This window comes from Glycine max, chromosome 18 (assembly GCF_000004515.6).
Source record: "Glycine max cultivar Williams 82 chromosome 18, Glycine_max_v4.0, whole genome shotgun sequence".
Taxonomy (NCBI): domain Eukaryota; kingdom Viridiplantae; phylum Streptophyta; class Magnoliopsida; order Fabales; family Fabaceae; genus Glycine; species Glycine max.
In genome coordinates this window covers 45,217,400-45,289,488 of record NC_038254.2, presented here as the reverse complement: position 1 = coordinate 45,289,488, position 72,089 = coordinate 45,217,400, and the positions used below count along the sequence as shown (strand labels likewise).

The following is a 72,089-nucleotide window of genomic DNA, read 5'->3' as shown; positions in this document are numbered from 1 at the left end:
TATCACTTCTAAAAATCTTGATAGTTTTTCCAAATTGATTTTCAATCTCTTTAAAGAACGACATGGAGATAGGTAAAAGTTCAGATCTGTTTTTCATTAAATAGACCCAAGTACATCTTGAAAATTCATCAATAAAAGTTACAAAATATCGAAAATCAAAAGAGGTAACACGACTTGGCCCCCAAATATCAGAATGAATGGTAGAAAAAGCTGAGTTACATCTTTGTACAGCTAGAGGAAATGATGATCTAACATGTTTTTCTAGTTGACAGGACTCACAGTTGACAGGACTCACATTTTAAGAATTGAAGATTCTTAAGATTAGGAACCATCATTTTCAGCTTTGGCAGACTTGGATGACCTAGGCGATCATGCAAAAATTTGGGTCTTGAAGTTGCAAAACAGGACATAGGAAAGTTGGGTTCTAAGTAGTAAAGGCCTCGTGATTCACGTCCTTCTCCAATCAATCGACCCGTGCCATATTCCTGAATCACAAAAGAATTAGCAATAAAGGTTATTGAGCAATTCATTGAACGAGTTAACTGACTCAATGAAATTAAATTATAGGGACATTGAGGAATAAACAAGACAGAATTTAACTTTAACGAAGGAGGTAATGAGACTTGACCACTTCCTTGAGACGCAACTTTGGAACCATTAGCCACTGTGACAAGGTGAGGAATTTTGGGAAAAGAAATGGATGAAAAAGAAGATTTATTATCAGAGATATGATCAGAGGCACCTGAATCAAGTATCCAAGGACTAGAGCCTTCAACTGATTGTGAAATACATGCTGTTGAAAAACATGGTACCGAGGAAGATGAAGCTTGGCTGCTGGATTTCTCAAATTTCAGCTTCAGATACTCTTGGTACTCCTCATCAGAAAACCTAGACTCTGATTTTTCTAACTTAGCTACCTGGGCTACTTTGTCAGGAAAGCCATGCAAGGAATAACAGTTTTCTTGAGTGTGGCCCATCCTCTTGCAATATGTGCATTGAGGACGTCCACCTCTTCCACTGTGGTCTCCTCTACTGTTACGATCTCCCCCTCTCCCACGAGATGCAACCATGGCTGATGTTTCCACCCCATCAGCTAGATTTTCATCTTTCAACACATGAGACACACGAAGCAGTCTAGTGATGAGAGAGTCCATCGATAGAACTTGGTCTCCAACAAGCACTTGATCACGCACATGATCAAAGTCTGAATGTAGACTCCTCAAGATAAGAACCATGTAGAATTTATCCAGCTTCCTATTCACTTCCTCCAGTGAATCACCCACAAGGAACCTCTTCAGCTCTTCTACTGCAGCCCAAGCTTTACCTATATGTGCAATCATGTCATGGCTAGTTTGCTTAAGGGCTACAACCTTCATGGTTGCATCAAACAGGCTTTTAATATCATTGGCAAAGATTTCTCAGACTTTCTTCCAGAAGGAACATGTTTTGAACGATCTAAGGATCTTCAAAACGTCTGGCTCAACAGATTTCCATAGAACAGCACAAAGTTTATAATCCAACTTTTCCCACTCAGACCTTTTATCATTTGGAACAACATCAACACCTTTCTCCAAGTGGTCGTGGTGGCCTTGGCCGAGAAACCACAGCTCCACTGAAGCTGACCAAGATAAATAATTCTTCCAGTTGAGTTTTGCTGTTGTGATTGTTGGAGTTCCGGAAAAGGAGAGAACAAGTCCAGACAAAGCCATTTCTACTCAAGAACACAAACCCTAAAAGTGGAAAAAGGAAAGAAGAGCAAGGCCAACACGTTCCACGTGTCAAAACTGAAAAATGATGGCTGGAATGGACTCCTGGGAGGCTGACGAGACAATCGGCGCCGGTCTGGCAAGATTCCGATGTCAGGAAGTCAGGGCATGGCGCTCACGCGCGAGAAGAAGCAGCGGCTGGCGGCGGCGCGTGGGTGGCCGGATGGCCACGCGACTTGTGGGGTTAGGTCGAGCTTCTCAAGACGCACCAAACCCTACTGTCACCAAAGAAAAATGGCAGCGAACGACGGCAACGCGACGGCGGACGACAGCGTACAAGATATATATAGAGTACATAAGAAGAGAGAGACAACTCACATACAAAATAACCTAACCCTGTTGTCTCTCCATATAGAAGCAAGATACAAAAAATAAAGAAATATTCAACAAATACCTTATATTACACTCCTTTTCTATCTCTTATCTTTACTTCCTATTAAACAAGTAAACAACTGCTTAATAACTATCATGAAGTAGCTTTACTTTTTATTCCTAGTTTATCTTTGCCTACAAATTCTCTTTCACTATGCTCAATTCCCAATAGTTATCAAAAGTTAAAACTCCAATAAGATTGTTTTAAACTTAAGCATTCACTCACTTTTTATTTATTTTTATCTACTTTTCCTTCATTCTGAATAACTCTCTTATCTACATTGCTCTTGTATCTTCTTATTAACTGTTAACTATTGTTAATACACAACTCAATTTCTTTAAAAGTAATTTCAATCAATTGAAGCACTTAAACAAAGTAGCATTATACTATATAAACAATCAATTTGAATAATCAAGTTATTTTGATTATTCAGGAGGTTTGATTTATAATTTTGTTTCACAAATGAATAAACAAAATTTCAAATAAAAAATTAGATGAAGTTTAATAAGAGGCCTCAGGCTACCAAATGTGTTCGGCCCCCATAGTTAGTGGTTACTAGTAAGCCATTCTTCATATATAGAAATGAATAAGGAGAAACTAGACATTGAAGCGAAGGAAGAGGGGCGGGGTAGAGAAACGGACAAGGAACTTAAGAATTTCAAATAATATATTTTTCATTCTGGTTTCTCTCAAAGTCTTAATAACTTTAATATTAAGTGTATGCTATTGATTTTACTATTTATTAAAATTCTTCTTGTTTAACCCCTTGCCAAAAAAAAAAAAACTATACAGAGAATGAGCCAAATGAACAACTTAACCACCGAATCAAAAAAGAACAAGAAGCATTACCAGTGACCGAAGCGCAGTGAGCCCAACCAGCAGCAGCCTTCACCACTGAAGCCTCAGTGGGAAGCTGATAAAGCCCTGGAATCTCCTTTAGAAAGCACATGCACCCATAACAAGTTGCAAAATCAATTCCATCAACAAATTCACACCAAAACCAAGCCCTACATTAGAACACTAACTGCATTACCCCATGCTTCCCTGATATCAAGTAGCTCTGCCCTTCATCGTCCGCAGAACCCCACGTTATGAGCTTCCCTTTCTCTGCACAAATCACAAATCGGCGCACAATTAATTAAAATTTCACAGAGAAAAAAAAAACAGTTCTTCAGATTTTAACAGATGAACCAGATTAAAATAAATATAAAATTCAGAATATGGTTCTAACGATTTCAGATCTAGAACATCTTCTTTGAAGTGGATTAAGTTTTTTTATGAGTTTAGTCATGATAGTGTCAACGGACTGAGAAATCAACCTGAGATGACCATGGCGAATCCGCAACCACCGCCGCACACGTCCTTCCACGAATCTACGGCCAGTGAAGGATCGGAGAGAGTCACAGGCGCCGGAGAGAGTATCGGAGACTTCTCCGGCGAGGCTCCGGGAAGGTATCCCCACATGTAAACCATTTTCTCCGCACGCTCTTCCTCCTTCACAACCACCACCTCCCTCGCATCCTCCACCGCTTCGGTTTCGTTCATGGCGAGGAAATCTCCGATCTGGTAAACGACAACACGGGGCTCCAAAACGCAGGGAATCGACAACAACGCTGCGTTTGCTGAAGCGAAAACGAAACGAGATGTTTAGAGAGGGAAAAAAAATAGAAAGGGGTTTGAAGTTTGAAGACATCGTATCAATTACAAGGTTATAGCGTGCGCCACGTCGGACGCTGACGTGGCGATTCGAACACTTGGCGAGATCAGGACCGCACGCGCGGATTGCATTGTTTGAAGGCATCGAAATTTCTGGAAAATGGAGGGGACCATTGCGTCGCGTTCGAGGGGCCTCTTCTGAGCAACGCGTGTCTGGTTGTGCTTAAGAGTTATGTATTTTAGCGATTAAAATAATGATATTTTGTGACATGATTAGCGTGTAAGAATATGATTTAATTAATGAAATACGATTAATTCACATTTAGGAATGTTCCGGAAGTTATATTTGAATTTTGAAAAAAGAATTTTTTTTAAAAAAAAGCTGCGAGTGTGGGCATCCCTTGTGGTTTGGTTGGATCTAACGCACGGACAGGAAACAGCCACGTCTACATGACATGTGCCAAATCTTTTTTTATTTTTGTTAACCCGCATGATGCTTGACTGCTTTCTCCTCTCTTACTCTTACTAGAAAATTTACAAAAATTATTTTGTATAAAATAAAGATAAATATTTAATTTTATATAATTAAAATTTATAATAAATATATTCATTTAAACATGTATGTGTGTATATATATGTTTATATTTTTTATAACTAATTTAAATTTTGATATAAGATTATACTTATAAAATTATTGAAACATAAGGTAAATTAAAATAGAGTGTAAAAGTATGTAATTCTTATTAAATTTTAAAATTTTTCTCTTATTTATATCTTTCTTTTGGCACAACTGAATGTTTTCTAAGAAAATATATTAATGGAGATAGACAATGAAGGAAATCAAATATATAAATAAGAATCATACCAGCAACATATTCTTTTTTTTTTATCACACACTCTCCTATTGATGATTAAAATTTATTAAAAATCATAAAAATGTATGGATACTACTCTATATTTAATAAATCTCATTTAGACTTATGCTAACACAAAAGAAAGTGGTTTAGGATGGTCCATTATGTGATGATTGTTACCCTTTGAAAGTAAGTTACTCTATATTCAAAGGTTGTGATCTCTCACCTACTACCTTTTGAGATGGTTTTTATTTGTTAATTTTTTTAAGTTTAAATGTAGTTTACACAAAAGTCTTTTGTAATTTAAATGATGACCTCTTTTAGGTAAGCAATAGTCAAAGACCTAAACATATTTCCCATTGTGACCTTGTCGTCGACAACTATTACCGTGGCATCTTCCATCATGATGGCTTCACTTCTACTACCTCTTTCATCTTCGTCATCCTCAATGCCTTATGAATCCCTATGTTTTGCCATGATGAGTGGAATTGCATTAAAATTTTGTCTTTGGTTCATTCTTGTAGTGTTTAGAATGTTTGGGGAGACTTTTGGATTTGCATAACTTAAATCATGACATTTTGTTTGTCACCTCTCAATTAGCAAGACGATTCCTGAGAGAGAACGAAGAAAGAAATTCATTAAGCAATGCCTCATAGCTGAATGAGAATATGAATAGGGAGTAAAGTATGATACAAATGTTTATGTTTGTTTTTGCTTAACTTATAAGGATAAGTGCTAATGTTGTGTATGCTTGACATATGTGATTTGGTTGATGTTGCTATGTATTTTGAGTTGCTTCTACCTTTTTAATATGTTTCATGTGTTGTAGGTGAGTTACTAAGAGATATAATTGAGTGTTTGTTTGTGTGCCTTGGGAACACGAGTTAGATTGTATTTGTCATAGGATGAAGGAATAGTGACCTAGATTATAGGTAGCCTAAATCCTATTAGAAGAGTGTTGTCCTACATAAACTAGTGTAACAACAAATCATGTAACCCCTTTGGTGTGTCTAAAATAAGATCGATAAAGACATTTTCAAATTTCAACCTAGAAGTAACTTGAGTGATCTCATGTAAGAGAAAGTAAGTGAGTTACACCTAGTGAGGCCTATAAGAATGGATTTCCAAGTACCACATATCTACTCGGAAGAAACCTTGAGAGAGTTAGCTTTAGAAGAGACAATCAAGAAAGAATTCCCAAGCCTGAATACTTCCTTAGACAAATGCCTAGAATCAAAACTACCTGATCTTATAGTTATGTTTTGGAATTAGGCCTAGACAAGGAGGATTAGATGACAATAGGTTTCTACCTAGATAAAGCTTGTTTAGTATAATGATTGCCAAAATTGGTTTAAGTACAAAAGGAATTTTTTAGAAAACCTTTTGACCTAGAGAGTGGGAATTTTCCTAAGAAAGGTTGAGGAAGGATCATAAAACCTTTAAAGTTAAAACTTGTTTAGGAGACCATTAATGGGATGAATCTTAGTATATTGAGAAAGATGATCAGGAGTGCAATTATGGATATACTCTTAGACTTTAATTTTTTAGGATGAAAATATTTTTAAAAGGGTAAAGTTGTAACACCTTAAATTTTAAATATTAGAAATAAATCATGAGATAGGAGACTCTTATTATTATAATTATATTATTGACTTAATGTTACTTTTGGTCCATAATATTTTTATTTTTTTTATTTTGGTGCATTATGTTTTAAAAGTTTCATTTTAATCTTTTATGTCTTCAAATGTTTCATTTCAATACATTGAGTTTTAAAAGTTTTATTTTGGTCCTTTATGTTTTTGAAAGTTTAATTTTTTTTCATCTTTTCTTTTTTTTTTTTCGTTAAAAATGTTAGTGTTCTATCAATGTTTAAAATTTTGACAGAGCACTAAATATAAGTAAAATAATTAATTTAAAGTAGTGGCGGCTAAAATAATTGATTATTTCAAAACTTAAAACATTGACGAAGCACTAACATTTTTAATGAAAAAGAAAGAAAGAGACAAAATAAAACTTTCGAAAACATAAAGGACTAAAGTGAAACTTTCGAATCTTAATATACTAAAATGAAACTTTTAAAAAAATAAAGGACCAAAATGAAACTTTTAAAACTTAATGTACCAAAGTGAAAAAAATATTAAAACATAATAGACCAAAAGTGACATTTAACCTATATTATTTGATTAAAGAATACTTTAGACATTATCATAAATATTAGGTTTATCTTGAAGATTTGTTTATACTTAACTATAGATATATTATATTATATTATGTTGTATTATATTATATCATTGTTGTTGTTTGTTCCTAGTGGAAGCCCATCTTCATGTTTTTTTCCAAGTGAGTGCTTCCTTTATCCTTCCATGTCTCTTTGACTATTGTTTTTTCCCTTTTTTTTGTGTGTCTTAAGTTAGAGATTTGAAGGGATTTGGAGATATTGTGAATGATTGGAGGGGGATTGGATTGTCTAGAAGCTTATTTTGAAAAAGAAATAAGCTTATGAACCTAACTCAAAGATTGGGGATTTGGTAGATTGCATGATTAATAGGGCATATCGTGTTAGTTTGATGTTTAGAAGCTTAAAAACTCATTTGTGGATCTTTTAGGGTGACGTTAGATGGTTGGATCACTACAAGAAAATACGGTTTTAGACGAGGATTTTTAGCGGGGGTTACTTTAATCGTCAGAAACAAATGAAGCTAACAAAGGTTTATAAAGTTGTCGTTATCTACCTACGCTTATTAGCGAACTACAAGTAATTTTCGACGGTTTAGGAAAAACCTTGGTTAGTTTTATTTGTTTTTATTTTTTTATTTGAAAATTTTAGTTTATTTCTTTTAGCTTATCATATTTTGCATCTTCAAAACCTAGTGTTTGTTTTAGGATTTCTATTGTCTCCAAATCCTTTGTTCTCACTCTCTTCTTTGTTGTCATAGTAGACACTCCTTCCTTCTTCCTCTCTAAAATTGGCACCTCTAAAACCTTGTCCATCGCCTCCATTGCCTCACCACTCCTCTGAGTTTAGGGAAGATGACTTCAAGGTCAATGTGTCTCCCAACGAGAAGGAGACGCGAACGTCACTATGGCATCAAACTAACACGATATCATCTCCGACTTTGTTTGATGGAGGGGAAGGGCAAGTTTGCAAAGTGGTGAATGTCGGAGGTGGAGGATGCAGAGGTGAAAGCTTCCTAGTCTCATCTACGATGGCTCATCTAATAATAGGTTTGGGTTTTGAGGTCCAAAATCAAATAAAAGTTTTGGGTTTCAAATCTAAGTTTCAATTTTTGTATCTCTTGGTTAATGCTCTCCTTGCTGATTTTGAATTAACAACAAACAGGAATGGTATGATTTAGTCTCAAGGATTTAGGTTAGTTTTATTTATTTTATGAATTCATCATCATCATTGAATTGATAAGATGAATTTGACTTCTTTTTCCCCAAAAGTCTTCCCTAGAAAACTAAAAAAATTAGTGACAATTTGAATTCATATATGCAATTTGAATTCCCTAGCATACTTATTTGAATTTGAATGTTTGAAATGGAATTGTCAAATGATCATGTATAATATGTATGCTTTTCTAAAACCAGCAGTGCATGTACAATTAGACCCCGCAGGATGCCTAGTCATAAGTGGGGAGCTTGGGCATCCTAACAATCCTTGGGTGTGACACCTTCCAAAAAGGTATGTTTTATTTTTCTTCAACAATGAAAAGAATTGTCTTGCTTTGAAATTTTCTAACATAATTGTTGTTGTTTAAATTTTTGGTCGGGGAGAAAAAGGTGCGAGCTTAGTGAAATAAAAGAAAGTGGACAAAAACATTGTATGTAATACTACAATGAATTGAATTCTAATGAATACTAGATTCAACAATGTATAAGTGAACATAAAATTTTTAATTGTTAAACTTTGGAAAGTGAGAATATAAGTGATGAGGACAAAAGAAAGTTAAGTTAAAATATTAAGAAAATTAAAGTTCTTTATTGTATCGTAAATATTTGTCAATATTGATAGATATTTAATGATTGCAACTATGGAAATTCCATACTACTTTAATCTTTAAGTGTTTGAATGAACATTATATCCTTTAGTTATTGTCAGGATTTATTTCCCTCTCAATTTCTATTTTTTAGGCCTTCTTAACCAACTTATGTTTCTACAACTTTAAAAATAACACTTTTTTTGAGAAATTGAATGTTATATGCAACACACTAATGGTCAAGATTAGGAGTTGCATATGAGGAACTTTGGCTCGCACAAAGTTAGGATGTTTGAAGACGTGTAGTGAAGAGTAGTTAAGGCAATCCCATGGGGGCTAGGTGAAGCAACATGCTAAAAACAAGGTGCAATGAGTAGTTAAGGCAATTCCAAGGGGACTAGGTGAAGCCACTGTTGGTAAATATTTGTGTTTTAATTTAAAATTTATATATATATTAATTCTATTTTATAAAATAAAATAATTATTTTAGATTTTATTAAGATTTTGTTTTAATGAGTCAACTAGTTTGTTACGTTTGTTGTGACAACTGTAGGTTGGTTTCTAATGGTCATATTTTGTTGTTGCAAAAATGCCTATATATATATATATATATATATATATATATATATATATATATATATATATATATATATATATATATATATATATATATATATATATATATATATATATATATATATATATATATATATATATATATATATATATATATATATATATATCTTTCCTCTTTTCTAAAAAGACGTCAGAGCAACATTTGGTTTCTTTCTCCCAAAAAATTGTCTCTTTCTTTTCCTATAAAAAACTTATTTTTGTGAGAGCAAGAGCATTGGTGTTCAGAAGGTTCGGGATCCTTTCGTGCACACGATCGGGACCAACAGGTTGTCGTATCTTAGGAGAGGAGCACAATCAAATTTTCCTACCAGTGCAATGGGGCGTTTATTCTCTAAGGATAACATTTACGCGTTTCAACCCAGGCTATATCTTTCTTTCCCTACTTTATTTTTTCCTTGTGCTTATTGTATGTTATAATGCATTATTCATGTGTTGTCAATTAAATTTATTTTGCTACTGTTATTTTGTTATTTAATTCAAGACTGTGCATCTTCTTCGTATTTATTTCTTTCATTTTTATTTTATTTTTCTAACAGTCTTAGAGAGAAAAATTTATCTACTTTTTTCTAGCATAATCTTTTCTGCAGTATCATTTTGTTTTACCAAAATATCTGTCATGAATATGATTGACTCCCTTTTTAGTATGTCTGAAAAATTAATGGATGAAGACACAATGTATTATACTTTATTAAAAATGTTTCATTATATTATTTCATTTCCTTAAATATTAAATTAGTGAGAGATTGTTGAAAAATATTTTCTTATAATTTGAAATTTAAAATTAAAATATATTTTCTTTATTAATGATGGTTTTGAAGAGAAAATGTTTTTAGAATTAGTTTATGTGAAAAACTGAAAGCATACTTCTAATTTCATTCCTATATGTTAGAAAACTATCTTTTACTTGGTCAAATTCTCCTTTGAACGCTACAGGTCTTTAAAATTAGGATGTTTGTTGTTTGATTTTTTTTTAATGTTATTATTATTGCTACAAGTATTTTGTTGTTACATGTTAGTGACTGGTTACCTCTATATATGTAGCTTCTTCTTGGAATAATAATAAACATGAGAGAATACAACACACAAAGCAATAAAATGAATACTTAGTGAAGCTTTATATTTTGTATGTCATTTTCTTGATATGGTATCTTATATATATATTTTTAAAAAAATTAAAAAAAATCTTTATGAGCTATGGAGAAAAAGAGAACCAAATCTAAAATATCTTAAAGTGTGGGGGTGTCTAGTAAAGGTTAACATCCCTATTAATAAGAAAATGAAAATTGACAAAAAAAATGTTAATTGTATTTGTGTTGGATATTCTTTACATAATATTACTTATAGATTCTTAGTTGTTAATTCAGAAATGTCTGAAATTTTTAATGGTACTATTATGGAATCTAGAGATGTTACTTTCTTTGAAAATGTTTTTCCTTGAAAAATAAATTGTTAAATCTTTATATGGTTTGAAACAAGCCCCAAAGCAATGACACACAAGTTTGATCAAGTTATTCTTTCGTATGGTTCTCAAATTAATGATAGTGATAAATGTGTGTATGTGAAATTTTTTTATGATAATGGATGTGTCATTTTATGTTTATATCTGGATGACATATCGATATTTGGTAGTAATATGCATTTCATAAATGATGTGAAGTCCTTATTGTTTAGAAACTTTGACATAAAAGACCTTGGTCAAGTAGATGTGATTTTGGGAATTAAGCTTATAAAGAAAAATGATGGTATGACTTTTACCCAATCTTATTATGTTGAAAAGTTATTGAAGAAGTTTAACTATTTTGATGCGAAACATGTTTTACTCCTTATGACTCATCCATCAAGTTAAAGAAAAATTTGAGTAAAGGAATTTCTTCACATAAATATTCTCAAAGTATCGGTTCTTTGTTGCATTTGACAAACTTCTCTAGGCCTGTCTGATATTGCACATGCAGTTGGTAGATTGGAAAGTAATTGAGGAATTTAGTGATACAAAATTGAAGTTCTGATTTTGATGAAATAAAATTGACAAGTGGTTATGTCTTTGCTTTAGCTGGTTATGCAGTATCATGAAAATCTACTAGAAAAATTATTATTTCACATGAAAGCAAAAATTATTGCTTTAAATACTGCTACTAGTGAGGCTGAATTTCTTAAAAATGTATTATGCGATTTGTCATTGTTGAATAAGCATATACCTCCAATTCTAATGCATTGTGATAGTCAAATTGCTATATCTAAAGTGACTAGCAAAATTTTAATGAAAAAAGAAGACACTTAAGAGTGAGACATAAGTCTATTAGAAATTTGATTTCTCATGGTGTCATTTCTCTTGATTTTGTCAGGTTAGAAAATAATATTGCGGATCCCCTTACAAAAGGGTTGATGCGTCAACAAGTACTTGAGTCGTCGAGGAGAATGAGACTAAAGCCCATTATTTAGTTACAATAATGGACACCCGTCTCCGTGTGATTGGTGATCCCATGAATGGAGTTCAACGGGTAACAACGAAATTGTTTGTTGACTAAACTACACCAAAATGAAATTTGGCAGAGCTGCTCCGTTTCTCATTCCTATGACGAAGTGTATTATAAATTGTGGCGATATTAAGGTTGAGGTATTTATATATGTGTATTTTTGGTGAAAAAAAATACCTCTTAATGAATTCGATGACACTTATTGTAGGGGTGGGGGTCACAACCCAATCTTTGACGATTCACCTAGTGAGTGTGGTGGTGGGGCCGCCACTGTGAGATATGAGTTAATCTCTAAGTGACACTCACAAAACAAGATACAAGCGCAAGGTCGTGTAATGCGCTACCATTGATTAGAACCTAATTGAATGCCAATATTGTAGGGGTTGTGTACTAAAGTCCGGTTAAAGAATATGTAGTTCAAGACAATCAAGTCACTACATTTTTCTCGGGTGGAAGTTCATAAACACTAGGTATAAGGCTCAAACCCGAAAGGTTCCTTATACCGAAATACAATATCACATGCTCTTTCTCTCATGTTTCTATACAAATTATCTTTTAGAAAATATATCTTAAAATTTTAAATTATGTGGGGGAATGTTGGTAAATATTTGTGTTTTAATTTAAAATTTATAAATATATATTACTTATATTAATTCTATTTTATAAAATAAAATATTTATTTTAGATTTTCTTAAGATTTTGTTTTAATGAGTCAACTAGTTTGTTACGTTTGTTGTGACAACTGTAGGTTGGTTTCTAACGGTCATATTTCCAACGGTCATCACTTCTGTTGTGCAAAAATGCCTATATATATATATATATATATATATATATATATATATATATATATATATATATATATATATATATATATATATATATATATCTTTCCTCTTTTCTAAAAAGATGTCAGAGCAACGTTTGGTTTCTTTCTCCCAAACATTGTCTCTAGGGATCCTTTCGCTGCACACGATCGGGACCAACGGGTTGTCGTAACTTGGGAGAGGAGCGCAATCAAATTTTCCTACTAGTGCAGTGGGGCGTTTTCTCTCTAAGGATAGTGTTTACGCGCTTCAACCCAGGCTATATCTTTCTTCCCCTAATTTACTTTTTCCTTGTGCTTATTGTATGTTATAATGCATTATTCATGTGCTGTCAATTAAATTTATTTTACTACTGTTATTTTGTTATTTAATTCAAGATTGTGCATCTTTTTCGTATTTATTTATTTCATTTTTATTTTATTTTTCTAACAGCCACAACATGGGCTGTGACATTAGCAAAGTTTAATGCAGCCAAGGCTCTATGGGGGGAGGGAAATATGTACTAAAGAAATAATATGCTTTATTTGTATATCACATTTATGAATTGTGTTGGATGATATGAATTACTTTTTATAAAATGAGTTTTTATTTATTTACTTTTGTCTTTTGTTTATATTTAAATAAAAATATTAGATCACTCAAGGTTGATTATTTAACATGTGGTTGGTCATATAATTTTTTTTAAAGAAATGGAAATAGCAGGGGTTACAACCCCTGGTAATTATAAAGGATTTTGATATTGTGCGTAGTTGGGGTTTTAAACTATAGGTACTTACCAAGGGTTATGAAATTGTAGGTAATTTCTGTGCTTTCGAGGGTTGATGAAAATCGTTGGTAAGCCACTGGCCATGGACACTTTGCCAATGAAAAAGAATAATTGCGAGAAACACATTTAACGGGGGGTTTAATCGTCAATAAAACCAAATTTAACCTTGTTAAATTAAAGTCATTTTTTTTGTAGTGAGTAGTCATTTAAGACATAGGAAGTGTGATTTTACAAAGAACTAATGAGGTTGCACAATCACACTTTGGTTGAGCGAGCCACTTTGGCTTACTGAGAGCACCTTCAAAGAACTATTTTGGCTTAGCGAGCAAACTCGCTGAGTGAGAGAGTTGCTTTAGCTAAATTAGCCAAGTTTGGTTGGGTGAGAAGGAGTTTAGAGAATAAATTTGGAAGTCCTGTATGGATTTACGTAATGGGCCTAAGGGTTTGCTAAGCAAAAGTAGGAACAAAGCAAATAATTCATTTAGCAAGCTCTTTTGATTAAGCTAGGGATGATCCGTTGAGAGTTTAGGTCTCACTCCACAAGAGTTGAATAATTAGCATGGATAAGTCATTACACACTTTTGTAATTCCTTTTTACTAAGATAGAATACTAAGAGATAATTATTTGAAATATATAAAGTATTTTCCTCTAGTTTTTTGGCCCACCCTTAATGATGATCGGTGGAGAAAATCCATTTTTCATTTTCTCAATTAACTTACTTGTAATTCAAATCCTAACCATAGGTATAAATAGAAACTAATTAATAGCCTTGGACATTCACTTTGTGCCCCTATTCCTCTCTTTTCTCTCACTTCTCACTAAAATTCACAAGGGACGAAACACTCATTTCTCTCTCATCCACCTCTATTTTTGTTCCAATATTTTTTTTGCTTAATTACTTCCATTCCAAGTGAGAATCGCACATCTTATTGCAGGTTCCTACTATTCTTCTTCTACTTTCTCTTCTTTTCTAAACATTTTTTTCTCTTTATTTTCTCTTCTTCTTCGTTCAAAATACCCATTCTCTTCCTTCTCCATTTTTATTTCAAAAGGCTTGATTTTTGAATTCCATGTTTAGGTTCTTTGATGTTTTGGTTAGATTAATTTGTAGAATTGAAAGCTAAAAGCTTACAACTTTTTGAAGTTTTCTCGTGGTAAGGGGAAATGAAAGCCCAGTCCATGAAGGCATGGTAAAATTGTGCCATTTCATGTTTTGGGGAACCTTAACATTAGGATTTGGCTTTTTCTTGAATGTTCTCGTGAAAAACATGTTTTCTATGACTCAAAGTTTTTGAGTTTTGCCTTGAATATGTTAAATATGCCATTGTTTTATTTGAACAAATATTGTACATCTTCAATTTTGTGAGCAAAGCGAGGCGTACTTGGAAATCACAAGGTGGAACCTCTTCAATTTTGTGAGCACTGCGTCTATGAGAAACAACTCAAATGAAGTTCCCAAAGGCAATGTATACTACAAAGGCCATGTTGGACTACGTCTATTTTGACTGCTGGGGGCCTTTGAGAGTTCCACCATTAGGAGGGGTAAGATATTTCTTCTCCATCATAAATGATTACTCCAGCATGACATGGGTATTCATGATGAAGCATAAATCTGAAGCTTTCAAAATTTTCATGCATTGGACTATTCTTATGAAGAATCAGACATGAAAGACAATAAAGTGTCTTAGGACTGATAATGGCTTGAAATTTTGTTATATTGAGTTCAATGAATTATGTAGAGATGAAGGCATAACAATATAGCGTATTGTACACTATACTCTACATCAAAACGAAGTATATGAAAGAATGAACAAAACCTTGTTGGAAAGGGCCAAATGCATTTTATCCAATTCAGGATTGAATAGGAGTTTTTGGATTGAGACAGTCAACACAACATGTTATCTCGTGAATCGTTCACCGTCCATTGCCATAGATTTTGAGACCTCTATTAAGGTATAATCTAACAAACCAATTGAATACTCAATGTTAAAGGTGTTTGGATGTCTGACATATTATCATATAAATGAAGGTAAGCTAGAGCCTAGAGCCAAGAAGGGTTTCTTTATGGGCTATGGAGATGGAGTCAAAGGATTTTGAGTTTGGTCTCTATTTGAAAGAAAGGTCATTATGAGTAGAGATTTCGTCTATGACGAACTCTCTATGTTGCATTCTAAATCTAATGAAGATTTGGACAAGGTTGAAGTTGTCACTAAGTAGGAGGAGTTTGAGAGATCCACAATCAAAAACACTAGTGATCAGAAGCAATTTGAAGCACTTGATGAGATTGATCAAGAACTTCAAATGCACCCTCAACATTAGAATTCAACACTAGTTGAGGGGACTGTTTGGACAAGTCAAAACTATCCAAAGTAGCCCAAAACCACAACACCCAAAAAGTCACAAAGGAAAATCAAAGCTCCTAAAAGATATGGCTTTGATATAGTGGACAACAACGAGATTTCTTTCCAATATTTTGACACATCTCTATACTTGTTTTGCTGGCCCTAGTGGCAACTCTGGACATGGAGTTAGAGGAATTCAATATCAGAATTGCTTTTCTCCATGGAAGACTAGAGGAAGACATTTTGATGCAACAACCTGAAGGTTTTGAGGTGGAAGGAAAGGAAAATTCTATCTATAGATTGAAGATGTCTCTTTATGGGCTAAAGTAATCACCAAGGCCACTACAAGAGATTCAATGAGTTCATTATTTATCATGGGTAACATCAGAAGTCTATAAGGGTCATGGTTATCATAGCAAGGTGAAGAATGGTTCCCACATCGATGACATGCTCATAGTATCTCAAAATTTGTTGGCAATTCCAAACCTGAAGTCACTATTCAGTAGTGAATTTCAGATGAAGGACATGAGAGACACTGAAAAGATTCTAAGCATGGAGATCAAGAAGGATCAAGTCTAGAATAAGCTCTTTCTATGTTAGAAGGAATACATTTAGAAATTGATGAATTGTTTTAGGATGACATCCGCAAAACCAGTATGTACTCCTCTGACAACATCCATTCATCTATCTGAACTCAATACTAATCATTAGAATCATAGAAGGAATACATGTCTTATTTTCCTTATTCAAGTGTTGTAGGCAGTCTCATGTAAGTTATGGTATGCACCAGATCGGATCTACCACAAGTAGTCAGTGTTGTAAGTATATGGGTAATCTTGAGAAGGAACATTGGCAAGTTAAGAAATTCATATTCAAGTACCTTAAGGGTACAACTAATATTGGACTTGTCCACCATGGAGATACATCTTATGCTCTCCCTAGTAACTCAAATTCTGACTATGCTACAGATTTGGATGCAAGAAGATCTACGACTAGGTACACGTTCATGATTGACAACTTCCTTGTTAGTTAGAAGGCAACACTTCAACCCATAATGACTTTATCCATTACAGAGGCAGGGTACATGGATCTGGCAAAAGCAATAAAGGAAGGGATCTAGATGAAGGGTCTAATTAGTAATATTAAATTTTCAAAGGAAAAAGGCTATTATTTTTTTGCGAAAGTCTGAGTGCAATTTGTTTAGCCAAGGAAAAAGTCCATCATGAGAGGACTAAGCACATTGACATCAGATACCACTTCATCTGTTCTGAGAAGAGGGTCCAAGTTCAGAAAGTTGATACGAGGGAGAATCCAGTTTATATGTTCACAAAACATGTTCCAAGAAGCAAGTTCATGCACTGTTTGGATCTACTTAACGTAGATTACTGAAAATGAACTGAGTTACTTGTAATTCAGAAATGTCATTGAACCAAGGTGGATATTATTAATTGTTGGACAATAGAGATAGCATGGATGCTAGCGTTGGTCGTTTGGTCCAGTACTCTTGTCGTTTGTAATTTGGTGGAACATCCAATCATGTAGAAGGGAGCATCCAGTTTGGCGGTTCATTAACATAAGTTTATTGTAATTATTTTTTGTTTTTTTTGTTGTAATCGTTTTTGGTTAGGCAATTAGTTGTTGTCTCTGTTATTAGGAGTTTTGTATTTTGGGTTCAGAGAGAGCTTGAGCATACTTTGAACTACTTCGTTGTAAATTTTGTTATTCGCAATAAACTGAACAATTTTGTTATTCCCAAATTCCAAAGGTTCATGTTTAAGGTCTGTAAGAAATTGAAAGCTCTTAAAGCTCCCTTGAAGAATCTTTTTAAGCAGGAGTTCAGCAACATCTCCAACCGAGTGGAGCTAGCTGAGGCTGAATATAACAGTGTGCTTAATTCACTAAAGCAAAATCCTCAGGATCCTTCCCTTCTTGCTCTGGCAAACCGCACTAGAGGGCAGACCATTATGCTTAGAAAAGCGGAGTCTATGAAATTTTCTCAACTCATCAAAAACAAATATCTCCTGCAGGCTGATAAATGCTCCAAATTCTTTCATGCTTTAATCAAGCGCAACAGACACAGCCGGTTTATTGTTGCCATAAGGCTAGAGGATGTGCATAACACTTCCTCCCAAGATGAAATTGCCCTTGCTTTTGTGAATCACTTTTGGAATTTGTTTAGTTCTCATGAGTTGACCCAAGCTCCTTCCATTTCGATCTGCAACAGGGGTCCTAAGGTTCCACCGATTGCTTTGCGGCCTTACTTTGTCCTACTTCTAAGCAAGAGGTTTGGAACGTTATTTCTGTGATGGATAACAATATAGCTCCTAGGCCAGATGGTTTCAATGTTTTATTCTTCAAGAAGGCTTGGAATATCATTGGTGATGATATCTTTGCAGCGGTTAATGAATTCTTTACAACTGGAAAAATTCTAAAGCAGCTCAACCATGCTATTATTGCGCTTATTCCTAAACATGATCAGGCCTCCCAGGTTAACCATTTTAGACCTATATCTTGCTGTAATTTGTTATACAAGATTGTGTCTAAAATTCTGGCCAACCGCATAGCCCCAGTGCTTGAGACTATTATTGGGGAAACTCAAACTGCTTTTCATTAAGAACAGAAAGATGATGGACAACATCTTCCTAGTTCAAGAGATTTTGCGCAAATATGCCCGGAAAAGATCCTCTCCGAGATGTCTCCTGAAAATTGACTTGCATAAAGCTTATGATTCCATTTCCTGGGAATTCTTGGATTGGATGCTTAAGTCCATTGGCTTCCCAGCCTAGTTCTGTACTTGGATCATGGAATGTGTTTCTTCCACTTCCTTTAGTGTGGCAGTCAATGGATCCATTTATGGTCACTTCAAAGGGCAGCGGGATCTTAGACAAGGGGATCCTCTCTCCCCTTATCTGTTTGTGCTCTGTTTGGAGTACTTTTCCAGATATATGAGTAGCCTCAAGGATGATGCCAATTTTAAATTTCATCCCAACTGTGTAGGTATTCAGCTATCTCATTTGGCTTTTGCAAATGATATTATGCTTCTATCTAGAGGAGATATCCCTTCTGTGTCAACTATGTTTGCCAAGCTTCAACACTTCTGTAGGGTTTCAGGGCTTTCCATCAGCTTTGATAAATCTGCCATATACTCAGCCGGTATTAGGCCACATGAGCTTTCTCATATTCAGCAGTTTACTGGATTTAGCTTGGGTGACTTCCCTTTTAGATACTTGGGTGTTCCCCTTTTATCATCTAGATTAAATGTATGTCATTATGCTCCCTTGCTTTCCAAGATTACTGGCCTAATTCAGGGATGGAGCAAGAAGTCTTTATCTTATGCAGGTAAGTTAGAGTTGATCAGAGCAGTTATTCAAGGAATTATGAATTTCTGGATGGGGATTTTTCCTTTGCCGCAATCTGTTTTGGACCAGATCAACGCTTCGTGCCGTAATTTTCTATGGGGCAAAGCGGATATTGGAAAAAGCAAGCCCTTGGTTGCTTGGTCAGTAGTTTGTTCTCCGAAAAACGAAGGGGGTTTAGGCCTTTTTAATCTCAAGGACTGGAACCTTGCGCTTCTTTCCCGTATCCTATGGGACTTTCATTGTAAGAAAGATTCTCTATGGGTTCGGTGGGTTCACCATTACTATTGCAGAGGGAGTGATGTGTGGAATTACAATACTTCTTCATCAGATTCAGTTTTGATAAAGAAAATCATTCAAATAAGGGGCTTTATTATCTCCAAAGAGCTAAGTACGGAAGAGGCCAAAAAGAGGATTCAATCTTGGCGCACCAATGAACAATTGCTTGTTGGCAAAGTCTATGAATACATTAGAGGTGTCAAGCCTACTGTTAGTTGGTGTTCTGTTATATGGAACCCAGCAATTCCTCCTAAGATGTCTTTCATTCTGTGGCTTGCTAAAAGGAACCGACTGCTTACTCTTGAAAAAATTGCTTTTTTGAAAAAGGGTTCCCTCTGCCCTTTATGTTCAAATAAGGCTGAGTCAAATGCTCATTTGTTCTTTTCTTGCAGGAAATCTCTCCAAGTTTGGGCTCACATTCGTGATTTGGCTCCTTTCCGCAGGCGTTTCACTTCTTTACAGTGCATTACTGACTCTTTAATTAGAGGCAGATCCATATCAGGTGTTCAAGGAAAATTACGTTGTCTGGCTATAGCAATTACAGTCTATTACATCTGGTTGTCTAGGAACAAGTTGATTTTTGAGGATTATCAATTTTCTGTAATAGAGGTTATTAGCAAGATTAAGTTTCTCATGTATAGACAAGCACACATGTTGCATTTGTTTTAGCATCTTGATATAGGCCTTCTTGTATTAGGGAGGCTTTTGATTTTCTCTAGCTGCGGGGTATGCCCCGTTTATTGTTGTATCATTTTGGATTTAATATAATTTACTTTTTTCCCAAAAAAAAATATAACATTAAATAAAACATACTAAGTAATCAGATTGATTTATTGGAAAGGATTTTCAAAATTGACATCCGATATCCAATATAAACTCATCAAACTCATTGGATTTGCATTTTTTTTAATCTGATCCTAACCAATTGGCATTTTTGAAATTGTATTTATTTGGATTCATCGAATTCTAGGATTGATTCAGATCCATTACCCCTCCTGCTTAAAACAACTACTATTAATTATTAGTTCCGGAGCTTCATACAAACCAAGCTAATCCCAAAATTTGTGTTTTTGGGTATTTATTTATTTTTCTTTGGGCATAACAATTTAAATTATGGAACCCCCATCCACAGTTATAATTTAGCTAGTGATGTATGAAGCATCGCACGCAGCTGGAAGGCAAAGGAAAGCAATCGGTGTTGATATGTCCTTAGGTTCTCCAAGACGACCAACTGTCATTTGAGATTCCATAGCCACAACCATCTTATGCACTTCAGCAGTAGATTTCTATAACAAGATCAATTCAAAGAGATTTTTTTAGCATTTGGTTGCTGAATTAATAGCACAATATGCACGTACGAGAATAGAATAGAAGAGACTGACAACTATAGGAAATATGTAGCAAGGCAATAAAAATAATTCGCTGCCATTAAGGTAAACTATTTCATGGAACATCGACAATATATATGTTTATGAAAGGAAAAACATTTTTTTAAAATTAGAAGAATTCTATAACATTTATGAAATATACAAAAAAAATTAGGACATTAACTTTTTACTAATCTATAATTTTATTTTTGATTAAAAATAACTATCAAATTAGGAAAATAAAAAATAAAAAAAATTGCACAGTTATTCACCTTGGCCCGAATATAACTATCAAATTTTACTTTTTTTTTTTTTTAAATTGCAATGTATAAGCTTACAACTAACAATACATACAATGAGATACTCCAAAAGTAAAGTCTTAATAGGACCAGGTGCCACGGTATTTGCACGAATATTATCCTTTGCCAATTCCATCTTGGTAAATTGATTCAGTGCTCCTGAATATAATTTTATATGCAAATTGATTATTTTCTGGAACTCCAATTAGCCACGTCTAATTTCTAGTTAAAGTATATATATAATGACAGAGAAACTTACCTTTAGTGGTTGCATAAGTAGAACAAAGTGGAAAAGCTTTGAGACCTGATATCAACACTATGCTCCCATACCCAAATGCCTTTAGAAGTGGTTGTGTTAGTTGGCATAGGTGGAAACATGACTCAAAATTAGTACCCATTAGTGTTGCCACATATTCTGCAGTGTAATCAACGATGCTCTTAGTTGAAGTTGTTCCAGCATTGTTTATCTCACTACTACAAATAATGGTTTTAACATCGCTAAGTTAACATTGGTTTTACCAAAAACCGATGTTAACTAAAACGGGGTGGTAATCTAGTAAATAACACGAGTTTGTTAATGTTGATTTTTTATAAAATCAATGTTATTGAAAAAACGTAGAGAAAACTCAATTTTGGTTTTATGCGAGATCTTTCATAATCATTGTCAGGTGCTGAAAACCCTCAAGCTCACTAACTTTGAAACCTCTCACTCTTATCACTCTCACTCAAACGGTTTCACACTCTCATTTGAAACCTCTCGTGGCATTGAAACTCGGTCACCACCGGCATTGCAACCTCTCATGGCACTCGTGGCACTGCAACCTCACTGTTGGTCACAAAAGGTTAGCTTTCTTCTCCTTTCTTCGTGTTTCTCTACTTTGTTCTCCTTCTCGCATTGTCATTTGAACTCCTTCTTCCTTTCTTAGTCTCATAAGACCTAAATAATTTCATTTCTCCTCATCCTTCGTGTTAGTCTCACAGGACGCAATATAAATGAAGTGAAACCTGATAACTTTTTATAAATCTATCTATCTATCTATCTATCTATCTATCTATCTATATATATATATATATATATATATATATATATATATAGTGTTTACAATGTATTTAACGAAATGTGTATGTGTGGATGACAGTCTGTATGTGTAAGCGGTTTATGAAACAGCTGATCTTGCATATTGATTCATGGACCACGAAGTAGTTAATGGTTAGGATTGAATGTTGTTGGTCTCTAGATCTACTTGGCCTTTCAATAACATTTGTTGCAAAAGTTGTTTTGATGATTGTGCGAAGTTGTTGAACCAACAACTTGTCAATGAATTCCAATATCCAATTTTTAATTTGTTGGTATTAAAAAAACAGTAGACGTTTCTTCTCATATCTCTCACTTAGCATTGAAATCTTTAATTTGTAGACACTTCTCATTTTCTTATTTCCATCGTGATCACGACATTCCTTGCTGGACATTAGAGTGACAATCATCACAGGTACAAATGTTTTTCATAAACTTTTGATACTTTTTTTTTGTTACCAATACTTTTATAACTTGTTGACTGTGATTAATGACTATTGTTTTATATACAAGTTATGTTCATGATGAGTGAACCTTAGATTCTCGTTTGAGATTGAATACAATGATTCTTCCAGATAGTTTGTATTAATTGTTGTATTGAATCTTTAATTGTCCATTTGAGCAGTTTCGGAAAAGTCATTTTTTATAGTAGATTTGTACGTATACGTTAACTTTATTTTCTTAAATTTGATGAAATTATAGTATAGTGCATTTCACTTTGTTCTCTGAGTACATACTTGATTGTGGTGGAATTCATGTCACCACTTTCATGTCTTGTACTTGAAGATCAATGCAAAATGTTGTCAAAATTTTGTCAAATCTAAGAAAAGAGAGTTAACCTTTACGTATGAATCTAGTATAAAAAAATGTCTTCCTGAATGGGATAGGGTCACACCTTTAATGAAAAAAGTGATGTTTTCATGCATGGAATAACTTTGTGAGTATCACAGAGTTATTAGTTAGATGGATCAAACTTGGATGAATGCAAGTCGTATGAGCCTTACGTATGAGGAAGGCGTTGAAAAGTTCTTACAATTTGCCTATGAAAGAAGTCGACCGAATGAGGATGGAAAATATTTTTGTCCTTGTATAAATTGTTTGAATGGGAGACGACAAGTACTAGATGACATACGGGGAACATCTTCTGCGTGAAGGGAATAAGAAGAATTATACGACATGGATATGACATTGTGAATTGACAAACATGCAGAAGGTGTCTGAAATTGAATCGGTTGATGTAAAAATAGGAGATCGATTAAAGGATATGATTCATGATCTTGGACAAGAGTCATTTCAGTAAGCACATGCCCTTATATATGATACATTGGAAAGTGATTCGAAGAAGCCTTTGTATCGGGGATGCAATAAATCTTTGACCCTATAGTCTGCGGTGTTAAGTATGGTTAATGTCAAGGCCAAAAATGGGTGGAGTGACAAAAGCTTCACTTCACTGTTTCAGGTAGTGCAAGATATGCTTCCAGAGGAAAACACGTTGCCAAAAAATTATTATCAGGTGAAGAAGATATTGTATCCAATAGGTATGGAGCATCAGAAAATACATGCATGCCCTAATGATTGTATATTATATAGAGAAGAGTATGAAGAAATGCATAAATGCCCTAGGTGTGGGGTAGCAGTGATGAAAGCACAATGAAAAGCTCCCCAACGAAGGTGTTATGGTATCTTCTGATCATTCTAAGGTTCAAGCATTTGTTTGCTAATGTAGATGACGCAAAAGACCTTACATGACATGCAGATGGGAGAAATTGCGATGAAATGCTCTGTCATTTGGCTGATTCTAGCTCCCAGTGGAAGAGGATTAGTCGTTTGTATCTGAATTTTGGCAAAGAGGCAAGAAATCTTAGGCTTGGACTTGCCACTAATGGAATGAATCCCTATGACAGTTTAAACACTCGGCACAATTCGTTACCTGTTTTGCTAGTAATTTACAACTTGCCTCCTTGGTTGTGCTTGAAGTGAAAATACATGTTGTTGTCTATGGTGATATTGGGCCCAAGACAACTAGGAATTGACACCGATGTTTTTCTCAGTCCCTTGATTGAAGACTTGACAAAGTTTTGAGATGAGGGGATTGTTGTGTTTGATGGGTATTGAAATGAGACATTCAAGTTGCGTGCAATGTTATTTTGTACCATTAATGACTTTCTAGCATACGGGAATTTGTGTGAATATAATGTTAAGGGCCATCGTGCATGCTATTATATATGAAGAAGACACAAGCTACATACAACTGAAACATGGAAGAAAAACAATATACACTCGACATCGATGTTTTCTGAAAGCTTATCACCCTTACCGGCGATTGAAAAAAGTTTTTAATAGAAGTCAAGAGCATGATAGTGCATCGATACCATTAACTAGTCAACAGGTTCTTGAGCGGGTTGAGGACATCAATACTATATTAGGAAAGACCCAAAAGAAGGAAAAAAGCAAAACTTCCATATGGAAGAAGAGATCGATATTGTTTGATCTTCCATTACTGGTTCGATCTAGATGTCAGATATTGTATTGATGTTATGCATGTAAAAAAAAAAAAGGTGTGATAGTGTCATCGACAGGCTTCTTAACATTCAAGGCAAGATAAATAATGGTTTGAATACTTGCCAAGATCTAGTTGAGATGGGTATACAAGACTAGTTACATTCAAGGTCTGATGGTAAGAAAATACACTTGCCTCTAGCTTGTCATAGTTTGTCCAAAGAGGAAAAGAAACGTTTTGTCAGTGTTTGAGCCATATCAAAGTGCCACAGGGATACTCTTCGATACTTTTCAAATTATTATTGACATATTAAATTGTATTTTTCTTTCATTTATTTTCAATTTAACTTGGATCTATTTTACTTTTTGCTCTGGATTTATGAATTTGAGTATTTCGTTAATTACATGTTTATGAAACAATTCAATTTTTTACGTTAAATAATATAAATACAAACAATAATTGCTAAATTATTGATAATAAATAATAAAAATTAAATAAATTACAATTATTTATAAAATAACATTTCCGACGGAAATAGTCCATCAGAAATTTTCGTCGGAACGTTTCCGACGGTTAAAATTTCCTACGATCATTTTTTCGATAGATTTTGATCCGTTGGAAATTTTGAATTATCGATGGATTTTTGAGCTTTTCGACGGATTCCAGCCATCGCAAATACATTTTTTTTTAGTTGGTCAAAGATTGGGTTGAATGGCTTATGGCCATGGAAGTACACATTTTTTTATCATAATAATTTGTTTATAAACAATATTTAAATATTATGACTTCACATTTTATATTTTGAACTATCTTCCAATCCAACCATTATATTATAACTATATCCACTCGTGCTGATTTTCTTATGTCTTTCTCCTTCATTCATTTATTGAAGAAAATATAGAATTCATTTGGTATGAGAAAAACTTTTCATCTTGTTTTCATTTCCTTTCAAAATGTTGAAAATGACTTTTTACCCTTAAATTTGGATCATCTTTTTCGACACTACTTTTTTTTATACTGAAAATGAAAATAGAAAATTAACATACTAAACAAATCTAATCCATTATTTTTAACACGTTTTATTATTCATTAAAATCAATTGGAAAACTATGAAAATAGGAGGTTCATTAAATGAGACATGAAATAAAAAAAATATTCATTAGAGTGTTACAAGTATTTTCCTTTGCACAAATAATTTATATTACCTTCATCTCTAAATATGATATCTTTTTAACTATTTTAAACTCTAATTTACTTAATATTATTAAATTTATAAACAATTTGTATTAATTTTTTTCATAATTATTCATAAAATAATCGGGACTCATCATCTTTGTCTTTTCACTTAATTACTTAATTTTTACATAATTAATTAATGTGTGTAAGTCATCTTTTCCAATCCTTATAAAGATAGAGAATAAATTTATCTTATTAATTTATAGCATTTATTGTAAAGTAATTAAGATTATTTTGATTAAAAAAGTATTTAATAAAAGACAACTTGAAAATAATCTTATCAATAGGAACAAATATTTTTTTAAAAAAAATTATATATTTAGGAATGAAGGTATTATAAGTTTTTGTACAAGATAAAGGACTAAAGAAAAGAAAAACATTGTGTAAAATAATTGATTTGATAAATATAATGGAAAAATAATATGGTAAAATATTTTTTTAACAGGCAAATGAAACTTGTATATTAAAATAGCAACACAAGAAGTGCTAAGATATTAGATACATAATATCTGCTTAGACATGCTAGTTACACAAGAATAACTCCAACAAAATATTGTCCCAACAAAAATTTCCAAAGGCATGATAAAATATATTTTTCATCCTCAATTTTTGGCAAAATAAGCAAAATTTTGACTAATCTTAATCATTATACTTTTCTTACTTAACGTTGTTAATGCCAATTTACCATTTTTTCGTACATATATTTGTGGTCCTCGCTCTAATAAAAGGTCTACCAGTTAAGACCTAGGCAATTGATTGAACAAAGTAAGATCTTGACATGGTCCTCACTTGAATAAAAGGTCGACCAACTAAGACCTAGGCAATTAATAGAGCAAAGTAAGACCTAGGCTTGACCCTCACTCTAATAAAAGGTTGACCATTTAAGACCTAGGCAATTGATCGAGCAAAGTAAGACCAAGGCTTTACCCTTACTCTAATAACAGGTCAACCAAAATTAAGACCCAGACAACTGATCAAGCATATTAAGCCTTAGGCGTGGTCCTCGCTCCAATCAAAGGTTGGTAAGCTAAGACCTAGGCAATTAGCCAAGCAAAGTAAGACCTAGGCTTGGCCTTCATTCCAATAAGAGGTTGACCGGTTAAGACCTTGGCAATTGACCGAGAACATTAAGACCTAGGTAAGGTCCTCACTCTAATACGAGGTTGAACAACTAAGACCAAAGTGTGTTCCTCATTCCAAAAAGAAGTCAACAAGTTAAGAGGCTTTGGTTTTGGCTACAAGTTAGGCTGAGGTCCTACTAGGGTATAAGAAATCTTGGTAGGTTCATTGAGCTCAACTAAGGTCTAACCCTAGAATTCTATATTTTAAGAGGCTTCAACACTAGTTACAAGTTAGGCTGAGGTCCCAATTAAGGTGTAAGAAATCTGGGTAGGGCCACTAAGCCTCTTCTGAGGTTCGACTCTATTTCTAAGTGTGTTCTATCGGTTCTGCTCATGAAATTGTTCAAAGGCAAACATAAGCATACTTTCATTGATTGTCCATGAATGTGTTCTTCCTTAAGTAGATTGCACTAAAATGTGAGTCTACTTGGACAAATTTTCTATACGTCATATCTACTAAATTTTTTGTAGAATGAGATTGATCGTTAGAAAAAAAAATCTGCTTAGCTTTAAGTAGGACATACTAAGATTAACAAATTGAAAAAATTTCCATGTCGAACATATGTGATTTTTCATAGATCATGATTGATCAAAAGCAAACTTGATTATCAACAAATAGTATTTTGTACTAAGATCATCGACAAACATATAATGGATTGTACTAAGATCTTGATTCTTATTCTTCGATACATTTAGTCATTAGTAGATCAATATGTGAATATACACATTTTATCAAGTTCACTTGTGAAATTCTCCAAAGTGAACTTGCTCACTTTTTTTGTAGGTCATACTAAGCTTATCAGATTTACAAAGCAAGTTGACTCTATCATTTGTACATCGTGATTGGTTATCAATTCTGCTAGTGAAACTTTTCAAAGCAAACTTATTCACTTTTTAGTAGATGGTATCAAGCATATTGCAATTGAATGTACTTGGTATTCATAGGGCATAACAAGGTTATCAAATTTCTGAATTGTGACGAATTATGAAACATACTAGTGAATCCTCCAAAGAGAATCTCTTCATTTTTTCGTAGATCATAACAAGATTATCGAATCTACTTGTCAAATTTTCAATACAAATCCATCAGCTAGTATTAGAGTGCAACAAGGTTATCAAATTAGTTTACAAGATTTTGAACTCAACTTATGTTTGTTTTGGAAGACATGGACTTAACTTATGTAAAACCTAGTCATTAATCAAAGGTTAATCTACACTTACAAAAGAGGGCACAAGGGTCGATACAAAATCAGAACATAAAACGACTCTAATATTCTTTAGCGACCTTAACAATATGACCATTGAAGACCCTTCTACTATTTAGCCTCTAAATGCTATCACACTTGAGGGTAAAAGTTGAGTACGCTTTGGTCATCATTGGGCTCAACCCAATGATTAATTGTAGACCCTTTTACTTTTTAGCTAGTACGTGCTAGTGCTACTACACTTAAGCTTGGGGGACTATGTACCCTCCGATCATCCTTTGATAGAGCCTTATTGATCCATTTTCTTTTAACCTCCATGCCCTATCATGCTTGAGTTTGAAAGGTTATGTATCCTTCGATCATCCGTGGGCTAAGCCCAATAGATCGAGTCCAACAAAACGAGTCCAATCCCTAACCTATTGGGTCAACTGCCACTGACCTGAACCACTATCCAAGATGCACTGTTGCCTGCACAACTACAATAAAACCTTTTAACAACGGTTTTTGACCGTTGTTATAGTCAATGTCGTTAAAAGTAAATTTCAATTAACGACAGTTCCAAAAAATACCGTCGTAAAAAACGTGAACTTTCTAGGATGATTGTTACATCATAACCATTTTAGAAAATTGACATTCTACGATGGTTATTACATTAGGACCATCTTAGAAAACAGATATTCTAAGACGGTTCTGATATAATAACCATCTTAGAAAGCAGACATTCTAAGACGATTGTTTAAGAACCGTCTTAGAAGGTATGAAGTTTTTTTTTTACACCCCAGAGCCACACTTGAGGCACTCAATGCATTCAGTAACTTTCTTACTCTTCAACCTAATATTGTTGTAAACTTCTAATGACTCAGTGCAATAGAACTATGTCACTAACATTAAAGGGACCAAAATAAAATCATGCAATTAATAGAACTATGTCAATAGTAGTTTGTTTTTTATTCATGTATATGCCTATGAGAAAAAAAAAATACAAAAGCATGGAATTAAACCATAATAGAATTAGAAGATGGAAAGTAGTACTATGACTAAATGCGAAAGTTGAATAAATATTATATCATGACATAAGAAATTTATCCATTAGTAAGAAGATTTGGTGCAATACATATATGAATAACCATGCTAATTTGAAATGCCATTAAACTACAAGGTACATTAAATAACCATGCTATTATTCCCTTGCAAATTAAAAAACTCAGCAAATATTTATTTTCTATACAAAAAGTGGTGCATAAAGCAATTGCCTTGATTGTGGTTACAGAACATTTTCAACTTTCATGCCTTTAGCCTTCAGAAAAAAATTACAAGCAATAGTAAATGCCAAGCTCAAGGAGTAGGAAAGCTACACACAATGTCGTACTTTTTTTCAAGCTCCACTCTCACTTTTGTATTTTTTTTCAAGTACTCATCCTTTCATACCAACAAAGATTCATATTAAAAAAAAAAACGTAAATGACAGTCGTAAATATCTTGTGAATGGATGATTAATAAGTATTTTATAAATATGTGGTCTTGGAGTCTTAAAGTTTATTATAATTCCAATTAACTCTTAAGGTCTAACTTAAATTTTTTTCTCATCCAAAAAAAACATTCATTCTTCATCAAAATTTATTTTGATATTAATAAATGAAATGCATGTTATGCATCTTCATCATTATTCTCCATAGTTATCCGCTAGAACTATTTATCTAGTGTATCCGCTAGAATCTTTTAAGTAAACTCTACTACACGACGGGCGGGACCATAGACATGTATTTGCAAGTCTTTATGATTAATTTTAAAAAATTATTTTGAAAGAAATTTTTAAAAAATAGTCTTTTTATAAAACCTCTATCAAATACCTTTCATCTTGTTCATAAACTTAATGTTTATTTCACAATAGGTTAATTTTAGCAAATAAAACTCTTTAATTTTGAAATAAGTCAATTAAAATGTGGATATAAATCATGTGTCCCATCTATATCTCACTAGTTTAAAGGAGTTTGGAAAAAATCTATGATCAAGGTTTATCTTGATCACAGTTGATTTTGGATTTGTCAAACTACTAGCAAAGCAAAATATGTTCAAAAGATATGAAAAATGGATCATGTAGGACTCATTGATATCCCCTTCAAAGACATAACAATGGCATAGTATTGAAAAACATATAGAAGAAAAAGAAAAAGAAAATAAATTTGTTGGAGTGATAAGAAATAATTTATTACCTTGTACCTAGGCATAACACAATATATGCCTGTTTGCATGCTTCTCAGCAGGATTCATCTCCTTTGAAGACAATGCACATACCAAAAGTTGTATCCTTTATCATCTTCACACATCTCCTTCATGCCACAAGCCACAACTGTCATGACTCATATATGATATATTAATAATGCTTATTAATTAGTTATTGGTGTTATCTTTTTTCTTGAAAAAAATAAAAGTAGAGAAGTATCCTAACATATTTTCTAAACATTTACCATTTTGGCAGCCAAAGATTGTCCATGGTGAATGGGCAATAACATCAGTAGAAGAAAGAGTCCAGTCTACAGAATTTGGGTGACTTATACTATTGGAAGATCCACTAAGTCTGTAAGCATCACACCATAAAAAGAATCACAGGTCACATAGGATTAATAAGTTAATTAATTGAATAAAATGATATTTATTGGGATTAATAGGTTAATTAATAGATGTTAAATAATCTTTTCTCTGTTTTTTGAGTCCTCGAAGATTATAATATATAGATAAATAATTAATCTCCTCATTTATATTAATATTTATATATAACTTCCTCCATACGTTCATTATTTCTCCCATTTATTACTTTAACATTTTAAACATTGGTGTCTTCTTTTTTATGATATTATAATTAACAAAGCAATAATTACTTCATACAGTATTATGTAAATAATAGTAACATATACGTATAAATAGATTTTTTCTTGAAAATGACAAATTAAAAGAAAAAGTAAAAGATGATATCATTAAGTTGGAAGTTATAAAATGTTGAAACTAACCATTGACATGGAATCTGAAACCCGTGACAAACAATGGGATAGTGGTGAAAAGGTCAAGGACAATGACGTGTGAGAAATCAGGCACTATTCTAGGTGTCTAACTTTTTCCAAACAACAATGCACTAATTGCCATTGACGAGCATATCACAACAAACACCAATGCTAGTAGGATTGATATTGCATAACTATATATAAATTGTGCTTAATTAGCCAATTGTTCCTAAAATGAAGAAGGGCCATGTTTAATTTGCCAAGAAAACAAAAATTGCTTGTGCATTTGGGTATAGTACTAATACTGACCTACAAGACGTATAACATATTTCAAAAAAGAATTCGAACAGAAGAGGTTCAAAAGAGTTAGTATAGGTAAGCAAAAAGTTCGTATCTTTCTCTCGGAATGTCTACATATTTCAATTAAAAAACTCTTAAACATTAGTTAAATTGAAACAGCCTTCTGTCAATTAATTAATTGGCCAATACTAAATAATATCTATCATTTTTTGATTAATAGATAGTATATAAGTTGAAAATATATAATATTTAAAAGAATAAAAAAGAAGAAAATAAAATTAAAAATTTACAATTTTTTAAGACTAAAAGTTTAATTAGATTTTTTTAGAACAATATAGTTTTTTTAAAACTAAAAAATAAATTAGATAAATAAATGATCAATTGTATTTTATTTAAATTGTGAAGTTAATTAAATTTTGGGAGAGGCCACTACATATGTAGTAATCAGCAGCACTTTGATTTGATGTGACTAGAACTGAGTAGGATTGGCCAAAGGACATTTGTGTTTAGACAGTACTCATGGTATGAATACTTGCCAAAGGATAATCAATAGAGTGAATTTCTCTACGGGACAACTATAATACCATATTGAATTTTTAAATGGAATCTATAAAACAAAAATAGATCATGTGCGAGTTTTGCGTCAATCTCTCTCATGATGGATATTAAATAAGTGGGGCCCTATAAAAATTAATAAGGTGAAAGACACATACAAAACTTGTACATGACCTATCATGTCATGAGAGGATCCTTTCTTGTAGTTAATCATACCCTCAAGCTAAAAAAGTATGACAGATCATATCAAGGAGTTTGTCAAGTGATCATGGAAAACCTACTATTTAGAGACTCTTCGTGACCATCAGTACACAAAATTTACATCCTAAACAAGGAACTCACCTTCATAAAATCTTCATGGACCACATAATCACGCTCTGCCCGAATTGCTGCCATTCCAGCTTCTGTGCAGACATTTCAAAGATCAGCCCCATTAAATCCCTACACAAGAATTGCAAATACATCAGACATGCAAGCTTCACAACAACTTCATAGTCTATTTCACCATGCTTGGCAATTCCACCATTAGATTTTTTGTTCAGCAATCATTTGTAGAAAAAATCAACATATCCATAAGAATACATGAATGAGAAAAGGTCAGTGCTTCTATATTTATTACATTTGAATTTATCTAATATAAAGAAATGATCTGTCTAATAAAATAATAAAAATATTCCAAATCTTAAAAAGCATATACAAAATTGATTTTCAACTTTACAAATTATGAAATAGTAGCTCTTTCAATTTCTAAACAATATGATTCATAACATAATTTGCAAGTTCATTTTTCACATTAGAAACAATTCAACAAGTGAAAGTAAAGTCACAATCTGAAAGTGGAAGGTATGTGATACGTATTTAACATATGGGCTTGCATTCTCCATATTTTTTATTTAATATGCATAGCCATGTCTATAACATTTTCTTTTAAAAATATAATGAATTGCATTTTGTAAGGCTTACCACAAACCTACCACCCACTACCTCCACAAAAAAAAAAAAAGACAAAAGTTCCTTAACCTTCGAATTTGCTACAACGGATCAAGCTTTTAACTCCAAGTTAAATGGTATTATGGAATAAAATATACCTTTCGAAGTTGATCAAATCCATTAAGTTGATTAAGCAGCTCCATTAGCGTTCTCTGAATTTCACGATCTGCACTTGTTCCCTCATTGAAACGACGACCTCCAATGGCATCAATCTCATCCATAAAAATGATGCACGACTAATCAAGAAAAGTATAGATTTAGAACATCTTTAAATTAGTATGTGTAAACCTATAGGAAGACAATTTCGCACAAGTACCTCACCTGGTGATCACGTGCATAACCAAACATCTCTCTCATTAACTTGGCATTTTCTCCAATGTACTTGTCAATTATGGCACTGGCCGAAACAACCTACATCAGAATAAAGGGAAGGCAAAATAATTTTTACAATGAAGAAGACTTCAAAGCACACTGAATTTATAAAAAAAAACATAATTTGACCTTTAGGAAGTTAGCATCTATATTACTGGCAATAACCCTGGCTAATAATGTTTTACCAGTACCAGGAGGCCCGTAAAGGAGAACACCTTGAAAATTAGAATTGAAAATATTTTGATTAAATGTAAAATTCAAAAGTACAACCATTACAAGTAAGCTTCCACTAAAAAAATATGTTGGAAAAATGACATAACAAAGCTACTAAAAATCTAAAACATAGATTAACACTAACAAAAGTCAGAGACTAGAAAGAGCAGTGAAAGGGTAAATCACCTTTGGAGGTTTAATTCCAACTCGAAGAAAGAGCTCATGATTCATCAGAGGTAGTTCAATTGACTCCCTCAATTCCCAATCAGATAAGCCATCAACAACTAAATAGATGATATTACCAGGATCTTCATGCAACATATTGTAAACCACTGGATCAACATGGCAACTCCAATGACAAAGAATTAGAGACAATAGTGATCACTAGGGATAAAATAAATAAGATGTTAGCACAAGACAAGAACATGCTCATAAAAAGAAAATATTAAAATGATAAACTATGAATTACTTCTCGAGGAAGAGCTCGTCTTATGGTGAGTGTAGTCATATCGAGAACCACCCTTGTCCTAGAAGTCAATTTTTCCTTATCCACTTTACTACGACAACCACATACCTAGGACCGCTGCTTGCTTTAACAATAACTGAGAAAACAATAACAAACAAATTTCTATAACCATTAAATTACTATTATGTTCGTATCAATCAAGAAACAAAAGGGATAGTTTATTGGGTAGTTAGCTCAGAAAATTTAATTATGAAAAAATATTCAAGAATCAGTAAGGCACACATGTTTTATATCCATAAGTAACAGAATTGACTCAGGGATAAAGTACGGAACAAAAAAGAAAAAACTTTCATGTGTCTCGATATTTATAAAACGCGTGTTCACTCAGGTCTACCACAATGCTTAAGATGAGCTTCTGCAATGAAGAGCACCAACATCATCAATCTCTATTTATAACCAGATCCTCCACTTTTTCACAGCCTTTGTGTGATTGCGTGCACCCTCTACTACTACTATTATACTATAGCCTATTAAAATACTACACACCTACCCTTTGTGGCATACTCCACCAAGCCCAAACCAAAATCCCAAATTGCTTTTTGCATATCTGACCTAATATCCTGGTTAAAAAATATATCCAATATATTCATTATTGGCAAATAAAAAAACATCAGAAAGTTGAGTAGCATTCTAAGGAATTGCTAAAGCCATAATAAAAATAATAATATCAATTTGGTGAACTACTCTCTGAGTGCTGGCTGTTGCTTATAAACTCATCATTTGTATTCTATAATATCGTGACAAAATAAAGGGAAAAAATGCTCTTACAAGGAGGGGCATGATGTCTGAATAAAAAAGAGGGATATCATCCTGTTCTTGAGTGGTATTCAAAGTTATCTTCCTTTCTTCTTTCTCCTTTGCTACATTCTCCTGCAAACCTCAAAAGCCTCATCTGATTTGAATGCCAGAGGCAAATGTAGTGCTCAACTTCAATGGTCGAGATCCTTGAAGGTGCCGGTGTGGCTGATTCCACAGTGTTTGACCCACAAATCGTTCGTGCCGTTATCGAAACGCTCAGCCCATAAGAGGTTGGAGTTGCCCTCGAAGGTGGAGACGATGTCGTTGTCGTAGATCTCGGGGAGGACCCACTCTTTTTTGCTCCAGATGTCGGAGCCGTAAGGCCAAGTGGTTTTGCCCATGCGCGAGTCCAAGAGGTTGCACTAGTACTTGCCGTCAAAACGCATGAGGGCATCCATGTCGTGCTGGATGTCTAGGAGGCCGCCAGATTGGGAGCGGTAGACGATCTTGTTGAGCGAGTAGGACTCTGTGGAGGAGGAGGAGTCCGCGTTGAAGGGGACGTACTTGGCCGAGAAGAGGTGGTGGTTGTGGGGCGCATTGATGTAGCGGGCCTTGTCGCGAATGTTCTCGTCGACGGGGCGGCGACGATGCTTGGAGGAGGAGGAGGAGTTGTGTTGAGTGAGTGGGGATTGGGCGTAGATAACGAAGTGGGCGGAGGGTTTGGGAGGCACATAGGGTTTGGAGGTTTGGAGAGACTGAAATAGGGAAAGGGTTTAGAGGTCTGGAGTGAGGGGTATTGGGCGCAAATAATATAAATGTCTAAAAACAAAGACGATCCTATGTAAAATCCGTTGTTGTATATTTTTGCACAAATATATTTTAAGACAGTTTTATAAATAACCGTCGTAGAATACCTCATTTAAGGGCGGGTTAACAAAATCGTCTTTGTTTTAAATCTCAATATTTACAAAAATACCATCGACATATTTTCTAAGACGGGTCTATAGCAACCGCCATTGAAATCGCATCGTAAACAATAATTTTTCTAATAATGTCGACATTATTGTCACTTGTCACCTTATCTTATATTCCAAAATCAAGGAGATTTAGTCTAACCATATTTGAATCATATATTATTTCCGTGGATCACGAAAATAAGATAAGATTAGATTCCTATCCTTCAAAATTAGTATATAATCCCCATTAAATCTAGGGAAACGGTAAATTACACTTTTATATTCTGGGTAAGCAACCCGAAACCTTAGAGAAAACCCTATACCACAACAAGTTTTAAAATGATAAAAAGAACTTCACACATTGGAAACATTATAACACTTGAAATATTGTACTTAAAACAACTACAGATAATCATTAGTTTCGGACCTTCTTAAAAACCTAGTTGATCTTGAGATTTATGTTTTGGGCATTTATTTTATTTTATAATTATTTTTGGCATTACACTTTAAATTATGTAACCCCCATCCGCAGTAATAATCTGGCCAGTGATGTATGAAGCAGCTGGAAGGCAAAGGAAAGCAACCAGTGGTGATATGTCCTCGGGATCTCCAAGTCTACCAACTGGTGTTTGAGACACTATATACTCAACGGCTTTATCAGCTTCAGCAGCAGCTTTCTGTAACAAGAGCAATACATTGAGATTTTGAGCATGGTTGCTGAATTGATAACACAATATGCACCAGAACAGAAGAGATTCACAACTATATATACGAAATTTGGACAATTTCATATTTCAATTATGTAATTTTAATCTATTTATTAACTTAACATTTAATATTTAAAAAACATATATACGGGTTTAACAATATGGCAGTGTCGTATTAGCATAATTGTAGTATATGATTAGGGAAGAATCTAGAGGGGTCAATAGGAGTTCAGTCTGTTAAATTTTTTCATGTATATACATATATTTTTAAAAGCTAATTAATATAAAATTATTTAAAATTAATTTTGTATGTTGTCATTATAATACTGATTAATGCTAATTATTATAAAATTATATAAAATTAATTATGTTTGTTATTTTATTTTATTTAAAGTGATAACTACCGTAAAATTATGTAAAACTAATTGTGTGTTTATTATTATTACGATAACAATTAAAATTATTACCATTTAATATAAAAATTAATTTTAATTTTATGAGTAAAGATAGAATTTTTTTAAAAAATAATTATGTATTAAAAGTTAGACATTTAAATAATTTTAAGAAAGAAATTTTTTTTCTAATCCCTTTTATAAAGTTTTTGGATCCGTGCTTGTGTGTGACAGTGTAGTAAAGTATAAAAATAGTAAGGAATTGAATTAAATGCGCGAAGAAAAATTAATAGGATAAAATTTGTGAAATTAACAAAATATGAAAATACCAAAGTGCAATTAAGTTTTTTATTTATAAGTTAAAAGAAACATATAATATTTATAAAAATAAATAAAGATCTATATTAATCTGTTAATTTATTTCTTTTATTTAAAATAATGACCAAATTAGAAAAACTTCACAGTAAAAAATCTATCCAGAACGAAGTTTAATACAACAAAGAATACATACCATGATAGAATCCAGAAGTACAGTCTTAACAGTCCCCGGTGCCACAGCATTTGCGCGAATATTATCCTTTGCCCATTCCAATGCTATGTTCTTAGTGAATTGATTCATAGCTCCTGAATAAAATTTATTTGAAGATTGGTTATCTTCTTCAACTCCAATTTATCACTTTGTGTTCTAGTTAAAGGATATAATATATAAAGATTAAAAGATAGGGAAACATACCTTTAGAGGATGCATACACAGAACTGTAAGGCAAAGCTTTCAGACCTGCAATGGAGGATATAAACACTATGCTCCCATATCCAGATGCTTTTAGAAGTGGATGTGCTAGTTGACATAAGTGGTAACTAGACCCAAAATTAGTTTCCATTATTGTCGTTACATCTTCTGCAGTATAATCTATGAGATTCTTAGGTGTAGTTGTTCCAGCATTGTTTATCTATGGAAAAACCATTCACAAAGTCAATTCTAGTTAAATTAAATATTTAATTAGGTTGAAAAATTGAAGCAGGACAAATAAAAGAGGCAATCATATATCATGTAATTAAGAATTAAATTGACTATTGAGTTGAATTTCTAAAATTAAATTAATATAAATTCTAAAAATTAATCTAAATTGGAGGGTCTTACCAGAATGTTGAGCTTCCCGTTAAAGATTGAAGCAACATTTTTCATTAAATTTTCACGTTGGTCACGAGATAGTACATCACATGCCGACCCTGTTATGGGAAGTCCTTTCTTATTCCATTCTTCTAAACATTTATCAATATCTTGTTGTTTACGTGCACAAATATGCACAGCTGCCCCAAATTCTGCTAACTCTTCAGCTATTGCGTACCTAATTCACAATGAAAAAGAATAATTAGTAACAAACCATAATATGGAGGAATTAACATAACGAAACAAAAAACTAATTTCATAGTTAGAGATAAGATTGACATTTAGGTACTAACCCTATGCCTCGTGTGCCTCCTGTCACTAGAGCTGTCATGCCATGGAGTGACCATCTTTTGTCTTTGAAGGAGCTCAACTTTGTTTCTGCCATTTTTCTGGTTACTAGTTTGTGTGATCCTTCAAACAGAAAAACAGCATATAAAATAGTTTTTGTGTGATTCGGTTGTCATGAATTTGGAAAAGTTATTTTTCGTTTTTTCCCATTTCGAAAATTAATGCTTACAGTTTTTGTGGTTCTCTAATGTGGAAGAGAATTTATATTTCTAAATTTATATCTGATAATAGAATCCCAAGGGATCACGTCTGGCCGTCCTGGACCTACACGCCACAGGGTGGTCACATATAGCTCAAAACCTGTCATAGCCGACAAGTTGTAGCAGTTCTTTTCTATATTTAAACTTTGCTTTTCTAAGGAAAATAATTAATTAATTTTATATCACTATTCCCCTAAAGAAAATAATTTTGTACATTTCTCCCTTAACAGGATAGAACCTGAATTGTCTTAAGTTATATTTCATCCTGTAGTCATGATCCATGGGTGAAATATAACTGAAGGCAAAAATATAACTGACTACAAAATTATTTTTTCTCTTCGAGTAGACATGTAGCCTTCTTTGAGTTCTCTCTTGGTCACAGGCAAAAATTAAAAAGAAAAAAAAAGATAAAGAATACTCAATACTGTATAAATATTATATGAAAATTAAAATAAAATGAGGTTCCAGATGTTTTTATTTTAAATTTTTGGTTGACTTTGTAAATAATTACATATGTTGGGGTTATTTTAAAATTCAATACTTTTATATATCTATTTTTGTAATTACAAAAAGACACCTTTTATCAGAGATTGCTATGAATATAATTGACAACCATCCATTTATATTTATATTAATAATATATCTGGGATTTTAGAAGTATTGGACCATCTATAATGGCATTTTCCATGGGTCCATACTATACGACACCCAGAAGAGGCGGGGCTAAAAGAATTCATTAATCAAGCGAGAAAGAATACAAACTTAACCCAAGGATTTTGTGGTGGTAATTAACGTGAGAATCTTTGCCTTGCGAACAGGTGATCTTTTCCTATCTTGGACAAGGGTCTAACTAGTTTTGCCGTTGAGGATTGGAAATTGTTGGGTTCGATATCGTTGAGAGTAGTGTAATGTAATATTAAAAACTTTAAAAAAAATGACTTCTTTCATGATAATTAATTAAAATTTTAAATTGTATATCAAATTTAAAAATAGTTAAAAATAGTGAAATAAAAACATTTTATATAAGCCATCTATCATAATAATCCTTTTAGAAATAATAATTGTTTAAATATTATATATTTAAATTAATTTGTTTTGCAGTACTATATATCTTCGGATCCCACCGTATCAACAAACTCTTTCACTAAACTATATCCACTCAACTCCAATTTCCTTAAGTCACTCTCTTTTTCAGCCATTTATTAGAGAAAATTTATATTTTTACAATTAATTCATATGATTTTTATAATAAAAAATTCATTAAAAATATAAGCGAAATATAAAATAATTAATATAATAAAAAGATAAAAAAAAATTTGAATTATAAAAAATATTTTTAAAAATTAAAAATATTATACAAATAACTCTCTTAAAGTTCAACTTTATTCTTTCACTCATGCAGTAGCATGTCACTTTCTTGTGAGTAGATACAATGATTGTATGTTTGAAAACTAATTATTTTTTTTAAAGTAATCAGTTTTATTAGTTTTTTCAAAACTAAAAAAGATTAATTATTTTTTAAAATAATTTCAACTAAATACATACCAAAATACATTATTTTCTCCTGTCACACACGAACAAGCCCCCCTTTTAAATTTATCCATGCAATACCTTCAACTATCTTATTTATACTGTATGATTTTTCATACTATAATTCCCATTATCTCAAAAAGAAATCCCATTATTTTAGAAAGAGTAAAGTTAATTATATAACATTTGTTTTATAAAAATAACTTCTCACAATCATTTGTCTCTGCGTCTTCATCACATAATGTAGTTTATCTCATTTATCTCTTTTATCTCTTTTTGATATCTTTTTATCAATTTCCTTTGTGTAGATTTTATCGTAAATAGTTTTCATTTTAATCTAAAGTATCCCCACCGATAGTCAAAACTAATTTCCTGAAGGAAAGCAAACTGTTTGTAGGAATAATATTACTCTTTAGAGGCGCAGGCTACGGTCAACCACGGGGAAGAGTGATTTATGGTGCACAATTTTATTTTACTTAGATTAATCTTTGGTATATTATTTTATCATGGACTTTCTCCACCATATCATTCCGCCTACAACTCTCCTATGTGAAACTCGTGGTTCACAACTGCATGCCACGGGAGGTGATTTTTGTTTCATTTTTCTCCCTCCAATTTTTCTTCTCTTTTCCTTGAGAGTTCAAACTCATTCATTCCTTCACATTCCTAACTCGTTCTTGATGGCATTAGTGTTGCATTGGGATTCAATCCCAAATGTTAGGATTCAATTAATTAGTCTAATTTCATTCTAAAAGGCAATCTTAATGACATGCTTTCTATTCATGTAGAGAGAGAGAGATTACTGTACAAAGATGAATAAAATATCTTTGTATTCCCATACTCAAAATCATGATGAAAACTAGATGTAGAAGCGTATTTGAATTAACCATAATGAAATGATGATATAATGGAATGATGATGAAGGTTGATCAGAAGATTGGTCTTATGATCTTCCAAATGTAAAAAACCTTTTTTTTTTATTTCTCTGAATTTTTCTCTTCTGACTGGGGTAAATAAAGAGAAAAACGGACCTATACGTGTTGTTCTCTACAAATGGGGACGATAACCTCTTATACCAGTAACCGCCATCAGTTACCCCAAATTTGATAATTATAATTTGGCCTCTCATCAAATTATATATCACTGATGGTATCTACACAGTTAGTTTTTCATGACATACATGCCATTAGCCATATTTTTATATTGATTAGACCACTTTAATATTTTGGCTAATTATATAATGACCCTAACTCATTCAATTATGTGATATATATATGTATGACCCAAAATTGCTAACAATCTCCCATTGGTCACAAATATATATATATATATATATATATATATATCTATCCTTACATCCTTATGAATGTGTTAGACTTTATGAGCTCAAAATTTGCCATTACATGCCTTGAGCATATTGCAAAAATCTTGTCCATTGATTACATCCGCATGTAGAACCAAAGCACTTTTCATTGTATCAATCACAACTAAACTCACCAATGATCACTGATGCGTATAGAATCAAATGACATAGACTCATCATGAAATGTGTAGCATGAAAAATTACGTGAAGGTGGCCTGTACACGTCTATTTTCAACTGGTCCTACTTTACCTCAATAAGATCATTTAATAACCTTAATGTACAAAGTGTAATAACTGAGTAATAAACCATATATATATAACCAAATATATCCAAAAGTCAATGTATGCATACATAAAATCTAACAGAACATAAAATACATAAAAGTGACTAACTCCTACTAAACCAAAGATTCCTTGAACTGTAAAACCCCCATATGAGCAACATGCTCATGAAAGACCTTGGGTGGAAGTCCCTTAGTAAGAGGATTTGCTATCATGGAGTTTGTCCCTAAGTGTTTTATGAAAATTTGTCCACTTTGTACCCTTTCCTTAACAACTAGGAACTTGATGTCAATATGCTTCGACTTGGTCGAGCTCCTATTGTTGTTAGAATACAATACAACTGATTTGTTGTCATAATATAACTTAAGTGGTCTTTCAATTCCTTCCACAATTTGCAGTCCCGTGACAAAATTTCTCAGCCATATTCCATGATTTGATGCCTCAAAACATGCCACAAATTCTGCCGCCATGGTGGATGAAGTAGTAAGGGTTTGCTTGGCACTGCGCCAAGAAACCGCACCACCGGTTAACATGAAAATGTAACCTGAAGTGGATCTCAAACTATCTAGGCATCCTGCAAAATCCGAGTCAGAATACCTAGTGATCTCCAACTAATCTGACCTCTTGTATGTGAGCATATAATACTTTGTTCTCTTCAAATACCTCATAACTCTTTTGGATGCTTTCCAATGATCCATTCCTGGATTGCTTAAATATTTTCCTAATACCCCAACTATGTATACTATATCCGGACGCGTACATACTTGGGCATACATCAAACTCCCTATAGTTGATGCATAGGGAATCTTCTGCATTTCCTGAATTTTCAAATTTCCTTTCAGGCATTGTTTGAGACTAAACTTGTCTCCCTTAGCAACTGGAGTATCCCCGGATTTATATTCTTGCATGCCAAACCTTTTAAGTACCTTTTCGATATAACTCATTTGTGATAATCCTAGAATACCTCGAGATCAATCTCTGTGTATCTGAATTCCTAATACAAAGTAGGTGTCACCAAGATCTTTCATTTTGAAGTTTCTTGATAGAAATCTCTTGGTTTCGTGCAACATGCATATATCATTAGTGGCAAGCAGTATGTCATCAACATATAAGACCAGGAAAATGTACTTGCTCCCACTGAATTTGTGATAGACACAATCATCAACAAGATTCATCTCGAAAACAAATGAGAGAATTACTTGATGAAATTTGTGGTACCATTGGTGAGATGCCTATTAGCCCATAAATGGATTTTGCCAGTTTGCAAACCATATTCTTTGGGTCTCCTTACACAAAGTTTTCTAGTTGCACCATATAAATTGTCTCATCAATGTTGCCATTGAGAAATGCCGTCTTGACATTCATTTGATGAAGCTCCAAATCATAATGTGCAACAAGAGCCATGATTGTCCTAAAAGAGTTTTTCGATGAAACTGAAGAGAAAGTCTCTTTAAAGTCAATCCCTTCCTTTTGGGTATAGTCCTTCGCCAAAAGACGAGCCTTATACCTTTCCACATTACCTTTGGAATCCCGCTTGGTCTGAAATATCCATTTGCAACCAATGGGTTTCACACCTTCTGGTAATGGGACAAGTTTCCAAACCTTGTTGTCTTGCATGGACTTATACTCCTCATTCATTGCTTTAGTCCACTTTTCTGAGTTGGAATCTTGCATGGCTTGATGGAAGTTGATTGGATCATCTTCCATCATACCATTATTTTCCTCATGTTCCTGGAGAAATACCATATAATCATCTGGAATAACACTTCTCCTTTCTCTTGTAGATCTTCACAAAGGTACTGGCTCATGAAGCATAGGTTCTTAAGGATCTTGAGTTTGTTCTTCATGAACGACCAAATTATCTTGAGTGGGGGATTCAATAACAATATCTTGTAGAGGTTTCGAATTTGCTTTATCAAAAACAACTGTATGAATTGGTTTTGGAATTGTTACTGATTCTTCCTCTAAGACAAAGTCTCTAACTTTATTCTTCCCCCCAAACTCAATATCCTCAAAGAATGTAGCAATTCCTGTCTCAAAAATTGTCTTTAGTTTGGGATCCTAAAATTTATAGCCCCTGGATCTTTCAGAATAACAAATAAAGTAGTTGCTCATCGTTCGGGAGTCCAATTTCCTTTCATTTGGCTTATAAGTCCTTGCCTCAACTGGACATCCCCATACATGAAAATGTTTCAGACTAGGCTTTCACCTAACCCAAAGCTCATGAGGTGTTTCGGCAGTTGCCTTGGTTGGCACTCTATTTAGAACGTAAGCTGCAGTCTTTAGTGTCTCTCCCCAGAGTGACTCTGGTAAGTTAGAATGATAAATCATGCTTCTTACCATATCCTTAAGAGTTCTGTTTCATCTTTCAGCCACACCGTTCATGCTAGGTGACCCCGGCATGGTGTACTATGGGACAATTCCACATTCCTCTAGGTACCTGGCAAAAGGCCCCGGACGTTGTTCACCTGAACCATTATATCTGCCATAGTATTCACCACCACGGTCAGATCAGACACACTTTATTCTTTTGTTGAGTTGATTTTCAACTTCAACTTTAAATGTTTTGAACACATCCAGAGATTGTGACTTTTCATGTATAAGAAACAAGTATGCATATCTGGAGTAATCATCTATGAATGATATAAAATATTGTTGACCATTCCATGAAGGTGTATGAAATGGTCCACAAATGTCCGTATGTATCAATTCCAAGACGTTTGTAGCTTTATATGCACCTAATTTCTTGCTTTTGGTCTGTTTACCTTTAATGCATTCAATGCAAACATCAAAGCTTGTGAAATCAATGGAATCCAAGATTTCGTTTGACACAAGTCGTTCAATTCTGTTATTAGAAATGTGACCTAAGCGCTTTTGCCATAATGCTCCCGAGTTTGTATTATCAACTCTACGCTTAGTACCACGCAATTCTGAATTAAAGGATTCACCATAGGAAGCTACAATATCAACTAAATATAGATTATCATTAGCCAAGAGTGAACTAGTTCGAACAATATCTGAATTGAAAGACAACCTAAACACATTGTTTCCAAATGAACACAAATAACCTAATTTGTCCAAATAAGAAATTGAAACCAAATTTCATCTAAATGATGGTACAACAAAAGTTTTTTTCAAATCCAAATAAAAACCAGTATATAATAATAATCTAAAATGCCCTATAGCTTTCACCTCTATCGATTTACCATCTCCAACATAGATTCATCTTTCAAAATCAATTGGCTTCCGGTAGCTTAGGCAACCCTGCATTGAAACACTGATGTTAGTAGTGGCACCCAAACCTAACCACCAAGTGTTTCTAGGTACTGAAGCTAAATTGAACTCAGAACAGACCAAAGTAAGAAACATATCCTTCTTTGCATGCCAAGCATGATATTTGGTACATTTCTTCCTTACATGTCCTGGCTTACTGTAAAAGAAACAGTTGTCACCTTGATTTTGTTTCTTTTGTGTTGGATCCTTAGCAGCTTCATTCTTGGGCTCCTCAGTTCTTTTTCTTTTGCCCTTGTCTTTAGAGGTACTCACAACATGAGCACTTTTAGTCCTTTTTTGCTTTAGTCTTTCCTATTCTTGCACACATATGAAATGAGCTCATTAAGAGACAATTTCTCCTCCTGACAGTTATAAGAGATCTTAAACTGACTAAACTGTGAAGGTAGAGAAATTAGCACTAAATTAATAAGCAAGTCTTTTGATAGCTCAAGCTTTAGTGCCCTTAATTTTGAAGCAATATTTGACATTCCCATAATGTATTCCCTAACATTTCCTTTACCTTGACACTTCATGGAAATCAAGTTTTGAAGGAGAGTACTTGCTTCCGCCTTATCGCTTTTTGCAAAGTATTTTTCAATTTCAGCAAGGAATTCTTTGGCACTAGTTATATCATCTGAAACAGTGCCCCTAAATACCTCAGAAATGCCACACTTAATGGTCATAAGACTCATGCAATTTGAGTGATCCCACTTCTCACGAAGTTTCCTCTGTTCAAAGGTACTGGAATCCATAGGAGAAGAGGATTTCTCAATCCTTAATGCAAGGTCTAGATCCATGCAGCCAATAACAATTTGCATGTTCTCTTTCCAGTCTTTAAAATTTGTATCATTAAGAACCGGAACCGAATTCAGATTAGCAAATATAGAAGCAACAATTGAAAAGATCAAAACAAATAATACAATAAGCTCACATAACAATCACCAATGCATTTAAATAATGGTATATCCCATCTCAAGATATCATGTGCATAGCTAATATCAAGTCTTTGGACATGATATTAATTGCTAGTGATATCCTTGTTGTAATGTTCAAACATTGATAATAAAAACATATCAAATAACAAACTCATCTTTTGATGTGACTTATCATTCACATGCAAAACCTCATAATTATCACACGTTTTAACATCACAGGTGTGTATGTAACTTAGTTAAATGATAACTTTCCTTTGGGCCAATCACCATTTATATAAATAATCACACACATTAACATTTAACATTTCTCATGAACAATCTACACAAGAGAGGTCACTTTGGTGATATCTTGATTCAATCAGCTCATTTAAATGCTAAATAATTAAAATGATATACCACAACTAAATTTTGAACATTGATGCACCAAATCCAAAATTAAAACGTTTCTCGAGTAAATTATTTTAATCTTATTTATTTATTTTAAATTTTAGAGGCCCATGATTATTATTTTAATATACTGCAACGACCTCTAAAAGTAAGAACAAACACATAAATGATGCATTTAAATTTATATCAAATGCTTGATATCATTGTTCATCCCGCAGTAATGTGATAATCTTATTTGTTTCCTAAAAAAAACACTGTATCTAATGTGTGTATGTTCTCCAAACATCATACATGAATCAAATATGGGTGGCTCTGATACCAAATGTTGGGATTCAATTCCAAATATTGGGATTCAATCAATCATCAATCCTAACCACATGCTTTCTATTCATGTAGAGAGAAATTACTGTACAAGGATGAATAAAACCTCTTTGTGTTCCCATACTCAAAATCATGATGAAAAATAGATGCGGAAGTGTACCTGGATAAGCCATAACGGAATGATAATAAAAGGTTGATCAGAAGATTGGTTTTATGATCTTTCAAATGTAGAGAGCCATTTTCTTTTCTTTCTTGTGAATTCTTCTCTTCTGACGGGAAGCGAGCCTGTACATGTTGCTCTCTACAAATGGGACCATAACCTCTTATATTGGTAACCGCCATCAGTTACCCCAAATTTGGTGATTATAATTTGGTCCCTCATCAAATTATATTATCACTGATGGTATCTACACAGTTAATTATATATATGTATGACCCAAAATTGCTAACATGTTGCCCTCTCCTCGCGGCCTTCCTCTTCCTCTTTTTCACCACTATCACTAGCGACAAAACTGGTTTGGAATCAGTAACAAAAAAATAAGGGGAGGGAGAACAAATCTTGAATCATTAACAAAAAACAAGGGGAGGAGGAACAAATTTTGAACAAAAGTGTATAAAAAATAGCAACGTGAGGGAGAAGGATTTTGAGTTTCCGAACTAGTGCGGAGTGGAATTAACGGTGCTTACATGGTGGTTGCGGTGGTGATATCGTACATGACATTGTTGTGACTCTGAGTGCAGTAGAAAAGAACATGGTACTGGAGTTGACAGGTTTGTGGGTACCTATGACTCGGGTTCGGTTTGGGGATGATGATTAACGCAGTTGTGGAGAGCAATGTACAGTGATAGTGTCATGATCATGGAGGAGATCCCTGCCATGTGTGATGTGCAGAGGTCTTAGTTATGGTAGCGAAAGGATGTGAAACGATAACGAAAACAGGGTGGAGCGATTTGTGCTTAGAATACTGATGAGGATAAATAAGGTATATGGTGTAGGAGATGCACCATAGTGATTGGTGAGTAAGATTAATCCAAAGGCTAATCACAAATTTACATACTTGACCATGATAGCCTGTGTGCTCTTTAGAAACATTTAAGAGGTGCAATCTATACCAATTTTTGTAAGAGGTGTAAATTCTTCGATATGTTTCATAAATGTCTTTATTTCTTGCACTTAAGATAATGAAGTCCAACATTGTGTAGCAGTTGCTCCAAAGTTCTCCATACTAGAAATTTTGTAAAGAAATTTGATAGATTCTAACACGAGCAAATTTGTTAAATGTTTATATCACAATTCCTTTCAAGATTAGAAAATGATTTTTTTTAATAATATACTTGTTTTATCTCCTTGAATGTATCATTATTTCAACTAGGCAATATAAATAACATTATCTTCACATATAATTGTCAATATCATATTTTGCGAAGATAATAAACCACAAGTTTCTTGTACATGTTGAAACAACTTACATATATCTTACAAATAACCTGCATCCATGATGAATCCATAGATTTTTGTTAGTGGGGACAATAAATAATTTATGGTTAATTATGTATTTGGTCCTAAACTTTTTACGAATTTTACTTTTATAGCTCCTAAACAAATTTTTAAATACTTTTGATTTCTATACTTTTCTTCTGTCAACGGTTTTAGTCCTTGCTATCGGGTAACGACATGAATTGATGCTGATATGTATATTACATAGTTCAATGATTTGTCACATCATGAAAGAGTTTGATGGGACAATTGTGTGAAAATGTTTTTGGCAAATTATGTTTTTAATCCCTAATATTGTTTGACATTATCATCTAATTTAAACAAATGAGATATTTAAAACATAGTTTAATGAAAAAAAATACATGTAATTACCCCCGCTTGATAGTGTGACAAAGTTACTAGACTGAAAAACCTGTTTAAGTTACTAATTATGTCATCAATTAATATTGTTACTTGACAACCGGAACTGGAATTGTTAATAGAAAGAATTATAAGGACCAAGTTCATTAAAAAATCTGTTTAGAGACTACAAGTAAAATTTACAAAAAAAATTAGGGACCAAAAAAAATAATAAAACCAATAGTTTATAATATTTTTTCAAAAAAAAAAATATCACATGCTTTTACAATAATGTCATAACAAAAAAATCTAAAAATATTTTAAGCTTCTACAAATTATAATTGTCCTTCATCCATTTTTATAATTTTCAACTATTTTATGATATTTTTCATTGTCAAACTTATATAAAAAAATTAAAAGGATAAAGTAATAAAATTAGTATTAATTTTTTTTGTTTCTTATAATTTTTACATTCATTTAAAAACAAATTATCTTAGGAGAAAAATACCTATTTTTTTATGGGGACATTTTTTTTACCAATCATGAAAATAAAAGAAAATTTTTTGTTGAGGCAATTGCCCCGAATCACTGTACGTGCATCTGCCACTGCTTCCATCTTCATAACCAATTATATATTGACTTGGAAAATTTCAAATAAGATAAGCACACATGTCTATTGTTGATAATAAATTGACAGCAAATGTTACAGTCGGTCGTGTATAATTAGCAAGGTATATTAGTGTTCGTAATAACATTAAGATACGATACTTTAAGACTAAGTACCTTTTTATTCTTTTCTTAAGGTATAAAAAGATCTTTGTTCACATTTAAAGACCTTACATTGAAGTGTGGAATGTTTGGAGGTGCAGAAATAACCGTGTATTTCAAGGATCCGATGTTAACATGGAGGGTCTGAATCAGGATATTTGTTTCAGCTGGTAATTTATTATTTTTTGCACTGTGGCAAAGAGAGCCAGTATCTCATTTAGGAAACATGTTTCCCAATATTTTTTCGGCTCTATCGATCTTTGGTTTGGCCGATCCAGGGGCATTGGCGGATGGAAGCATGGGCGCTACTTTGGTCAGTGTGGTGCGGGATTCTACTTCCTAAGTCTGTATGTTGGGCTTGCATATAGAGAGGTTATATTCTATTTATGCAACTATAGTATCATAAATATGGACTAATCTTTATATACGTTGGGAGTTTTTATCTCTGTATCATACTTATAGTAATTCTGGTACCATTTTATAATAATATTATTTTACTCATAAAAAAAACATTAGAATGCACCAAAAATGTGATTTGTTCATATTTTGAACTCTCAAGCACCTTTATTTTATAAGTATCTTGATGCATAAGAACTTGATTACTTAAATATTCAATTTATAATTATTCCAATCACAACTTTTTTCTTCCTAGCTAAATCCTTTGTCTGAAATCCCTTCTTTAAGTTATATATAACTTTTGGAAGCCCTTAAAGAGTTTCAATTGTATTTATGTCATCTACATAAATAATAATTATGAAATTTTTTTTAAGACTTTTTCATAAAAATACAAGGACCAGTAGAATCAATTATATATATATATATATATATATATTAGCAAATACTCAATAAGATAAGATGATTATACCAAGTGTTTGGATTATTTTAATTCATAGAGAAATTTATTCAATTTGATTAAGTAATCTTTTCTAAAATTTGTATGGCTACACAAATTGAATTCTTCAAAGAGTGATCTTTTACAAATGTGTTTATCAAGAGAGTCAGACAAATATGTTATAACTATATTCATTAGATATACATTGAGTCCTTCATGCACAACCAAACTAATTATATATATATATATATTCAATATTCATGACCAACCTGAGGGTAAAACAACTAAAGCCCATACTTTAGGCCTCAAAATATATATATTAACAATTATAAGACTTATATTTTCTTATAATACTCATAAAAAATAATATAGAAGAAATATAGTTTTAATTTCTGGTACAACCCATAATTTCATTGTTTAGTTTCCACTTAAAATTAATTACTCACTGATTCTCATTAATTAGTCCGCTCTTGATTGACTATATCAAAGGTCTCTCAACCTAAATATATCAATTTTCATTCAAATGAATCTAAAATCTCGTTTCTTATTTTCTCTAATTACCGAAAGTAATCCAAAAGTCATTCTCTATTCTCTTCCAAATTAGCTGAAATATCACTCTCATTCTCATTTATACTCTTTGGGCTCTCTGCTCGTGCAGATTATTCCTTCCTTTATTCTCATTTGATTAAGTACGCTTATTGATTTTTTTCCTCATCATTCCTTGTTTTGCTTTTGATTTGTAGATTGGTTTTGCTACTCTTCCAATTCACATGCAAGGTATTGCACATGTTATTTTAATAATTCTTCTATCCATTTGACTAAACCATTTAAATCCTTTATGCTCTTTTTTTGCTTTTTGAAATACGATTGTAATTTTTATAATTCAGTTCTGGTCTTATTTTTGTATAATTTCTTGAAATTCTAAAATATTTTTGTTTTACATATATTAGTTTCGGAGTTCAGAGAGCATTGCGGTGAAATATCTTAACTCAAAGAAGTATATAAAATAATCCATTTGCAAGTTGGCAATTAGGTTTATTGTTCTAACATTTTTTTCATAATCTTGATTTATAATTGATATCTATTTTTTATACATTAGTTACTTTATTTCAAAATGTCAACTCAAAAATTTGAATATGGTTATTCAAAACTTAAAGAAAAAAAAAAGATAAAAGAGTTGATGCTTTAATTGAATCACACAAAGGGGCTCTAGATAAATTTATCAAAACAAATAAAAATAAATTTAAAAATATAGGTAATTGTTCATTGAATGAATAAGTTAACAATGTAGAAATTGATGAAAATGAAAATAGAGAATAAGTATTAGTTAATAAACAAGTTAACAATGTAGTAATTGATGAAAATGAAGATAACGACACATATGTGCATGTATATCGTGGTTGAGATTTTGTAGGGTTTGAAGTTGTTATGCACATTTGTTTGGTATTCAAAGTAACTTCACTGATGTTTTTAAAATTAAATCAATTAATAAATCTATGAAGTGATTAATTAATGTTTAGGTCAGTGGTGCCTGAACAAAATGCATCAACATCAAAGTACAGTTGCCCAATTGATTTGTGGAAATAGTGGCTGCTTTGTATACTGGTTTTGGGAACATACTAATTATAGGGGACTTACCTAAAAACATCACTTGCAAGTACTGCTTAAGTGCCTGTACATAATAAACGTAATGGGAGAAACTTTAACTATTGTGGAGCTTGTCGTTCCACTACTTCTATCTAAGCTTCTGGCATATTCCATTTTTTTTTTAAGTTAATGAAAGGATCAAATAGTTAGGCAAAAGCCATCTATCTTTCCTTGAAGATGGAAAGGTTTGCAGGGTTAAAAGTTGCAATATTGTTTCCTACGAATGCATGATGGGTTCTACTATATATGTAAGCCAAGGTCCAACAACCACATATGTTGTTTTCATTGGATTATGACTGAGAGTGGTCAATATACATATATCTATGCTTGTATGTTACAATTAAATGAAATAGTAGTTATAGAATAAATTGTTCTTTTCTCCTTTTTAATTTGTTTGTTAAATTTGAGCTTCCATCTAACAAGTTATTGTTTTCTCAAGAGAAACCATATTTATACATCAAAACTATACAACTTTTTTTTTTTTTTTACAAATAAGACAGAGAAGTAATATTATATATAAAGAGAGGAAAAGAGAATGAGGATAGAGTGTTATATAAGTTGCATAAATTTGGTATATAAATATTCTCTCCCTTTTTCTTAATCAATTTGGACATGGTTTAATTTTGTGCCTTTGTAACAGAGAATAAATACTTCGTTTTTAATTTCTTTATGTTAAGAATTACTAAAAATTATAATAAATTACGAGATGAAAATCTAAAATCTTGATAGATGTTTTTGGTTTTAATCCATAAATACTCTTGATCTTCTCCTTCAAATAGTGTTATGTATTAACTAGGCTATGACCTATAAGCCACTCTATTGGCATCACGCCCCCAAAACCATCTAACATGGAGAAACCACCTTCGAGTTTCCCAATAAAAATAAACGATAGTTATATACATATAGATTGTATTAGACTGATAGGTGAAAACTTAACTTAAATAATATTTAAGAAATAAAATCATTTTCACTCTAGATTTTTCCTACCAAACAATCAAATAATTTTCATCTCTCTTTGTCCTTCCAATTTCTTAATTATCAAACGTTTAAGTGTTACCTAACAACCTAATTAATATATTATATGAAATACATTATTCATGATAGATATATTTCATTCATTCTCAAGTATGGACAAGTGAAAGTTAGTTGCTTCTCAAATCTTTAATTTCTTGATATTAAATTCAAATATTTAATTTGTTGGTATTAAAAAAATACTAGGCGTTGCTTAGCATTCAAATTTTAATTTGTAGACACTTTTTGTTTTCTTGTTTGCATCGTGATCACGACATTCCTTGTTGGACCTTATAGTGACCATCATCACAGGTATAAAAGTTTTTCGTAAACTTTTGATGCTTTTTTTGTTAGTAATGCTTTTATAACTTGTTGATTGTGATTAATGACTATTGTTCTATATACAAGTTATGTTCATCATGAGTGAACCTTAGATTCCCGTTTGAGATTCAATACAATGATTGTTGCAAACTGTTTGGATTAATCATTGTTTTGAATCTTGAAGTGTCTGTTTGGACACTTTGGAAAGATTCATTTATTTATAGTAGATTCTTACATAAATGTTAACTTTCTTTTCTTAAATTTGATGAAATTTTGGTTGGTACATTTCACTTTGTTCTTCGGGTGCATACTTGATTGTGGTGGAATTCATGTCACCATTTTCATGTTGTGTACTTGGAGATCAATGTGAAATACTGTCAAAATTTTGTCAAATCTAAGAAAATAAAATTAACCTTTAAGTATAAATTTTCTATAAATAAATGTCTTCCTGAATGGGATAGGGTCACACCTTCAATGAAAAAAGTGAGGTTTTCATGCATTGAATCACTAGCTTTGTGAGTATCACAAAGTTACTAATTAGATGGATTGAAACTGGATGAATGCAAGTTGCATCAGCCTTACGTATGAGGAAGGCATTGAACAGTTCTTGCAATTTGCTTCCGAAAGAAGTCAATCGGATGAGGATGGAAAATATTTTTGTCCTTGTATAAACTGTTTGAATGGGAGACGACAAATACTAGATGACATACATGAACATCTGTTGTGTGATAGGATTAAGAAGAATTATACAGCATGGATATGACATGGTGAATTGGCAAACATGCAGAGGGGGTCTTAAACTGAATCGGTTGATATAGAAATAACACATCACCTAGAGGAAATGATTCGTGATCTTGGAAAAAAATCTTTTCAACAAGCACATGCCCTTATGTATGATACATTGGAAAATGATTCTAAGAAGCCTTTGTATCTGAGGTGCAAGAAATCTTTGACCCTATTGTTGGCGGTGTTAAGTCTGGTCAATGTCAAGGCGAGATATGGGTAAAGTGACATAAGCTTCACCTTACTGCTTCAGGTAGTGCAAGAAATGCTTCCAGAGGAAAACACTTTACCAAAAATTTATTATTAGACGAAGAAGATATTGTGTCCGATGGGTATGGAGTATAAAAAAATGCATGCATGCCCTAATGATTGTATATTGTACAGACATGCGTATGAAGAAATGCATAAATGCCCCAGGTGTGGGGTATCATGGGACAAAGTGAAGGATGATGATAATACTAACAGTGATGAAAGCACAACTAAAGGCCTTTAGCGAAGGTGTAATGGTATATTCGATCATTCCAAGGTTCAAGCATTTGTTTGCTAATGCAGATGATGTAAAAGACCTTACATGACATGCAAATGGGAGAAATTGTGATGGAATCCTTCACCATTTGGCTGATTCCTCCCAGTGGAAGAAGATTAATTGTCTGTATCTAGATTTCGAGAAAGAGGCAATAAATCTGAGAGTTGGACTTGTCACTGATGACTTGTTTTGCTAGTAATTTACAACTTGCCTCCTTACTAGTGCATGAAGCGAAAATACATGATGTTATCTATGATGATATCAGACCCAAGACAACCAGAAAATGACATCAATGTTTATCTTAGTCCCTTGATTGAAGACTTGAAAAAGTTGTGGGACGAGAGGGTTTTCGTGTTTGGTGGGTATTGAAATGAGACATTCAATTTGCGTGTAATGCTATTTTGTACCATTAATGACTTTCCAACATACAAAAATTTGAGTGGATATAGTGTTAAGGGCCATCATGCATGCCTTATCCGTGAAGAAGACACAAGCTACATACAACTGAAACATGGAAGAAAAATAGTATACACTCGGCATCAATGTTTTTTGAAAGCTTATCACCCTTACTGGCAATTGAAAAAAACTTTTAATGGAAGTCAAATGCATGAAAGTGCACTGATACCATTAACTAGTCAGCAAGTTCTTGAGTGGGTTGAGGACATCAATACGATATTTGGAAAAACCCTAAAGAAGGAAATAAAAGTAAAACTTGCACATGGAAGAAAATTGTGTGTGATAGTGTCATCAGCATGCTTCTTAACATTCAAGGCAAGAAAAATGATGGTTTGAATATTCATCAAGATCTAGTTGGGATGGGTATATGAGACCAATTACATCCTAGGTCTGATGGTAAGAAAATATACTTGCCTCTAGCTTGTCATACTTTGTCCAAAAAGGAGAAGATAAGTTTTTGTCAGTGTTTGCACTGTGTCAAAGTACCACAAGGATACTCTTCAAATATTAAGAGCCTTGTGCAATTCAAAGATCTAAAGTTAGTTGGCTTAAAGTCTCTTGATTGACATGTCTTGATGCAACAACTGTTAGTCCTGGCAATACAAGACATTTTTCCTAACAAAGTCAAGCATTCCATAACTCGCTTTTGCTTTTTCTTCAATACCATATGTAGCAAAGTTATTGATCCTCTCAAGTTAGATGAGCTGGAAAATGAGATTGTTATTATCTTGTGTCAGTTAGAAATGTATTTTCCACTTTCATTTTCCGACATTATGGTTCACTTAATTGTTCATTTGGTAAGGGAAATTAAATGTTGTGATTCCGTTTATTTGCAGTGGACGTGCCCAGTTGAGTGATACATGAAGATCTTAAAAGGGTATACAAAGAATCTACACCATTATGAAGCATCTGTTGTTGAAAGGTACATTGTAGAAGAAGCTATTGAGTTTTGTTCATAGTACATTGAAAAGACAAAACATGTTGGGCTTCTCGAGTTTTGGCATGACGAAAAAGTGGGAGGTAAGGATTCAAGAGGATTGCATGTTATTACTCCAAGTCTAGAAAAATTGCAACAAGCTCATTTGTACATACTAAATAGCAGTAAAGAAGTTATGCCATACATAGTTCATGATCATCATGAAGATTTAGTTAAGGAAAGTAACCCAAAAATGACCAAGAATAGGGTGTTGAAAGAACATAACAAGACTTTCCTAAATTGGTTTAAAGATACAATCTTTGGTGATGATAATGCTTCTGAAACGCTAAGGAAGTTAGCATATGGGCCTAAAAGAAATGTTATAACTTGGCAAGGATACGATATCAACAAGTTTTCATTCTACACGAAATCACAAGACGACAAGAGTGGGGTCAGTCTAAGGGCTGAATCTCAACACTTTGCTACTGAACATGATGATAATCCCCGTGTAGCTTCCATGCCATACTTTGGAGTCATTGAAGAAATCTGGGAGTTTAATTATGTAAAATTTACAGTTTATGTTTTTTAGTGTAAATGGGTTGATAGCAATATCGGTGTGCGAACCGATGATTTTGGACTTTCAAAAGAACTGCTAAAAAAGGTGAGTGGCCGAAGTGAGGAAGAAAAGACGGGAAAGTGGATGGGTTCACCCAATTTTGGCTTTTGTGTAGGTTGGGGGGCAGCTTGCGATGTCATCATTATAAAATCTATCAAAATCTAAACCGATCGAATTAATTAATAATTAATAATATTTGTTAAGTAGAGAAATTACACTTTCAAGTCATTTTTACCAAGTGCAAACGGGATGTAAATTGATGTAAGGGAGTTACTATTGGCCCCATGATAATTGCTATTGGCCCCTACCAAGGGGTTGAGACTTTTTTTATTCCAAAAATACCTTCCCCACGGAATCGTGATTTCATTGTATTTCTTTTTTCCCCAAACATAACAACGGAATCGTAATTTCATTGTTATATTTTGCAGCACCCCCCTTTAACAAAACAAAATCACGATTCTGTTGTGAATAATTTTTTTATTTTATTGTGTCAAAAAAATTTCACAATAGAATGGTGATTCCGTTGGGATAAAAATATCCACAATGGTATATTGATTCCATTGTGGTATTTTTTTTAAAAAGTAGAAAAAACACATTTGTGTGAAACTTAAATGTGTTTTTTTATTGAACACTACAACACTACATTTATTTTCCATTTATTGACCGAGACTAAGACTTCTTTTTTCTTAAACGTATTGACTGAAAACCACATTTTCCAAGACATATCTATTGAACAATCATTTTTCCTGATATGCATATCAACCGTATTAAATATAGACCTAATCTAAATCATTTATGTTTTTTGGTGTCATCTAAATCCTTGATATGATATAGGTTACAAGAGAATAATAGATCATCTAATATAAATAGCAACAGGGGTTTGACGCAACTCAACACCTTTATTTGATATTCACAATATTGCTTAAAACATGAAGGGTGTATTTGCTTTTATGAATTGCAATGGTGACATGATTCCATCATCTGAACGGGTATAGTTTAAATGTTCTAGTGGTTTTCAAGTCATCACAATAAGTGATCACATGCCACTTATTGCCTTAAGGAAAACAATTATTGATGCCATCGGATGTTGCATAGTTTTACTTGATCTTTTTTACCATCGACCAATTTACGTTGGTGATAGTTGTGTTGAATACAAGTGTATTGAAGCTAAAACATGACAATGATGAGGGAAACATGTTTTTCATCTTTTCGGAATTTAGTAGAAAAGGTCTGATTGAGTTGAATGCAAATTTTGGTTAATCTCTAGATGAAATCCTTGCCCTACTGTGCAAACCAATGAAACCGATCTACTAATGAGATGATTTCTCTAATGTGTGTTAAATCTGTGTAGTCATATTTTTACTTTATCAAAATTGTACATAGCTTGTTTATTTTATTTTCTAAAAAAGTTTGTATTATCAGTGTTTATTTAATTGTTGTTTATCCAAATCTTATGAATCAATTGAAGAGTTGTTATTACTACTAGGTGCATGTTGTTTAAATAGTCGACGAACACACAAAATAAGTAAATAAAACACACAATCAACTATATATATATATATATATATATATATATATATATATATATATATATATATATATATATATATATGTCACAACAATAAAAATTTGTACAAATAATAATAATAATCGGCCTTTGCTACCTTTCCTGCCACCCTTGGTAGCCATCTTTCTTTGCCTCTCTAAGTTGCACCCAGTTTTGAAGCCCTCATGCAACAATTGTAGAGCTTGTTGTATGGTTTGATGGTGACTCGTGCCCTCTGGCACTACTCTAAGGTCTAATAAGCTATGCATGGCACTTAAATTAGTAACTATTTTTAAAGTGACAATTTAGGGAAAAAATTATCAAAATCCATTTTGATTTACCTGTCTAGAGTAGTCTCCACTTGATACATACTATGCTAGTGGTTGCCTAGGCATTAGTTACATTGGGATGGGTGGTAAACCTACAGGAGGACATGGTGGCTTTCCCTACTTTGGTGGAATGGAATATGGTTAGGAAACTCGAAGAAACCAAAGCAGATAGTTAGGGGTGCAAGGCCAAGGACCCCTGGGTAGTACAACATCGCCCAACAGAATGGCATGTTGCTGCCATTTTGACCATGCCGTATCAAAAGCCTCATATGTGAGACCCTTCTGTGGATGTTGTGGGATGTGCTAAACATGACCAAATTGCCTCAACATCCTCCTTGGAAGATAAGGCCACATGCCTGTCCTGCATCTGATGAAGCCAGAGAAAAGGGCCTATAGTGACTGAACTGAGAAAGAAAAGACGGGGAAGTGGGTAGGTCCACCCAATTTTGGCTTTTGTGCCATGTCATCATTATAAAATCCATCAAAATCTAAATCGATAAAATTAATTAATAATTAATAATATTTATTAAGTAGAAAAATTATACTTCATGTCATCTTTATCAATTGCAAACGGGATGTAAATTGATGAAATTGCTTTAAAATCTGGCGTAGGTATGTGACTCTTGTCATATCCTTCTTTTTGGAATTCCTATTGTCACCCCACTTTTACTATTCACACCACTCACGTGCTTTGAAAAAATCTTTATCCCAAATAGTGGCGAGGAAGTGGGGGACTATAGTTAAACCTTCCTAATATCATATATAGAATTATTTTTCCCCCTTTTCTTCATTAACTTAATTCTCTTTAATAATTTTTATTAACATTTTCATTTGAAGTGAAAATAAATTTTCTTCATTTTTTACTTTCCTTTTATTTGATAATTTTTTATACATTCTTTTGGCTTTTACAAAATCACAAGTTTTTCCATTATTGTTGTTTGCTCTTCCTTTATGCTATGAGTTTCTCTTATTATGCTTATAATATTTTTCATCTTGCATTTTTTATTCCTATGATTTTTCATTTTCTAAACATCTAATTATAATTATTGGCTTCATAATTGCATCCCAAATGTACCTTATTTTTTTGTTAATGATACATCTATACTTAGTTAACTTTTCTCAACATTTATCATGTGTAGTTTCATTTAATCAAGTATTTTCCAAGAACCTTTCATGTGTGATTCAAATATCTATTTTTTAAATATTTCAAATAATATGCTTTGACTATAACAAAATTTTCTTTTCACTTAATATAAATGAAAATTTAATACTTTCTTCTCCTTTGGCTACTTGTCTTTGAATGTTAATGTGTTGGTTGCACTTGTTGAGTATTATCACTTTTATGCTCAACACAATTATATATTTATTTTTGTTCATGAGAAAATATTAGTTATATATTAAATTTCTTATAAATGTCATGCATGTAAAATTTTAAATATTTTTTTTCTAAGTCATGATTTTTCTTTTATATTGGCCCCCCTTATATAAAATTCTTGGCTTTGCCCCTGATCCCAAGTATCTTTTAATGAAAATAAATTTATGTTGTATAAGCATACAACATAAACCTATTTTTGTTGTGTAAGAGGAAGTGCGAAAAGTATACAACAAAAATAAATTTCCATTGTATACTCTATATAACAGGAATATATCTTCGTTGTGCATGTTTTGCTCTTTTTTTACACAAGGAAAATATGTTTTTGTTTTGTTATTTTTAAAAAAATTATAATTAATTATAGATATAAGTTACTTTTTTTACGATTGTTTTAATTATTCTTGAATTAATTATGATATAAATTATCTTAATGACACACATGATCTTTTTAATAGTAATAAAATTAATTGTGATATAAAATATTTTTTTTTACTTAACTTAGAAATAATGATGACACAAGTTACCCATTTTAATTGTAATCAAATTTGTCATGATACAAATTTATATCATAATAAATTTGATTAGTATTAATAAAAGTAATTCATATAATAATTAATTTGATTACCTTTATAAATGATAACTTTTATCTAATTAATTCAATTTTAATTAAAAAAATATAATCTATATTAGGGGTGTGTAGATTTTCTTGCTCCATAGAAATCAAACAAATCAAGACACATTTGGGTTTTCATGGACAAATTACTTTGGGTAAATCGATTATTGGGAAAGAATAGACAATTTAAAACAGATGAAGCACGTTGGGTTTGAGATCAAAAGTTTTACTCATTGATACCCGATCGAGTATATCTTCTCGTATACCTTCTCATATTTGCTCTAGGTCTCATTTTACTCTAGTAGCATCGACATGTAGGGGTGTTTGCCAGTCGGTTCGGATCCGTTTTGATCAAATTTAGAACCCAACCCAATCAAATTTGGTCGGTTCAGTTTGGTTCGATTTTCACGTTTTTTTTAATCCAACCTATTCATGAATAGTTTGGTTTGGTTCCCACCAACAAATTACCCATTTAAATCTGGTCTTTTTTTTCTTCTTAGAACTACTATTTTATATCATGATTCTTTCAAATATCCAATACAATTAATACAATATTATCAAATGTCTAAAAGTAGTAAAATTGACTCGTTTAGCACCATCAACCTAATGTTCTAAAATGGACTAATGCAAATTAAAATAAAATATTCTTGAACTAGATTTACTATATAATAGTCTCAAACACAATTGCTTCTTACAAACTAATTTCTTGCAACCAAATTTGCTACAACCACATTTATTGTAACCAGATTTGTTGAAACAAATGAATAAAATATGATCCATTAATATTATAAACATGGTAGAAAAAATAAATATGAAAAAATATGGAACAAATAACAATGTACCTGAAAGTAATACTTTAAAAAGTTCCAACAGACACTAGTAGTCTCAACACTTGGAGTCCTAGTACTCCCAGTATTTAAAACCAAACCAAACAACTCTATAAATTTAAGCACAACCTTATTAGCACAAAAATTAATTGATATTTTATACAAATATAAAAATGAAATAAGAGATTACACACCTAATTCAATCTTGTCCGCTTCATTTATTTCAACTTGCAAGTCATTAACACTTTGCTTAGTAGATCTAAGCCAATTTTGGACACAAACGAGAGCTTCAATAGTAGTAGGTCTCAAGGAACTACTAAATGGATGTAGAACTCTACCCTAAGCCAATGTTGATTTTAATGCTTCTCCAGAAGTTTGTTATACACTTGCATTTAAAGTCAAGGTTCAACCAAAGTTTAGGAATCCTGTTGTTTTAAAATACTCATTTGACTCAGATTTGATAAACACCACAATAGACTTACTACCCGATACTGAGGTACTATTCTGTGTAAATTCAAGCTATAATTTATAAGATGTTTAATTGATATTTTAATACTTATTGCCATACATAAATGTTATAGTTATATTCATTTAATCTTTTTTGTTCCCGACCTATATTTCTGTGTATGATGTAGGCACCTTGCAAGGTTCATTCGTTTCTATCCCAGAAAGTTTTTTAGTTTCAGCTCCATACTCTCCTAGGTGCAGATGGTTGTCCGTCTATGGTAGAAGGGAGAATGGTAAAACAATTCCAAACAATGGGGTTATAATTAATAACAGAAATATTGTGCCTTACAATCCAAAATTACTAAGAAAATATCAAGCACGTATCAATGTTGAATGTTGTAACCAAAACACTTCTATTGAATATTTATTCAAGTATATAAACAAAGGATAGGATAGAGTAACTACTGTTTGTCCATGTTTATATGGTAGATGGGAGAATGGTAAAACAATTCCAAAAAATGGGGTTATAATTGATAACAGAAATATCGTGGCTTACAATCCAAAATTATTGAGAAAATACAAAGCACATATCAATGTTGAATGGTTTAACCAAAACACTTCTATTAAATATTTATTCAAGTATATAAACAAATGATATGATAGAGTAAATGCTGTTATAGTTCATGATGAAAACTTGCACCCCATCGTGATGAAGGTATGCTTAATTTGTAACATAATTTTTATGCTACTTGGAGAATCTTTGGCTTTCCCAATTCATGGGAGAAAACCTACTCTTGGAAGACTACATTACATTTCCACCTCCCACGACAACATCATGCTGTTTTTTTACCATGATAAGTTATGGATACAATAATTTAAGTAGTATAAGAAATTTTATACGAAATTTTTTTATTTCTTATCAAAGATTTTGTATTATTAATCAATTAGTAACTACCTTCTTTTAAGGAATTAACTACCTTCTTCGTAACTAGAATTGGTATTTTAATCAACTGCTAGATTAAATTTTGAAGTATGTATAATTATACAATAGGTATTATTCTGATAGGATATTTTACTTTGAAACACAACAGTACACCAGAACAACCGTTTAAACTTTAAAGTTTAAACTTCAATGACAAACATTGCACTTCCATGAATGGATCAAATATTTGTTGGTAAGGCTCACAATTGGCATGCATGGAAAAAAGTGCATGAACTCTCTTAAATGTTGTGAGAAGATAACTCATGACAGTTATGTGATATTACTATTATTCTTTTCAGATCTCTCATTTTTTATTTTATTTATTAAAGTTTTGGTATCATTAATCAATCATAATTTTTCCCAGTATAACTTATAAAACAATTGTTATAAAAAATAATTAATTTATTATGATAATTTTGTGATTAAATAACAATATAATTTGTGCACATCTTATTCATTAATTAAATTATAGTTGAATAAGGTAAAATTATCAAAGATTATAAGCTATTTTCATTTATTTCTTAAATAAATAAATTATCGGTCCAATTATATGCTTCAACTATCCTATATTGTTGACAAGTTGCTCAAATAAGGACAAAATGAGAATTTGAGAAGAGAAATAAAATAACACAAAAAACGCATTTTTATTCATAAAAAATAGTTTTAAAAAATACAAATAACTTTTTATACTAAACAAAAAAAAAATAATGGAGCAACCCGTGTGTATACACGGGTAAATGACCAGTTTATTTAGATTTGGCAAGCAATGAATAACCAATTGATTCCATAGATGCATGTAGAGCCCTTTAGATGGGTAGGAATCATGGACCAACCCGATTCACCACAGTTAGTAAAATTCGGCTTATCTTAGTTATGTAGAAAAAAATGACCCAAACCACTTGGTATCCAATCCACCTGATTTAGGAGTGTTGCTAGGTGCACCCATCATTATTGTTGGTGCACCCAGCAAACCTATTAAATGCCAAAATTGCCCCTGCTTGTTTTTCTTCTTACGGATCAACGTACGAATCACCTTGATCCATAAGAAGAAAAACAATAATTTATTAATTAGTTTGTTATATATAGAAATCTATTTTTTTAGTTGAGATTCTTGTAATTGAAAACGATTATGCAATACATGAATTCAAACAGTACATTAACTTCAACATAGTCGAAGGAAATTAAATTTCCATCAAATACTACAACTAACTAACTCATGCTAATTTTGCGACAAGGACAACTCGTCTTCCATTTGCGGTACAGGTTTACTGAAAACAGCTAAAATTTCTATTGGCCCAATCTTTTTCCAGTAGTTAGACTCAATGAGCTCCTTCATCACGTCCTCGTTGGTTTTGAGTTCAATTATTTCAAATTTTATAACTTTTTCTGAATACTCATGGTGACTTGGTTTCCGAAAAAACAATTGCCTTACCATTTGTGTTTCATCAACACCATAAGGGGGAATCCCACGAGGCGCAACTTGTTTGATCAAATCCTTCAGTTCATCCATGGTACATCCGGTGGGAATGTCAAAGTTTTTGGGACTTTTTCCTGTGAACAAGTAACCAACAAACTCATTTTGGCGTGACATGTTCCACCTCCCATTGTAATATAGCAGGGCATCATGAGTAGGGGTCATAGTAGTTTCAAGTAAGTTTAAAATACCATCTGGGGTTCTAGCAATGCTACATAATAACTCAATCGGACCAACAAACGAAAATTCATGATTACACATTAACATTGTGTTAACATCAACATCATCTTTCAGTTGCATACATTGAAACCGAAATTGATTACCTGCATACGTGAAAGGCTGCCGGTAGTAAATTTCATCCAAAAATTGCTTGTCGGTTATCTTAAGGATATTGTGTATTCTAGTTTTTAACGTTTGAAAATCACACCCGTTAGGTACTCGAATGGGAATTGGAGTGGAAGCTTGGAAGGAAACACCACTGTCGTTGTGAACAATGGATCCATTTGGAAAAATAAAACCTAATGTGGAGTTCACAACTGTTTGACTGCTTGTCTCTCCCAAGAATGCCATAGTTTTTTTGTAAGACTTGGGTTGATACTGAAACTTGTGCTTTCTTACAAGGTTAGGTTGTGCCATATATATAGATGAGTTTTAATATCAGTGCTGCATTTTTTAAAGATTGAAAATACGCATGCACATGCTTTCTGTATGTGTTGTCAACTACACGAATGACAAGACATGCTTTAGCTTGCATCAGATCTGCATGTGTAGTCATGTTGTGCATGGTCCTTTCACGTGCTTTATGTTAAAGCAGACAACAATTTATCATACATGGTTTTCCACAATTTGTAGTCAAGTCAGACAACGATATATCATACATGCTTTTTTAGAATTAAGTAATAATTTTGTTGTGGACGTAACAAATAAATTACATGTTCAAAACGATCAGGCATTTATAAATTACATGTTCAATCATCATTTATGTCAACATAGTCTCTCTTGAACATCATGAAGCTCTTGTAATGCTGCATTCTGCTAATATATGGATTTGGCCATGACTTCGCCTGTGGATGACAATTGCTAGACCATAACAATGATACAGGCGGTAAGGGACAACGTTCTTTTAAATAAACCTGTTGTGTATGCGAAAAAAATGTTAACGCAATCCTACAAAACTCATTGCATAATCATAAAAAAAAACACTTCATATCTACAATGTACCTCAACAAAATGATTGTCATACACATGACCGATACAAATTATACGATGCAATGAAGAATTTGTCGGCGGTTGACTTCTAAGGGGAAAGAATGTCATGCTTTGTTGTTTAGACAAGGATACAACGATTACATTATACCTTGATGCAATGACATGTCCCATGTCCGTTATATCCATCCACTTATCCGTTGTCACCTGAATAAAACAAATATACACGTCAAACTTAATTTCAAACTAAAGTCTTTAAAATCAAATTCATAAATTACATAGCTTGGTTAACCCATCAACAAGTAGTGACATCCTTAATTCCTCAAATCTCTCCGTGCCACCAAAGAGCTTGATATATTCTTCTAAGAAATTGGCAAGTTCTTTAAGCAGATGGTTGCGAACCACCGACCAAGAGTCTTGACCCATACCTAATAAACCGGCAACCGACCGATATCCACAGTTACCATCACCTTTGACATCAACAATCTTATCAATGAAGTCGTGCATAAATGGCTGAAACTGGTCCAACATGGGCATCATCGTTCTTCGATTCGGTTGCTCAGAGGATGATGCAGTATGTCTCACCGACGAATTGCTATTTTGTTGTGATTCAAAGGCATCTACATACTCCCAGTAAGATGGATCGCGCTTTGTTGACCTTGGGTTCCTACTCGTAGCTTTCTTCGGTGCCCCCTTTGTGTTAACCTTTGTTGGAGGAGGACACATCGAATTCTGATCAGGGTGTGCAATTTCCCAAAGTTTACTTCTTAGAGTAAACTTGCCACAAACATCAAGTTCTTCGAATTTTTGGTATATTGTTTCCATTACGTCCTTGATGCCCACCTCGGGCTCAAATAACCCTTGGTCTGAAAAAATGAGTCTCCTCCAGAACATATGGATTGAATCAAGTGGGATGCAACCACCAACATATTTGGATAGCTCACAAGCACAAGGAAGACCAAGCGTGGTTCTCACCACTCAACCACAACTTGAGGGATTCTTGCCAGCATAGTGAACACACTCTAATTCAGCAACAATCTGATTTAAAGCATACCTTGAAACCATTCCAAGCAGCCTCCTGTATAAGGTTTTTTGGAACACATGTCCAACGACATGTGTACTTGTTTCAAATGATGCTTTAATCTGTGTGTGCTGCAACATAATCATGTTGTTCACGGCATCTCACACACTGCATAAGTCTCCAATGCTATTTTGTAACAGTCTTTTTAAAGACGAGTGAGCAGATTCAACCCTACATTTCAAATACACAAATAAAAATAAACATATACAATAATACAATTCCATAAATTTTTCAACGTTAATAGAAATACTTGAACAATTTCATACCTGTTTGTTGTTGTGTTTCCTAAGTGCATCACCTTATTAGTCCAGGCGGAAACAAATTTTTCCTTGTGTGGTATTATCCATGTTTCCTTGACATAGTCAACAAATATTGGCCAAGGTGTGCAAGCTACTTCGAACTTCTTCAGGCATTCATCAAACTGTTGTTCTGAAGGACAATCAATCAGAGATCCCCAGCAGTCCATGACATAATCCCAAGCATTTTTTTGCGCAATTAGTGATTTACATTTAGCCTTCACATTCTTGTTTATGTGAAAGATGCACAACAAATTTATGCATTCAGGGAATACATCTTTCACTGCATTCATCAATGCTAGGTCTCTGTCAGTGACAATAACTCCAGGGAGGGCATCACGCTTTAAAAAAAGGCCTCAGAAGCGTTGTAAAGCCCATACCAAATTATTAACGCGTTCACCCTCCACATATGCAAAACCGGCAGAGAATGTAATCCCAGTCGGTGTCACCCCAACAAAATCGAGCAATGGGAGTCTATACCGGTTTGTTTTGTAGGTGTTGTCTATCAAAAACACCAAATTGCATGCGTTGACTAACTTCACTGAATCAGGGTGACACCAAAAAATATCACGAACCACGTCTTCATCCTTTATTCTGTGCCAATAAATATATTGATCACATTCAAGAAGCTTCATCAGATGTTGCATTTCAAGATCGCTTCCTCATATGGAAGAACGAAATACACTTCTTGCATTGTATATTTGTTTAATAGTCGTACAGCTATTGACATTGTGTTCCTTCAGAGTTAGCAGAATGTTTCTTGGCTTCACCATGGACTTCGTCATATCAACAATAAGTGTTTGTTCAGCTTTAGTCAATCACCCCGCATATGGATGTCCAACTAATGACTTGGTCAATTCATGATTATGCACTCCACAAATCAACTTCACCATCTAGCCTTCTCCTCCAACCACTGGCTTGCAACGAAGCTTGAAGGGACACCCACATTTCCTAATCCTAGTGTCTCTTCTGATAAATTCTTTTTTCCTACACTTATACTCGCCACTCCTTTCACAGCCAATTAACACAAACGTACTCCTTCCTCTACTACCTGTGTTTGTGTCCGACCTTAAAATCACCGCCACAAATCTGTTTTCATGAGCCACGGATCGAGCCCACCACAAACATCCTCTCAGCACTCAAACACCTACAAAATCCACATAATTTAATTTTTCTACCACTATTCATTTTATTAAATATGTGACAAACATTAACATTATAACCTGAGAAGTCTTGAATGCATTCAAACAATCAACATGTGGTTCATTCACACCGCATGATTCTGCATTTTCATAATCCATATCCTCTCGTTCAGACATTATTTCATACATCCACTCATCTTCATCCATCTAACCAAATCAAACAAAAAATGGTCATACAAAAAAAATTAGTAATTTAAAAGAAAAAAGGAAAATAAATGGAAAAACAGATGCAAAAATGCAAAAACAGATGCAAAAATAGTAAATACCAAAAATAATACACTTACGGATCAACTTGATCCGAAACTTACAGATCAACTTGATCCGGAAGCTTGTTAATACTCTTCCGGATCAAGTTGATCCGTAAGAGGCTTACAGATCAACTTGATCTGGAAGAGTATTAACAAGCTTCCGAATCAAGTTGATCCGTAAAAAGCTTACGGATCAACTTGATCCGGAAGTCATCTGTACGTCAACGACGAACAAACACCATCTGCGCACCTCGTTTGCCACCACCGACCACCGCAAAGCTTGACGTCGGAAACTTCACCTTCACCGCTGCGCTCAACGTTGCTACCCCCACGAACCAGAGGCAATGTCGCACGAAAAAGAGAAAAAGAGAAGCAAAGCTTTTTGAAAATGGAGGTAAGAAGCTTTTCCGGAAAAAAAAATGGCATTTTTAAGGAAGAAAGGTGGTAGGGGCAATTTTGGCATTTAATAGGTTTGTTGGGTGCACCAGCAAAAATGCTGGGTGCACCTAGCAACACTCCTGATTTAGACTTGTGGTAGACCAAGTTGTCCCACAAGTTAGAGTTTTAATTAAATGTTTAGTAAAAATCATAAGATAAAATATATTTTCGGTTTGTCTAAAATGGAGTCATTTGATTATAGTTATTCTAAAAAAAAATTGTTTGATTTTGATCCTTGGAAATTTGAAATGCATCATTCTTGGTCATTGAATGGGCTTAGATAGCATTTTATTAAGAGAAAAAAATGATTTAAACAATTCTTGGAGGACCAAAAGTAATATATTTCAAAGTAATTTATTAACAAAATTTATTCCCATCTTAAAAAATATTACATTATTGAAATCGAATCAATATTTTTTCTGAACATATCAGCTTGGTATAAATAAATTTGATCTTAAACATATTATATGTTGATGATTTTAGATGCAGACCACTAAATAATTTTCTCATTAAATTCAAAAGTTTAATAAAAAACAAATGCTCTAACTTTACTATCAAACCTTAGTCCTCAGCTATATGCTAAGTGAATATATATACAAACATAAATTATATTCTTTTTCTTAATTGTTTGATTCGTTAGGGGAAAGAAATCTTAATATAACATATATGTTTGTGATTACGAATATAAAGTTATTTGAATATATTTTAATATTCATAATGATTTTCAGACATATATTTTAAATATCTATATACAATATATCTGTAAAATTAATAAATATATTAAAATTATAATAATATAAAATTAATACCGTGCATGTCACGGCTTATTACACTGTTAATAAAAAAATTCAAAGATTTGCTAGAAACCAGAGATTGCAATATTTTACCGTTTCATTCTTACACAAATTGGTATAATTGTTCCACTTGTATCCTATTCAATATTGACTACAAAGATGACTACAAACGAGGTACACCGTACGAGGAATTGTTGTTTCATTTATTAACAACAAATTAAGATAACATGGGGCAATGAGGGAGAAGGTAATTAACAATTGTTTTTCCTTTTTGAATGATTTGGGAGAAATACACATAAGACTGAACAAAGGCACAGGGATATGCTTAAGAACAAGAGAAAATCACAACCAACGATATACCAAGCAAGATTCGGTTGGAGGAAACACGAACTGTGGAGAAATAAACGTTAGAATTTAATTCAGCAGCCAAATGATATATAATTAACAACAAAACTAAGTTGTGAGACCCCATCAGCACATATAATTTGTCCAGTGATGTATGATGCAGCTGGAAGGCAAAGGAAAGTAACTAATGTTGATATCTGATGCAATCCTATCCCCCAGTATTGGATAGAAGATTTCAAAAGGATTGGGCTAAAACTGCTAAAGAAGACCCTAGGATTCTCATGAACCTCAGGGTAAATTTTTAAACTCATGGGCTAAGGTTGGGTCCACTTTTTTTGTAAATATTAGAATAAGCTTTTCCTTCTGTTGGACCTTGTATTTTGGCCATTATAGTAGTATATATATGGTTTTTGTCTTGTATTTCTTGACATTTTGAGTAGTCTTTGTAGTATTATAGAGGGTGTGTGTAGCTAAGTTCTAGCTATTATAACAAGTGTTACAGATGCTTTTATTTATATCCTAGATAGTTTCCTTGAGACACTTCCTTGACAAATTTCCTTGAGAAGCTTCCTTGAAAAACTAGAGCTTAGCTACACATACCCTTTTAATAACTAAGCTCACCTCTTTGAGAAGTGAGAAGCTTTCTTGAGAAGTTTTCTTGAGAAGATTCTTAGAAAAACTAGAGCTTGGCTACACACAGCCCTCTAATAGCTAAGCTCACCTCCTTGAGATGAAGCTTAGCTACACACACCCCTCTAATAACTAAGCTCACCTCCTTAAGAAGCCTTGAGAAACTTCCTTGAGAAGCTTCCTAGAGAAGCTAGAGCTTGGTTACACACACCCCTCTAATAGCCAAGCTCACCTTCTTGAGATGAGAAGCTAGAGCTTAGCTACACACACCTCTTATAATAGCTAAGCTCACCCCATGCCAAAATACATGAAAATACAAAAAAGTCCCTACTACAAAGACTACTCAAAATGCTCTGAAATACAAGGCAAAAACCGTATACTACTAGAATGGCCAAAATACAAGGCCCAAAAGAAGGAAAAACCTATTCTAATATTTACAAAAAAGAGTAGACCCAACTTGGCCCATGGGCTAAAAAATCTACCCTAAGGTTCATGAGAACCCTAAGGCCTTCTTTAGCAGCTCTAGCCCAATCCTCTTGGAGTCTTCTATCCAATACCCTTGGGGTGTAGGATTGCATCAATATCTCTTTAGGTTCTCCTATGTGACCAACAAGTAATTGAGATGTTGCTGCATTCACAGTGTCGCTCACTTCTAAAGAATTCTGTAAGAGTGCATCATTATGAATATTATAAGCAGATAAATATAACAAAATAATTCATTTTTGGGTAAGCATATAAAAAAATAATGATTTTTGTTAAATTGTAAAATGCATCTTTAAGGTCATATTTTCATCGTTTTCTTCGTGACAGTGAATTCCAGTACACTACTAAAAAATGTGTTATTTACGTTGTTGATTCTAAGATAATGTCTTAGAATGATTGGCAGTGACATTTTTGTAATAAATAGGAACACAACGATGACGTTTGTATATAACTGTCTTTGAATAGTGCATAAATGTCTAAGCAATGGCATACTTGTAAATTTCTGCTTTTGTACAATGACGGTTTTTTCCCAAAACTCGTCTTTATTTGGTTATTGATTTTAGCATACATTCATTCACTCGCAACATCCTTCACTAACCTGAGAACGACGCCTCTGCGTTGTAGTCATCTCCCATGAATCTTATCATCGTCCCGTCCGTCAACCCTAGGCCACTCTGTCGTCTCCCGTGCCGGTCCACCATCGTGACATCCTTATTGAAGCTCAGCCCTAATTTAGAGTTCAAAATTAAAGCAAATTGCAGGTTGGATTAATTATTTTATTAATTCATGCATTACTCATGCTTTGTGGTTTTTCATGTTACGTAGCCTTCATAGTTTATATCAACATCATCAAGTTGTCGAGACTAAAAATAAATGAATCATGTATGTTGACATGCATAAGGAAATTATTTTAGTCACTTAGTGGCCATAGAAGCTTTTAGACTATATTCTAACTGGTTTATCTTGCAGCAATGTATATCCTATCTTGTACCAGTTTGTGATTTAAGTTTGTTTAATGTAATCACCATAGGAAGCCATGAATAAGAGCTTGAAGGTAGGAGAAGATGAGTGGAGGAAGAGGGAGAGAAGGAGCACAAAATTTTGTGCCTCAAATGAGGTCTGAAATTTGAAGTGTAATTCTCAAATGATCAAAGTTGAAAAAATGCACACACATGACATCTATTTATAGTCTAAGTGTCACACATAATAGGAGGGAAATTTGAATTTCTATTCAAATTTCACTTGAATTTGAAATTGAATTTGTGGAGTCAAACTTTGGAGCCAAAATTTTACTAATTATGATTAGTGAATTTTAGCTATGGTTCAGCCCACTCATCCAAGATCAAGTCCAAGATTCTCCACTAAGTGTGCTTAGGTGTCATGAGGCATGTAAAG

General features: G+C 33.0%; 3 protein-coding genes, 1 long non-coding RNA gene and 1 pseudogene across 4 annotated transcripts in view; 1 reads left to right on the top strand and 4 right to left on the bottom strand.

The window, feature by feature from the left end:
- The window catches only part of LOC100776320 (ultraviolet-B receptor UVR8), a 13,402-nt gene extending 9,462 nt beyond the window's left edge, over positions 1-3,940 (bottom strand). Inside the window, exons 1-4 of the mRNA XM_041011822.1 lie at positions 3,845-3,940; positions 3,459-3,702; positions 3,173-3,246; positions 3,016-3,073 (exon numbers count right to left, since the gene is read on the bottom strand). Of these exons, the coding sequence (XP_040867756.1) occupies positions 3,016-3,073; positions 3,173-3,246; positions 3,459-3,702; positions 3,845-3,940 (472 nt within the window). The remainder of the gene's footprint in view (positions 1-3,015; positions 3,074-3,172; positions 3,247-3,458; positions 3,703-3,844) is intronic.
- A 16,300-nt stretch (positions 3,941-20,240) lies between these two features.
- LOC100775773 (tropinone reductase homolog At5g06060) lies at positions 20,241-21,775 on the bottom strand. Its single transcript, XM_014770673.2, is given in 4 exon segments — positions 20,241-20,593; positions 21,029-21,132; positions 21,233-21,447; positions 21,705-21,775. Coding segments are annotated over 4 exon segments (570 nt in total). The 3' UTR covers positions 20,241-20,413.
- A 7,401-nt stretch (positions 21,776-29,176) lies between these two features.
- On the bottom strand, positions 29,177-35,845 carry LOC100775230 (26S proteasome regulatory subunit 10B homolog A-like; annotated as a pseudogene).
- Positions 35,846-36,237: 392 nt separating this feature from the next.
- Positions 36,238-38,441, bottom strand: LOC100306108 (uncharacterized). Its single transcript, NM_001250732.1, is given in 5 exon segments — positions 36,238-36,436; positions 37,370-37,482; positions 37,592-37,808; positions 38,000-38,207; positions 38,323-38,441. Coding segments are annotated over 5 exon segments (801 nt in total). The 5' UTR covers positions 38,415-38,441; the 3' UTR covers positions 36,238-36,265.
- A 10,915-nt stretch (positions 38,442-49,356) lies between these two features.
- LOC121174007 (uncharacterized) lies at positions 49,357-51,080 on the top strand. Its single transcript, XR_005889667.1, has 3 exons — positions 49,357-49,443; positions 49,552-49,645; positions 50,849-51,080. It is a non-coding gene; the product is annotated as an uncharacterized lncRNA (long non-coding RNA).
- The last annotated feature ends 21,009 nt before the right edge of the window (positions 51,081-72,089 follow it).